Below are 72,089 nucleotides of genomic sequence, written 5' to 3'. Positions count from 1 at the left end.
ATGCGCTTTACACCAAAATGACCTAAACGGCAGTGCCACAAATAAGTTGCACTATCATTATTAAACTTATATCTTTTGGTTTCAATACTATGAATATGTGTATCACTACTATCGAGATTCAACAAAAATAGACCACTCATTAAGGGTGCATGACCATAAAAGATATTACTCATATAAATAGAACAACCATTATTCTCTGATTTAAATGAATAACTGTCTCACATCAAACAAGATCCAGATATAATGTTCATGCTTAACACTGGCACCAAATAACAATTATTCAGGTCTAAAACTAATCCCGAAGGTAGATCTAGAGGTAGCGTGCCGACAGCGATCACATCGACTTTGGAACCATTTCCCACGCGCATCGTCACCTCGTCCTTAGCCAATCTTCGCTTAATCCATAGCCCCTGTTTCGAGTTGCAAATATGAGCAACAGAACCTGTATCAAATACCTAGGTGCTACTACAAGCATTAGTAAGGTACACATCAATAAAATGTATATTAAATATACCTTTCACTTTGCCATCCTTCTTATCCGCCAAATACTTGGGGCAGTTCCGCTTCCAGTGACCAGTCCCTTTGCAGTAGAAGCACTGAGTCTCAGGCTTAGTTCCAGACTTGGGCTTCTTCACATGAGTAGCAACTTGCTTGTTGTTCTTCTTGAAGTTCCCCTTCTTCCCTTTGCCTTTTTTCTTGAAACTTGTGGTCTTGTTGACCATCAACACTTGATGCTCCTTCTTGATTTCTACCTCCGCAGCCTTAAGCATTGCGAAGAGCTCGGGAATTGTCTTATCCATCCCTTGCATGTTATAGTTCATCACGAAGCTTTTGTAGCTTGGTGGCAGTGATTGAAGAACTATGTCAATGACACTACACTACAAAAAAATACACTTCCGTGATATTACGTGTTTGTCACAGTAGGTCGCGTTTTTTGTCATGCATGTAAATCCATGAAGATTTTATGACAGAATCAAGATAGTCATACCTGTGCTGTCGTAGAAGTGTTCCATGACATTACCAAAATTATCATCACGGAAGTGTCCACTTCCATGACGATAAATCGCGCGTCACAGAAGTGCTTTCGTCAAGGGTGACCGACACGTGGCATCCACCGTAACGGAACGCCGTTAAGCTATCGGGTCGGGTTTTGGATCCGATAACCCGTTAACAGCCCCGACCAATGGGAAATTTCCACGTGTAAAATTCTTATTGGCCGGACGAAACACGTGTCAGCTCGTCAGTGGGTCAGATAGGCGCCTATGATATGTCGACACGTGCCACGGCCCACCACTGGCCCATTTAGCTTACAAAGCCGGCCCGTTTGACTTGGTCAAAAGTTAACGGGCTGGCCCATGAAAAGCCTGTTAACGGTCTCTTCGCAAATAGCCCATTTTACGGCCCGTTAACTCACGGCCCGTTAGGCCCTAAAGGAAATCGGCCCAACAACGTCATGTGGGCCGTCGAATATAACACCAGCCCATTTCACTTTCGGCCCATGTATGGCCCACGACGTCTTTCGGCCCATATGAGGCCTTCGTATCTTTCGGCCCTTTACAGGCCCACGGTGACTCTAGCCCATAATGAACAGTAATTTTCTTTATACCCGTTAACGGCCCGTGATTTACATGGGCCGTTTCCAGCCCGTGTTAGCTTTCGGCCTATTGACGGCCCATACGTTCTTGGGCTCCTTTTCGGCCCTCGATTACTTCCGGCCCGTTACTGGCCTGTTCCCCTAATGGGCCAAATTCGGCCCATGGCAAGAGTCGGCCCGTTACTGGCCTGTTCCCCTAATGGGCCAAATTCGGCCCATGGCAAGAGTCGGCCCGTTACTGGCCTGTTACCCTAATGGGCCAAATTCGGCCCATGGCAAGAGTCGGCCCGTTTCTGGCCTGTTAACCCGTTGCGCCGTTTCCAGCCCGTCCTATATTCTGGCCCATTAACGACCCGTTATGCCTGTGACAGAATTAAGCCTTTGCTGTCCTACGGCCTGTTACCGTGCTGGGCCGATACCAATTACGCCCGATTACGGCCCATGTAGACCCATTTATCCGACGGCCCGAGGCCCACCGATTACAGGCCCATTTATCGACGGCCCGTAGGAGACCCATGGATCCTACGGCCCGTATATGGCCCATGGTAGTTGCGGCCACTAGCAAACCAGGGAAAAAGAAGACTAGGAAATAAATAAGGCCGAAACTAACGCTAGGCTATTAAGGCGATTGCACAGATTACATCCACTCGGCATCAAAGATCGCCACCAGTGCAAATATAGGGAACACCCTACACTATACAAAAATGGCTTGCTGTTTTCTTCAGCCGGTGGCTGCACGTTAAGAATAAATTTTGTATCGCACCAAAACAAATTACAACTATATAACAAAAGGAAGGTTGGCATAAAACTTAACAGTCTAGCAGATAAATGCACCACCAGAAGTTCAGAAGCTCAGTTCATTTGACCTGACTGTTACGTTTTCATGCTGTATTGTCCGATGGAGCACCATAACCCTCGCCTTCATTTCCCCTAGGCTCCTGAACAACATAGCAAATGTCTGATAGTCTGGTTTCAAAACCATGCATATCTTGACGACATTGAGCAATGTTTCTCCTTGTTTCACAAAGGGTCTCTGTTAGGGAATGGACTTGTGTCTGGAGCGCAGATACAACATTGCTTTGAGCTTGCATATCTTGATCATGAGGCAGTTTGGACGATATTGCCTTAACAACCAACCCAGTATTACGCAGGAACGTGCTTTTGGCACTGTTAGTGGACAGGTACTGACCCACTGCAGCAAGAGCTGACATTGCGGTTATAGTTGCCTCGCCACCTTCAGAAGGTGGCGGTTCCACCATTTTTTCCATAGCTCGCTGAAAAGTTGAGGTTTTACATTAGTAGTACCAGAACAGAAGATATTAAGGAGGCAGCAAAACCAAACAAAATAGCTTTGGTCTATATACAGAACTTATTCTGGTGAACCCATGTAAAATATTAGTTGTATTTTATTGCAAAGTACATAATAAAACCAGGTTCCAAACATATGACCATGTACCATCGCTAATGTATTGTCTATTTCTTCACATTGTATTGAGGGCTAAGGATAAAGAGACGAAGTTTATAATACGGTAAGCATAGTATGACATCATTCATATCACAAAACAACTGAGAACAGACAAACAGGCAATTGTAACGTTGTGTGGGCAAGTCCAGCACGGAACTAGATTACGGGTCAAGATCAAAGGAACATCACTCCTCTCTTTTAAACCTTGTAAGGTGCAATGATACGCTAAGACAATTGTGTATAAAATTGAAAAGAGTAATAGACATTGGCTGCAAACCATGCAGTTCAAGGCACAAGTCAGAGTAAGTAGTAGTTAAAAGGCATGAGGATTAAGGACTTACAACAGCGGCTTTGACTGGTGTAGTCATGCCCTTCTTCTTGCTGGTGTGACAGTCCTTGAAGATTTCCACAGCATTTGGTTCAGGTACTTTTTGGTCCTTGCGGGCTTTCCTCTGCATTTCGAACAAGTCAATATAGATCTGATAATATGGTACAGCGAAAAGAGTGAAACAACAGCTAATTACAAGAGCCTCGCAGTGTGCAATATAGCTACGAGATCCTGTCGTCTGTTGGAATTTCACTTTCGTACGGTTGGCCTTGTTCTTTGAACAGTTCACCTACAAGAAGATAGATTTGTGTGGCACATGCGTAAATAGGACTTCAACATGTGATCTGATCACATATATATAATGTACCTGATACTTCGGATCAGACCAGTGTTTAACAAGGCCCCTCCAGTCTTCATCCGATATATTTTCCACTGGAGATGTTTGGGAAAGTTCACTGTTAGCCTTGCCTTCAAAGTGAGTTTTCCTCAAGTTATACCGATACTGTCGCAGAGCAGACTTGAAAACATGGGTGCAAGCTTGTCTGGTTGCATCATCTTGGCTATCCAACTTGAACCTCATCTGTTGAAAATTATGGGAGTCTCATTATCAGCAACCTAGAAAGTATGGGACAGAGCAAGACGATATTACTAGTTTCCATACATAACCATACTTACAGATAAATGGTCGAGGAAGGTGTTGAACTGGGTTTCGTCTTTGTCATTCCTGTACTGAATCCATGTTGGGAGGATACGTACATGACACCTAACGGCAACCGCTGCCTCTGATACTAACTTGGCTGACTCTGTAGCATCACGTGGCCTTTTTAAACCTGCCTCAAAACGGATCTCCATTCTTCCTCCTCTAGATTTAGTTAACCTATCGAGCATTATCCCTGATGTTTGTTTCCTCTTGCGCCTAGGTGCTAGTCCAACAACGAACATAGGAAGTGTTAGTGTACATCAAACTGTGAGACTACATATAAAGAAGCATGCAACTGTAACTTGACTCCAGCAACTACCTTCTTGCTGTTGAAGCTCACAAGGTTCATCTGATATTGCCAACTCGTCTTGTGTCAAGAGTGCTTGGGAAGTAGTGTCAGGTGGCAAGGGAGCTTGGGAACGTGCTGCTAGCTCAGTTGACGCACGAGTAAGTCGTGCAGCTGGTAGTACTGTGGTAGGTGTTGCAAGAACTAGGGCTGTCTCTGCTTGTTTGGTGGCAGCTATTTGTTTCTGTTTGGCTTTTTTTGCAACTCGTGTAGCATGGGATGCCGTGTTTGTAGAATTTTCCGCTGGACTTTGACCTTCTATTGCACCATCAGTACCAGCAGAATCTGCAGGATTCATCCGCTTCTCATTCCCTGCCATTCTGTGTTTCTTCCTCTTTCTCTGTGCCATGTTAAGTCAAGCCGACAAGAAAAACGAATAACAATTTAGTTCTTCAGAACAAATTGATGCGTGATGCAGACGAACTGAACTTTGATGTTAGACAACCACATGATAGGAGGATGTAATATGTATGAAAAACAGGACGGAAGAGATAACCAGAACTATGATGTGTAAACTAAGAAGAAGACATTTCACCAAATTAGAAGCAATGCAATGGAAGGTAGACACCATATGAAAGATGCTACAAATATCGCTCTGCCAAGTTAACAGTGTCTCATCATAAATGGCGTTTAAACAAATGTGAAGCAGTACAAGAAATAAATCATATGCAAGATGCAAACAACATCACACTACCATGTTAGAGGTCTCTCGTCATTAGTGCCATTGCATATTCACAGCATTGCATATTCACAGCTTATGATGTGTAAACTAAGGAGAAGGCATTTCAACAAATTAGAAGCAATGAAAGCTAGACACCATATGAAAGATGCAACGAATATCACTCTACCAAGTTAAAACTGTCTCGTCATAAGTGCCATTTCAACAAATTAGTAGTACAAGCTAGAAAAGAATGTGAGATGTAACCTATATCACACTCCGAAGTCAAACGTGTCTTATGATAAGTGATTGTTGCAGGTTACACAACAGTAGTAATTTGATGTAAGAACATGGTGTGATAGACAGATATTGTATGTTCTAGAAACAGGAACACGTGTCTTATTCAAGTATAATGTGTAAAGTAAGCAGATGGAATTCAACAAAATTAGAAGCAATACAAGCTAGACATCACACATAACATGCAACCACATATAACAGTGCCAAGTTAGAGGGAGCACCGGTGATGCTGCACTAGGGGAGACGTGCTCATCATAAACACAGCTTTGTTGAGTGTCTATGCATGTGTTGTCTTGGAAATCATCTTGGGGGTGTGGAGGAGTAGAAACTGTAGAGGCCCTCCGTTCGGAAGGAGCACCTTTATCCGCTGCCTTGCTAACTTCCTTCCGCTTTATTGATTTTGAATTGTCAAGTAAAACCGACAAGAAAAAGCAATAAAATTCTCTCTTCAGAACTCATTCATGCATGATACTGACAATCACTACTTTGATGTAAGGCAAACACATGATACCAGGATGGAATATGTACGAAAAACAGGACGGCATGGCATGTTCACAACTGTTTGTGTAAACTAAGCAGAAACCATTCCAGCAAATAAGAAGCAATGCAAGCTAGACACCACATGAAAGATGCAACCAATATGACTCTGCCAAGTTAAAAGCGTCCCATCATAAATGGAATTTCAACAAATTAGAAGCAGCGCATGCTATAAATCATATGAAAGATGCAACTAATATCGCACTGCATATACTAAAGGTGTCTCGTCATGTTGATTGATGCGGGATACAAAAAAACAATAGTTTTATGTAAGGACATGCTTAATAGACAGATGTACTATGTACTAAATACAGGAAGGCATGTCACATTAACAGGTATAATGTATAAGCTAAGCAGACTAGCACATGCAGTTTAACCAGATTGGAAGAATTACAATCTAGACACCATATGCAACATGCAACCACATATCACGCTGCCAAGTTAGAGCAAGCACCTGCGATGCTAGTGTAGGGGAAATGCTGTAATCAACTACAGAGCTACGTTCACTATCTTCATCTAGCATTTCTGTTTCTTGAGAATCATGTCGGGAGGCTGACGCTGCATTCTTTAAATGAGGAGTAGTCCCCTTGCCTGCCTGCCTCGTCATAAGTGATTGATGAGGGATACACAAGAACATTAGTTTGATGTAAGAACATGGTTAATACACAGATGTACTAGTATGTACCAAAAACAGAAAGGCATGTCATATTCAAAGGTATAATGTGTAAGCTAAGCAGATGCAATTTAACCAAATTGGAAGCAATACAAGCTAGACATCCGGCTGGAGTGGTGAGCATGATCATCTAGGACCTGAGAGCCTGGTGGGAGGCGGGCTGCTTCGCCACCATCGCAGCTTTTTAGTTGGCTTCCAGGTGATGCCTATCTTTGCTGGGCTTGTCACTGGCTCGGCCAGTGCCCTGACTAGCTATTTGTCTTCTGGTGCTCACGGGATGGTGGTTCATGTAAAAAAATATCTTTCCTTATCTTACCGACTTCGGCCTTTCGAATACAAGCTAGACACCATATGGAACATGCAACCACATATGACACCGCGAAGTTAAAGCAAGCACCTGGGATGGTGGTTCATTGCGAGCGAGGTCATCAACTCCAGAGCTACGTTTACCGTCTCCATCTGCTGACACTGCACCCTTTATAGCGCTGTAACGTGTCTTGCCTACCCGCACACGAAGCTGGAGCGACTTCTCTCTTTTCTTTTTGGCTTCTCTCATGGCAGCAGAGTCTGAAATACCCTTGCATAAAAACACAATAGTGAGAGTAAGGGTGAAGTGTGTGCAGAACTAGTGCACTGTAAAAGTAGCAGATAGCAGGTGGCTGAAAAATAAATGACAGGAGACATATGATAGCTCTACAACATTGCATGGCAAACAAAATTAGATTCTACTCCGTATGATTTTGTAATATATGAGCACAGGAAATGCAGGTACTCCTCCAGCACACCACCACATGTGGTCATATCTAAGATAACAGTCGACTGAAAATAAATAGGTCAGTCGATTTTTTAATGAACCGTCCGATCTATAAGGAACGGGCAGATGGCCTTCGTCTACCTCCCGCCAGTCACTGTTGACGATCTTTCTCGAACCGCCAGCGACCACCGGCCCAGACCCCTGCCTCCGCCGCCCCGCCCTCCCATCGACCTCACACCACCGCCGTGCTTGGCAGCGCCCCCAGGCCATCCCTTTAATCCCGGCCGACCTCCAGATCGGGCGCCAGTAGCTCTAGGCCGCACACGCCCCTAAGATAAACACCAAGGCGCTGCTTCCCCGGCGTAATAGGCGTACTAGCGCCTGTTACGCCGGGGAATGCTTCCGTTAATTGGGAATCAACTGGCCAGAAATTGAAATTCAGGGGGGCGACGGACCTCTAGCTAAGGTGAAATAGTATATGAGGAGAAACCTTGTGCATCGCGAGTTACTAGGAACATCTAGTATCAAGAAGAAGCGGTCAACTAGTGTCTTCTGTGGGATGAATACCGTGCAAGCAGAGACGTAAGATTTGCACGAATAAGGGAAGAGGAGTACCTTTTTCGGTTGCCGGTGTGGTCACCTCCACATGTCGCGCCGATCTTCTTCTTTTTACCGGGGAAACCGATGTTCTGGAGGGTGCAGGCTTGGACGAACCCATGGCCAAATTGTTGACTGTGTTGCCGTGGCCGTATGTCGGCGGAGGGGAAGCAGATCCGAGGCGGCGAAGGACGGCGTAGCAGGAACAGCTCCGGTGCGGTGGAGGGTGGCGAAGTTGGAGCGGCAGCGGTGAGGCGCAGGACGGCGTGGTTGAACTGGCTCGGGTACGGACGGCTCGGCCTCGGCTTCAACTACTAGCCGTGGAGGGCGTTGCGGTTGAGGTTGCGGTGGACGACGACGTCGGGGTATCGGCTCCGGCGTGATGGAGGAGGGCGGCGGTTGATGGGTGGGATGGGGTGGCGGACGGAGGACGCCGGGGTTTCGCGGCTGGTGGAGAGGTAGTTTTGGCGCCCACGGAGTACGAATGGGGAATCGGACGGGTGGGGGGAACCATGTTTCGGTCTGGGACGCGCTTGTTTTTGGCTTTTTTGAACAGAAGATGGGACGCGCTTGTTTGAAATTTGGGGAAAGTACAAACTTTGCCCCCCTCTTAAATTTCGGACCTACTGCGGGTCGGGGGTAGGATGGTAATCCCAGGTGTCCCAAATAGTGGGCGGGAGCGATTTCGGCCGCGCGCATGTGTGCTTAGGCGGCCATTGTGTATGAATGTTTTTCGGATGCGGTTGCGTGGCGTCTAGATGAAGCTACAAACCTACCCCGGTTTAGACCTTTGGACGTCGGGCCGGTAGGTTTCACGGGTCGGAGTTATTAGAAAAGTAATTTCCTTGTACTACCAAACATTGGTCTCACGCGGTTTCGGGCGAGTAGAGGCTCTTTTGGCGCTTCGTTCGAAATTTTGAAACACAAGCATTCACGTTTAGAGTACTCTTGAACTATGAGGATTGACCTAAATAGACAACGTTATATTTGACCTTGTATGTTTGAAAACCTCATTAAATTATCCGCTTCTTTTTGAAATTTTGACACTTGAAAATCCTATAACTACGATTATTTTGGAATGGAGGAGCTAAATTTGAATCTATTTTGTACACGACTACATATGCTATTATGTACAAAATCAGAGCAAAGATTGGTGCCCCCATAATTTAGGTATGGTTTACAAATGCCATGATATCAAATTCAAATAATTGAATGGACTTCATGTTGAATTCGATTTTTTTAAACCACCTTAAGTTGAATTCAAATGTATGCTAGTTCATAGGTAGCTATTTATAATGTCCATTGTGTAACTTTCGTATGTATAATGTGCTTTACACACACAACATGAACTATACTCACGTTTATATTCGATTGCTAAAGCGATGCATTGTCTGGAGTTCAAAATACTAACTATGTGGATCAATTGTGTCGAATAATAACATAGACATGCTCAAATTCGATAGAATCTAGATGTCTGATGGATCAATGACCGCTCCTTACGCGAATTGCAAATATCATGATCCCATCCTAATATTTGGATACAATTTATATCTTTAATCAATGTGTAGAGCAGTCTTTTACGTGTAGTTTCACTCTCCATCGGTGGTCTCTCACACATGCTCACACACTCTCTCCCGAGGTGTCTTTCTCGCACACATGCTCTAGATATAACCCTCCCTCCCTCTCGTAACCATTTACAACTGTTTTCACTAACCTTTATCACAAGCACTCTTCCTCTCGCAAACATACACACGCACAATCCTCATCGACCCTTTCTATATACATGGACCTGCCTACGTGTCTCATGTACGCACATTATCTTTACGCCTGTCTCTCACGCATTGTCTCACACCTCTCTTCCTAATCGACGAGTATGATTCTAGCAGAGCATTCTGTAGGATGCCCCTTAAAGTTAGGTTGGATGAATAGTAATATCAGAGATAAAGGGGTTACCTTAGTCCGAGAACCTAGGGTTACAAATCCTAGCCGGCTTTGTCAGTGGACACAGAGTCCTTCACAATTCTGCTATCTTTGTCTTGTACGACTAGTCATCCATGGGTCTTCCTAAATGCGTCACGGGCCGACCAATGTGGCGCAGGTCGGAACCGAACGAAGGGCCTCACCTCGACCCACCGGACCTCACGCGGTGACACACCCTCTGCCCCCACGTCTCATTATCTTCTCACACCCACACATACCAACACAAACACCACACACACAGAAAATTTCTCCTGGTGCCTCTATTCCCTCCCCCCTTGCATATACACACTCAAGGGAATGGAATCTCTTGTCGTGACGTCATATTCGTCTCTCTCTCTAGACCACTCTCATTTCTCGTGCTATCTCTCCCACGCCCCCCCCCCCGTCGGCCCCTCTATCCATGCCTCTCTCGAATACGTAATACACACACATACCTCTCTAGGCCCCGCCAAATGCATCAACTACACATTCACACATGTTACATCACGTACCCCATTGATCTAAAAAGCCCTCTCTTCACGTTTATTTCGCATACAACATTCCTTTTGAATAAAGTGTGGCCAAAAAATTATTTTAGAGTTTCTACATATATACAACATTACAAAGTTATATGGAGGAGTACGAACGCTAATTTGCATTGCATGGTGCCCACAATGATATTTATTCCGCACTGTGAATTTGTATATTTTTATACTATATACAAAGTTAGTCATAATAAAGAGAAACGAAGAGCATCTCTCTCTCCATCGCATACCCCCCTGTACGCCCCTTTCACGTATGCACACAAAACTATCTCCAGGTCCTCTAAAAGTAAGCCCCAGAAAATTCACGCATGTTTCATCTTTCTCTCGCGATATATGCAACGACGATCATTGTATTTGAAGCGAAAGCACGATACATACATTGGACTTCAGAATCCACTCATTACGGTCACCATTTACGTTTAGTGGTTATTATACAGTCACGGGCTCACCGTACAACTCTGTATTTGCTCATGACATGACTAGTTGACCAGTTAAACGCTCCACGTGGCACCTCTAGTGTTGCATCACATTATCTCACTACCATCGTGCCCACCTGTCGACTTGTATCTACTCTACATCTACACTCTTATAAAATACATAAAACACTCTTATAAAAATAGAGTTGGTGATGATGGTGTGCCTGCCATCCTGCAATATAGGCCGTCCGATTTATATCTGATGGATAGGAAAGAAACTATGGCAATTTTGCAAAAAGGTACCCACACACCTCTCCACATTTGCAAATAAGGCCTTCCCTCGTTCATTCTTTTCTCTCACGAGATAAACAAGTCATACAAATGCATCTTGATGTTACGTGCAACGCACGGGCATCTTGCTAGTAAGAATGAAAACAAACGACAAAAAAATATTTGGACGGTGGTTCGAAGTCATGACCGCGGGCACAGCGGACAAGGTGGCCTTGTATTGGTATGTTGAGCCGTCTGTTTTAACACACAGGAGCTGGTGTGGTGATTATACACACACGCACACATGCACACGAACTGCATCCACGCAACACTCACACAAACACATGCACCCACGCACGCACGCAACACTCACACGCACGCACGCAACACTCACACGCACACACACACGCATGCATGCACACACCAGTACACCACACGACCAACACACACTCTCACGCTCAAGTGCTCAACCTACACGTGCATGCGCACACATCAGGCCCTGACAGATACATACACAACCAGGTGATTCCCGTGCACGGGTTGGAGCCTTGTCGCGCCTGCGTAAATTTATGTTTATCTGACCTTTTGCCTATGCGAACTGACAGGTGGGACCCACAAGGGACGTGGTCAATTTAACTAGTCAACATGGCGCCATGCAGACTATTTGGCCGGTCAACAGAGTGCAATCCGATGCTGAACTGTGAGCAAGTGACCGTATAATCACCGCAAAACGTATATAATGACCGTCATCAGCTTATTCTGAAGTTCGGTGACCGTATTACGCTTTTCTCTCTATAGGCCCTCCAAAACTACATCTCTACACGTTCTCGCATGTTACATCTAACAACTATGCAATACAGCACTACTACTACACTCTAACACAATAAATCATATGTGTTTTTAGTTTTACTAGATATCATACTGTTACTTATAATTATTCAGTTTGCATACATTAAAATTGCCTTTGAAATGTATGGCCAGTATCGGGTTTGTATCGATGGATCGTGCGAAACAGCAAAACTATAGTACTATATAGTACTACAAGTGACAGTTCACTGGGCCGTCGTGTCGTCTACTCCTCTGTCGTAAGAGTGGAGCGCTCGCTTCATAAATCTTCTAGTCCCTTTCGCCGACATGTGGGACATCAAGCTACCGGGTCCACGTGCCATACCGGAATACAGTGCAGAGCAGCCGGGGTGAAGCACCCCAGTCATGGTGCCGGCATAGTAATGAGCAATAAGGCGTCAAATCACAAGCTGCACCTTTCCCGCAGTTAAGTTGGAGGGACGAAACAACCATCATTTCACTCGTTGCTGAATCCGCTTCTCCCTCATCTTCTTCAACTTAACCACGTGTTGCTTCTGCCGTTGTTCTGCCTCATGTGGGACGCAGATCGGCTTGGTAAAGCACTGACACGTGGGACCGCATGTTAGCAAACCGCCAGGACAACGTCCTCTGAAAATAAGAAGCCTAATCCTAGATTTACAAAGGGCTACGTAGCTGCTACGTATACTTTCCATCTAATCTATATAGGCCCCCCCTGATTTTCAGGTGGGGTGGGCCTAATCCTCTCCTTTAATCCAATCAAATAGTCCCACATCACATCAGTTCGTAACTTTACGTAAACCATTACGTGGATGTAGCATTGCTCAAATAAGAAACCTCCCCCGCCATCCGCGCGGCAAAATCACCTCCTTTTTCTAATCTTGATTCTATAATTTTTTAGATCAATATAATTGAGATTTGTATAGATAGCACACAGGAGCAAAACCAAGTGGTACGGTTAAGGGCATCCACAATGTGTAGCCAAATGTGAAAATAGCTTTTGGCATCGTGGGAACCATTGTGGACGGTGTTGCCAAAGCCAAAAAGATGGAACCGAAGCTCCCTGATTGATTGATTGAAGGAATAGAAAAATGCAACGTCTCTCCTCTTTCTCCCATGCTTGGACGCATGTAGTACAGTATAGAGCACAGAGTCTACTCCCCTGTCCCTTCTATCACAAATCACAAAGCAGTGAGGCGTCAAATCACAAAAGCACGGACGAAGCAACCATCATTTCACTCTTCGCTGACTCCGCTTCTCCATCGTCTTCTTCGAGAAACCATCTCACCGCACTAGTACTCCTAGTAGTACTAGTAAAGGACTTCCTGGATGCAAATAAGGCGGTTGTCTCGGCTTGCAGGCGGCACTTGCGAACGACTTACCGTGGTCTCCCTCAATGGTGTTCTCCGTCGAACGCACTTCGCCAAACCACCAAAAAAAGATATCGTCGACGTCACCGCAATGGGGAAGGAAGTCAAATATAGTTACTACCTCCAGTTTTTTGTACACAAGGCCAGTATATCAAAATTATAATTTGCAAAGGGCCACTAACACTAATCGAGGCAAAATTGATGGGGTTAGCAACCAAGGACATTAATATCCCCTGCATGCATGCGGAAGTGAGAAGGTTGGTTTGCATGGCGCTGCATGAATCAAGCGATGAGGAGTGAGATGGTTAGCTCTTTGGTCTTTGGAGAAAAAATGCACATTAATTGACACGTGAAACGAGGATTTGTATTGATTAAATCCCGCGAAGGAAACCCCGCCTTTCTTTTTTAACACTAGTACTCCTAGTACGTACGTACTTATCCTGTTTGGGTCTAGGCCTTGCATTGCCAAACTTCGCCACACATTGTTGCCAAGCTTGCATAAAGTTTTCAAAATGAGAAGGAGGTACACTTGCGCACGGCTGTCGCGGTTGCACCGCACCCTCACACGGTCGCTCCTGCATGCCGCGGTCGCACCGCACCCTCACACAGTCGCTCCTGCACGCCGCAAACCCAACCAAGGGAACGCACCCTCACTGACACGTGTTGTCGCATCTGAACAAACCAAACTCAGCCATCCTATCGCTGACACATAATTTTCGTTCATAGACTATGTTTATCCAACCGCATGTTGGGGAGTATCCGTACGGCCCGTGCGGTGGTCTGTTGGGGAAGAAGAAGAGGTCAGGAAGAAGGAAAGAAGGGTTAGGAGACGTAGGATATTCATCCAACCGCCTGAAATGGTAGACTGACCCAAGTCAGGCGACTTGCATAACAAATATATGTTTTTACACAGCAAAAGATCCATAAAAACAACAACATAAAGAAAACCTATCACTGCTCACGGAAAGAGACGGCCTCGTCGTCTTTGGCTGCCGGCGCGAACCAGCCGTCGCTGCCGACGTGTGTCTCCGCACTGTGGTTGTCCTCGTCCTCCAGCTACTCGTTCAAGCGGAGCGTGCGGGCGCTCTGCACGGACGAGAGCACAGCCCGGTTCAAGTCGAGGACGTCCGGTTCCGCCTGCAGGAGGGCCTCGATGGCAGCGACATCCGCGCGCTCCGCGTCGAGTCGAGCCTCCGCCGCCCGGTTCAAGTCCAGGACGTCTGGTTCCGCCTGTAGGAGGGCGTCGATGAGAGTGGCATCCGCGTGCTCTGCGTCGAGTCGAGCCTCTGCCGCCCGGTTCAAGTCCAGGACGTCCGGTTCTGCCTGCAGGAGGGCCTCGATGGCAGCGGCATCCGCGCGCTCCGCATCAAGTTGAGCCTCCGCCGCCCGGTTCACATCCACGACATCCGGTTCCGCCTGTAGGAGAGCCTCGATGGCAGCGGCATGCGCGCGCTCCGCGTCGAGTTGAGCCTCTGCCTCCCGGTCCTCCTTTAGTATCGCCATGTTGAACCGCTGGTCCGCCTGCACCATGGGGGACTCGGACGCCGGCACGAAGTCAACGTCCATCGTCTCATACCCATCGGGGGCCTTCTGCGCCGCGACCTCCGCCATGAACATTGGATCGGCTTCCTCCTCGTAGCTTGGCTCCAGAGAACTCGGGGATTGGCCCGCCGCAAAGCGAGCTTGGGAACGGAGGTCTGTGGCGCCGACCGCCGCCGTGATTTCTGCGCGGCGCTCCGGCGTCAGCATCTTGTAGTAAGTGATCTTGCGGCGCACCATGGCTTTCCGGCGAACTAGGGGACGCTTGATGCGGGCTAGGGGATCGAAAGGTGGGGGAATGGGCTGGAGATTTGGTGTGGTTTTAGGGCATTGGCTGGCGTAGACCGAGCAGCGAAGGTTCTGGTGTGAATAGTGGTTCCGGTGACGACCGATCAATTGGTTTTGACTGTACATCGCTCTTGTCGCGTTCGCGTTGCAGCCCGGCACGCTGGACCCTCCACGTCGCTCACCGAATGGAACGCGCTTCGTCTTGCGTTTTCGCTCGCTTATGGGACCGCAGTTGAGAGCAAACCGACGTCCCTCCCCCTCCCCCGCCCCGCGTCATTTATTATACCACCACTCCCTCCGTTTTATGCGGAGTAAATAAAAACAGAGGGAGTATACTACGGATGAGGATCCCCTGACGTGGCCGAACCCATTGAGTAACTGACATGCGGGGCCTAGCAAGAATGGGGTCCGCCAGTAAGTGACCGAAAGGGAGGGTAAGGCAGGGATACCTACGTCAGAGGATCCACTTCCACTATACTACTTTGACCAAATGTTAGAGTAATAATATATGACATGCAACTTACACAAATGTTAGAGTAATAATATATGACATGCAACTTACACAAAGCATACGGTCAAATTCGTATGTGAAAGGAGTTTCCAATGATATAATTTTCACATTATACATCTCATGTACTATCAATCTTGTCAATAGTCAAATTGGAAACCATCTCGAGTACAAATCTAGGAGTACGTACGAATCTAACAATATTGATTGGGCGTTGTTGAATGTTGATACCTTTTTGATCAAAGTAGAGATACTTTGACTACACAAAAAACTTATATGTAAACTAGAAAGGATAGCGGGAGTATATTGTACGTTCAAAAACGAAAGGAACATTGAATACCCTTTATATAGGATTTGCGGATGCTATGATCACCGGTTCAAAATTTTGAATCCGCCTTAAGTATCACGTGCCCCCACTCGTTCCCTCTCGATTTCATCTCGGGGTCCGCAGATCTATTGAAAGAGGACTAGGGTGGGTACATGCGAATGATACTCGGCGGAATGTTCAAATGAGGCATGCGGGAGGATGGACTCGACTGGAGGGCGACATGATCGATGGAGAAGAGGGTTGGAGAGGAATGAGAAATAAGCAAACGCCGCATGATTATACTTGAACGGCTCAAATAAACAATAAGTTGTCTCGCTTGGCCTACATAGTAAAAGGCCTAATGCGCAACGCGGAGCACTGACGCTCGAATATGGCCGGGAAAACAGGGAAACCGACATTGGGTAGCCAAAATTTTGGTTGAGGTATTGGTTGCCCATGATTTGGCCGACATTGGCAAGAAAAATGAACTAGAGTTGGCTAGAGATCATTGGCATGCCAAAGAAATGGCAACCATCCAAACAAAGACCAATCTTTGGGTCATGACCAAAATTTTGGTTGAGGTGTTGGTTGCCCATGATCTGGCCGACATTGGCAAGAAAAATGAACTAGAGTTGGCTAGAGTTCATTGGCATGCCAAAAAAAATGGCAACTATCCAAACAAAGACCAATCTTTGGGTCATGACCAAAATTTTGGTAAGGTGCACTTTGGCCACAATCCAATCACAGCCCAACACCCGGCTCGTCAAGAATGCACGGGGCGCCGCGACGCGTCCGCGGAGTGGTGTAGCGCAGCCAACTGCATCCTCTGGACCTGAGACCATGCCGGGTCGTCTTGCTTTTTCAATGACATGCGGGGATCGCATGTGAGCAAAGGGCATCTCCAACGTTGCCACGACCGCAGCTGACTACCCTGGCACACCAAAACCCTCGTCCCTCGCGCCATCGCGCGATGCGTTCCCAGCCGGCGCCAGCTGCCCGCATTCATGTCGTCCGTTCGTATGTCGTCGTTAAGAGGCTCGGTGCCCGAGGAACCAACTCCGGCGACTTAATGACGCACCCGGACGCTTGGCCTCATCGGAATGCGCTACTTAAAGCGGCAACGCCCAGCTAACCTCCACACCATAGCGCATCGTCCTCCTACCTGGCACCACATCCACCATGACCGCAAGTGCGAACGCTCTGCGGGAGAGCTTGTCTTCGGGGATGAAGCTCGAGGTCGCCGCCCTCGCTCAAGTCGCCTCTCGCGACGCAATAGCGACATAGCCGGACGCGGATGCGACCGCACAAGCGGTGGCCACGCTGGCGGCCGACGACGGGAGCACCGTCAGCCACGCGTTCTACTTGCCGCCGTCCAACGTCCGGCACCACCGAGGTCGGGGACTCCTCCGAGGATGAGTAGGGCATGGGAGGCGGCAGGGCATGGTGTGCCAACTGGCCGGTCCGTATCCCGTGTTCTACTCTTCCTCGCCGGAGACCGCACCTTCACTTCACGGGTCTTGAACCCCGCCCCCGTACATAGAGATCGCAGATGGAGGACGTCGGTCGCCACCGTAGAATAGGTTTAGGCTCGGGTTTCTTTTATTTTTCTGTCCTATAAAAGTTTGAAATGTAATGAAAATCTGCCGTGTTTGCATTAATCTCGGCCGGTGTATATGAACTTTCACAATAATATACATATTGTAGGAGTACTAGCAAGATGCCCGTGCGTTGCACGGAAGATCAAGATCTTCTGGGAGAAAAGGATGAACGAGGGAAAGCCTTATCTGCAAATGTGGAGAGGAGTGCGGGTAAATTGTCATAGTTTCCTTCCTATCCGTTAGATATAGATCGGACGGCTTATATTGCAGGATGACAGGCACACCATCATCACCAACTCTGCTTTTTATTGAACCTAGACAAATCTAACATGCGAAGTAAAATAAACACATAGGGTCTATACATACACAAATTATCTTAGGCACTCCAATAGTACGTCCACTACACATTCACGCATTTCACATCTTTCTACATCTACGGGAACCTACAAAAGGGTTCACGTAAATTGCCTCTCTCTCTCCTCCCCTGATTTTCATGGTGGTGGGCCCCTCCCTCCCCCCAATCAACAATCAACAGCTCACACGTTTCACATTACTTTAATTACGTAACTGGGATTACGTAGGTGTAGCATTACTCGTCCTAAAAAACCCAACTAAGCCAACCTCCCAGCCTATCGCGCAGGAAAAGACCCGGCCGCGCCGTTTTAGTCGGGATTACCGGATTACTAGTAGTAGTATCGATGGATCGCGCGAAGCAAAAAAAAAAATTTTGAGGGGCGAAGCACCTAGTTTAAAAGGGAAAAAGGAGGTACACTCACAGCACTCCTATCGCGGTCGCATTGCACCCCACACATGCTCGGATGCCACTGTTGGGGAACGTAGTATTTCAAAAAAAATCCTATGATCACGCAAGATCTATCTAGGAGAAGCATAGCAACGAGCGGGGAGAATGTGTCCACGTACCCTTATTGACCAAAAGCGGAAGCGTTTAGTAACGCGGTTGGTCTAGTCGAACGTCTTCGCAATCCAACCGATCAAGTACCGAACGCACGGTACCTCCGCCATCTGCACACGTTCAGCTCGGTGACGTCCCTCAAACTCTAGATCCAGCTGGGCCGAGGGAGAGTTTCGCCAGCACGACGGCGTGGTGATGGTGATGATGAAGTTACCGACGTAGGGCTTCGCCTAAGCACTATGACAATATGACCGAGGTGGAAAACTATGGAGGGGGCACCGCACACGGCTAAAGATCAACTTGTGTGTCTATGGGGTGCCTGAAAGTGCGTTATATCAACTAGAGGGGGTGAATAGGCGATTTTTATGAATTCTTCACTGAGGAATTTCAGGGTGAAGAAATTCCTAAGCGAAGAACTACTTGCAGCGGAATAAGTACTCGGATGTAAACATAACAGAACATAGGCATGGTCATCATGATGAAATGAAGACAAGCTCAGAGTACAGAAAGCGTAAACACAGGACAACACAGGATGAAGACAAACAGACTGAAGAAATTGAACTGAGGAAATTGAGAAAGTCTTCAGTCAAAGTCTTCAAACAGATATGAACAAGCACACAACACAATAAATGAGGAAATAAAAGAGTTGAAGAAATAGAACCAGTAGGCTTGGTGAAGACAATGATTTGGTAGACCAGTTCCAACTGTTGTGACAGTTGTACGTCTGGTTGGAGCGGCTAGGTATTTAAACCTGAGGACACACAGTCCCGGACACACAGTCCTCACCGTATTCTCCTTGAGCTAAGGTCACACAGACCTCGCCCAATCACTCGTGGTAAGTCTTCAGATGACTTCCAAACCTTCACAAACTCGGACACTCGGCGATCCACAATTTCCTCTTGGATGCTCTAGACCATGACGCCTAACCGTCTGGAAGATGCACAGTCTTCAAAGGTAACAAGCGTTGGATCCACGCAGGATCAATCTCTTTAGTGATGCTCAATCACTTTGGGTTTGTAGGTCTTTGGTTTTGGGTTTCCTCACTAGATGATTTTCGCTCAAAGTCCTCGGAGGATGGGATGCTCTCAAATGACAAGTGTAAGTTTCTCTCGGAGCAGCCAACCAGCTAGTGGTTGTAGGGGGCAGCTATTTATAGCCAAGGGAGCAGCCTGACATGATAAGACATAAATGCCCTTCAATGATATGACCGTTAGGTGGGTAGATATTTTGGGACAGCTGGCGCATAGCACAGCAACGGTCAGAATTTTGAGTATCAAATTCCTCAGGGCTATCATGTTCCTCACTGTGTAGGCAATCCGCACTGGCGAATTCCTAACTCCTTAGTCAGAACACATTCCTCAGAGATCAGAAGAGCTTCGTCTTTGTCACTGAAGAAATTGACTGAACTGTATGAGATTTCTAATGGCTTCACTCGAAGGGATTGGTAGGTGTAGGATTTTGAGTTGAGCATCACTTGGAACATTTTCCTTAGTATTTCCTTGACCCCCTTTAACAGTACGATGTTTCCTATGACTCAAGAAAGAGAAAATGAAACTACGAAAACAGAAGTCTTCACACTTCATGTTCCTCGAATGAATGCCAAGTCTTCAAGGTCATACCAATTTCTTCACTTTCAAAGTCTTCATAAATCCAAAGTCTTCAGTCGAAGACATTCATTTTTAGGGGTCGACTTTCTCTGTAAATATCAAACTCCTCATAGACTTATAGACCTCACTCAAGACACATTATTTCCTTATCCTATAAGTCTTCAATACACCAAAATCACTAAGGGGCACTAGATGCACTTACAATCTCCCCCCTTTTGGTGATTGATGACAATATAGGTTAAGTTTTCAACGGGGATAAACGTATGAAGTGTAAGTACTGATATTGAGGAATTTGATTGCAAGATATAGAAGAACTCCCCCTAAACATGTGCATAGTGAGGAATTTGCTTTTAAGGCAATGCACACTTGAAGAGTAGAATCATGGAGATCTCCCCCTATATCTTGTAATTCATACACACATTTGACATATAATATGAAGAATTTGAAATGCATGATGAAATATGGTGACTGTTGTAATTCAGCATGCGTGCATTAACATTAATGAAGAATAAGCATGCAGAAAATCTCAGCAAAAGTATCAGACCACCATAGAGTTTAAGTTTACAACTCGATTGAATAAAGTCTCAGAAGAACGGGAGTTGTAACTTTTCCAAAAAAACGCCCATATAGGTAGACCCGCTTGAAGACTAACTCAAATTTCTCCCCCTTTGTCATCGAATGACCAAAAGGATTGAAAAATGAGGACTAACACCCCTGATGAATATCAAGTTGATGGAGGAGCGCCAGCATTGTTGGGGTCATTTGTTGTTGTAGGGCCTGCCGTAGTGTCGTCCAAGTCTTCATGCTCATCGGTTTCGCGTGATGAAGAATATGAGCTGGCCACCAAGGAAGGAACCTTGACCTTCTTGAATTTCTTCGGTGGAGGAGCAGACCAGTCAAAATGCTCCTTGAGACCCATTTGCTTCAGATCTTCTCCACCGTACAGATGTGATAAAATAGCCCAGGTGCGACCGAAGACTTCATGGAGGTAGAAATGGTTTTTCTTCACGGCATTGTGTGTAGCAGTCATGTTGTGAAGAATAGAGCCAAACTGACGCTTAACCCATTTGTGGTTTCTGGTGAAGACCGAGGAGAAGCTCACGGTCAGTCATCACCCTTGGATCTGTGGCTTGAGGATTTGGCTTTGATGCATTAGCGGCAGAATCATGAGTAGCAGAATCATCATTGGTGGAGTAAGATGCAGCTTTGCGAAACTAACCATCCAATGGACGATTGCCTTCATCAATAACAGCAGTGGCCTTGCCCTTTTCATCAGCTGAGGAATATGTCCACTTGAGGACTTCAATTGGGGGCAAGTAGCTGAGATAATTCTGAAAATCATCCTTATAGTTGAGTGAAGAGCTTATTCTAAGGAATCTCATAATCCAAGGTGCGTAAGGCTTCAACTCAAACGGAGAGAGTGCAACATTTGCCAGAGTCCTCATGAAGAAATCATGATAGTTGACAGGAATGCCATGCATGATATTGAACAGCAGATTCTTCATGATGCCAACGACTTCTTCATCAGTCGAGTCGTGGCCTTTGATAGGACTCAAAGTCTTCGTCAGAGTGCAATAAACTATTCTTGGCACATATAGCAATTCCTTCACGAGGAATTTGGTCCTAGGGGCTTGACCGGGCTTCAGAGGCTTCATTAGCACTTGCATGTAATGGGCAGTGAGTTCAAGCTCATGGTATAGGCAACGAGCTCCTTCAAGGGAAGGACTAATTGGCAGGGCGTGAAGTAATTCAGAGGCCGGTGCTTTATAGTGAGTGTTATCAGTCATCCAGTCCAATACCCAAGATTTCACATCGTCAGCATCGCCTGTGATATGCAGAGTTGCATAGAATTGAACAATGAGCTCTTCATTCCAATCGCAAATATCCGTGCAACAGTTGAGCAATCCTGCATCATGAAGCACACTGAGGACTGGGGTGAAGCAAGGCAGTGATTCCATGTCCATGTGAGGAATATGCTCATGGTCGAAGACTTTGTCCTTGTTAAAGAGCAGTGAAGAATAAAAGTTTGCTTGGCTGGCAGTCCAGAAGCGCTTCCTTCTAAGACGAGCAGAGTCATAAGGATTATAGTCTATGAAGAACACATGCTCGCCAAAGAAGTCATCAGCCTTGAATTTCTGCTTCTTCGAGAAGGGATCCTTTGGCTTGGGCTGATGTGTATCAGTGAATTGCATCACCACCTCAGGAATCGCAATCTCAGGATCTACAGGATGAGGAATTTCAGCTTCTTCTTCTTCAGTGACAGCCTGGGTCTTCAATTCTTCATTAACATTTTCTTCAGCACTAGTGGCTGGAATCTCTTCATGGACAGACGGTGTGGCATGAGGTTCTTCAGATCCCATCTATAATTCAGTATTCACAGGGGACTGAGGAATTTGTTGAAGGGGTGTGAACAGAGGAGAATTGAGGTGCTAACTTTCCCAAAAGTCATTGTTCAACACTGGAGTTGTGCACCCAATGTCCACATCTTCTTCTTCACTCTTTTCCTCAACGCCGGCCTCTTCAGCAGTGAAATGAGGCATGGGCGATGAGACTACTGGGGTTGAAGGGATTACATCCGCTTCAATTTCTTCATCCAACTGCTCTGACGAAGCAGCAGAAGGAATCTCTTCATGTGATCCACTTGGGATCACATATTCTCCATCAAAAGGAACAAGGTCCTTTGATGGCACGGATGAGACCGGAATAGCATCAATTGGATTCTCAAAAGAGCTAGTCAATGGCTTCATCTTCTTCGGAGCTGAAGAATCTGATGAAGTTGATGCTTTCCTTTTCTTCACTGTTGCATGCTCTGCAGCCTTGGTCTTCTTCACGTCTGATGCAGACGGAAGGATCGGAGTTGGGGTAGGTGCAGGAGGAGCAGAGGAATTTGGTTCAATTACTTCAGGCACAACTGATGCAGTTGCCCTGACTTCTTCAGTTTCTTCAGGCGCAACACTAGTGGTTGCCCTGGCATTTTCTTCAGCGGCTGGAATGCAGTCATCAGCCCTGGTACTGTGAGTTTCTTCAGCAGCCTGATTTTCATCAGCAGTGCTGGCATGTTCTTCAATCGGCTGAGCAGATGCCTCAGCCTGAGGAATTTCTTGTTGCGATGGAGCTGCAACATTGGTAGTGAACTTCTCGGTTAACTTCACAAACCTAACTTTGGCTCCAAGCCAGTCAGCGCGGTATACGTCAAATTCATCACTGAGTTTCTTGATCTCAGATTGAATAGTGACAAGTTCTTCAATTGTCATAGAGACAACATTTTTCTTCAGGAAGCGCTCCTTCTTGTACTGCGCTTTCTTCAACTGCCTGGCCTTTTCAAATTTCCATTTCTCTTCTTGAATGATGGCAGTCAACATATGACTTTGGCCAGGAGTCAACTTGAATTCAGGCATAGGAGTGTTGGGGTCCTTGTGCCAGAGATCAATGTAATCAAGGATCAATTTTGGATCCAAAAGCAGAGGCACATTTGTGCCTTTGGCTCTAGCGGCCCTGAGCTGCCTGTCCCTGATGATTTCGGCGAGTTCCTCATCATCAGCTTCGTCTTCATCAGACGGCACTTGAAAGGTGACCTGCTTCTTGTGAGGACTTGGTCAAGAGCCTCGTCCAGCAGTGGCCTTTTTCTTCAGCAGAGAGGGGCCAGTTGATGAATTTGGTGGAGCTGAAGAACTAGCAGAAGCTTCTGAGGCAATAGAGATGCATGTTGTCCTTTGGCACGTGGCGAGATGCATAGGTGCTGAGGATTTTGACGGAGGAGCTGAGGACTTTGGAGGAGCTGGAGCAGCTTGAGGAATTTGCCGTGAGGGCTTTGAAGAATCTGGCCGAGAGTGAGGTCGAGCGGAGTAAAAACAAAGTGAGGAAGGGGAGGGGTATTTATAGTCGAGGTGAAAAACCACTCGTCCAAAGAAATTGGACGAACGTGCCCCTGACCCTTCTCATTCGCTTGACATGTGTCACCCACATACTGAGAGGTGGCAATCGTGTGAGATCGTGAGTGAATAGATAAGTATTATCATGGAATGTGGAACGGTTTGAGCGGTAAAGTCTGAAAATTTAGATAAGATAAGTTTTAAAGTTTCATTCGCAATTTCTTCAGCTGACAAGGACACAGTGAAGACTTTGAACGAGTTTCAAATAGAACGCACATGAAGAATTTGTGAATAGATTGGGTTGAGTTTAGCATAGAGGGGGAAGGGTCCGATCACATTCACTTAGCAGAAAAGGCAACTTGAAGAAATAGCAATAAGTGAATGTTGTAGAGGACATAAACTCATATATATATATATATATATATAGTCAATGAAGAACAACAACGAAAATGGTGAAGATATTGCAAGTTGAAGAAATTGAACAACTGAGGAAAAACTCAAATTGAAGATTTTCAAATTTTGGTGGTGGCGTGACCCACCGTATAAGAATGATGATTTTAGACACCGCGTACAATTGTCGTAGGGCTCTGAGAATCAAATCCTTCGTTAATTTCTTCACACTTAGAGTGTTAGTCTTCATTGATTGAAGAAAAAACGTTTCTTCATGTGTTGCACATCTAAGTCATCAATTTTGCATAAATGTTAGGATGAGTGTCCTTTTCAAAGAACATTCGAAGATTCTTGGATATTTAGCTCACACCTCAACTTGCTAAATCTCTTCTCATCCAAGGGCTTTGTGAAGATATCGGCTAGCTGTTCTTCAGTCCTTACATGCTCAATGAGATGTCTCCCTTCCACACATGATCACGAAGAAAATGATGACGAATCTGAATGTGCTTTGGCTTCGAGTGCTGAACTGGGTTATGAGCAATCTTGATTGCACTCTCATTGTCACAGTAGAGAGGCACATTCTTCACATTGACGTCGTAGTCCTTGAGAGTTTGCTTCATCCACAGCCATTGAGCACAGCAAGAACCAGCAGCAATGTACTCAGCTTCAGCAGTAGGCAGTGATACGCAGTTCTGTTTCTTCGAGGACCAACAGACCAAGGATCGTCCGAGGAAATGGCATGTGCCAGATGTTGACTTGCGGTCCACACAATCACCAGCATAGTCAGAGTCTGAATATCCAATGAGATCAAAAGCCGAGCCCTTGGGGTACCATAATCCAAGTGTTGGTGTGTGAGCTAGATATCGAAGAATATGTTTCACAGCCTTATGGTGTGATTCCTTTGGTGTAGCTTGAAATCGGGCACACATGCAAACACTAAGCATAATGTCTGGCCTAGATGCACATAAGTACAATAAAGAACCAATCATGGAGCGGTATACCTTTTGATCGAAGTCAATACCATTTTCATCAGTGCATAGATGGCCATTTGTGGGCATAGGGATTTTGACGCCATTGCAATCTTGCATGCCGAATTTCCTCAGTACATCTTTGAGGTATTTCTCCTAAGATATGAATATGCCATTTCGCTGTTGAGGAATTTGAAGACCTAAGAAGAATTTCAATTCTCCCATCATAGACATTTGATATTCTTCACTCATCATATAGCCAAATTCATCACTGTAACGTTGGTCAGTACGACCAAATATGATATCATCAACATATATTTGGCACACAAACAATTCACCATCATAAGATTTAGTGAAAAGAGTAGGGTCAAGTGAACCGGGTTTGAAGCCTTTCTTCATGAGGAATTCCCTCAACGTATCATACCACGCCCGAGGGGCCTGCTTGAGGCCATAGAGGGCCTTATTGAGTCTGAAGACTTTGTCAGGATGCTTTGGATCTTCAAAACCTGGGGGTTGAGCAACATATACTTCTTCCTCAAGCTTACCATTGAGGAATGCACTTTTCACATCCATTTGATATAAAGTGATATCATGATGGTTAGCATAAGCAAGTAATATGTGAATAGCCTCAAGTCTAGCAACAGGTGCAAAAGTTTCATCGAAATCAATTCCTTCAACTTGTGTGTAGCCTTGAGCTACAAGCCGTGCCTTATTCCTCACCACAAGGCCATTTTCATTTTGCTTGTTGCGGTAAATCCACTTTGTGCCGATGATATTGTGCTTGCGAGGATCTGGACGTTTGACCAGTTCCCAGACGTTGTTGAGCTCGAACTAATGTAATTCTTCTTGCATAGCATGAATCCACTAAGGCTCCAGAAATGCTTCATCTACCTTAGTGGGCTCTGTGATAGAGATGAAAGCAAAGTGCCCACAAAAGTCAGATAAATGTGAAGCTTTTGAGCGTGTGAGAGGACCTGGAATGTTGATGTCGCTGATGATTTTCTCAATCTGCACTTCGTTTACAACGCGAGGATGAGCGGGTTGTCGTCGAGGAATTTGATCAGCATTTTCTTCAGCACCATTTTCTTCAGGTGCATCAGCATGACGATCTTCACGTTCTGGAATGATTTCTTCAACAGATTCTTGGTAGGAATGACATCCTCAGTAGCCTTGAACTTGATAGTTTCCTCAGGTGACTGTTCATCTAACACAGAAGGTAGGTGCTCTCTTTGCGAGCCATTAGTTTCATCGAACCGCACATCTACAGTTTCAACAACTTTGTGGTGAACGTTGTTGAAGACTCTATAGGTGTGTGAGTCCTTTCCGTAACCAAGCATAAAACCTTCATGTGCTTTCGGTGCAAATTTTGAACTGTGATGAGGATCTCTAATCCAACATTTAGCACAAAGACTTTGAAATAACTCACATTGGGTTTCTTGTCAGTGAGGAGTTCATATGCAGTCTTCTTGAAGAATTTGTGAATATATACCCTGTTGATGATGTGGCACGCAGTATCAATTGCCTCAATCCTGAACCGACGAGGCGTCTTGTACTCATCAAGCATAGTGCGAGCCATCTCAACAAGAGTCCTGTTCTTGCGCTCCACGACACCATTATGCTGAGGAGTATAAGGAGCAGATAACTCATGAGTAATACCAAGTTCATCAAGATAGTCATCAAGACCAGAATTCTTGAACTCAGTTCCATTGTCACTTCTGATGTGCTTGATCTTCACACCAAAGTTGGTTGAAGCCCTCGAGGAAAATCGTTTGAAGACTTCCTGCACCTCATGTTTGTAAGTGACAATATGCACCCATGTGTAACGAGAATAATCATCAACAATAACAAAGCCATATAGAGATGCATCATTTGTAACTGCTGAATAATGATTACGACCAAAGAGATCCATGTGAAGCAATTCAAATGGTCGAGTGGTAGTCATGATTGTCTTCGCTAGATGTTTGGCCTTGGTCATCTTTCCAGCTTCGCAGGCTCCACACAAGTGATCCTTGAGGAATTTTACATTCTCAATGCCAATGACATGCTTCTTCTTCGTGAGCGTGTGTAGATTCCTCATCCCTGCATGACCTAGTCGTCGATGCCATAGCCAGCCTTCTGAAGCTTTTGCAAGTAGACATATAGCTGGTTGTGGTCCTGTAGAGAAATCAACAATATACAGATCTCCTCTCCTAAAGCCTTCGAAGACTTTGGAATTGTCAGCTTCCATGATCAAAACACAACGATACTTGCCAAATATGACAACCATATCAAGATCACAAAGCATTGAGACAGACATGAGGTTGTATCCTAAGGACTCGACAAGCATGACTTTGTCCATGTGTCGATCCTTTGAGATTGCAACCTTACCTAGACCCAATACCTGACTTTTGCCTTTGTCAGCGAAGATGATATGCTTCAGATGCGATGGAGATAAGGGAACATCCATCAATAGATTCTTGTCACCAGTCATGTGATTTGTACATCCACTATCGAGGACCCACTCATTGGCTTTGGGCTGATCATCCTGCAGATGAATTAGTGCAGCTTACGAACTCATATACTTCATCAGTGAAGAATATGACATCAATTTCATCAAGCAATAGAACGGATAAAGCAGTATGAGGACGTGAGAAGTGAGGATTCATTTCTTCATGATTAGCCTGCGTCCTTTCAGGCAAATTCAGGTCTCCAGCAAATTCTTCAGACGTTTAAGCACGTCTGGAGACCTGACCCTGCATAAGAGATTAGTTATTTTTCTTCACCACCCACATCTGAAGGGGTGGCAAAGAGTTCATCACTCTGCGAGCTCCATACGAGAAAGGTGGCATAGAAGCCAGTCCACTTCGTTTCACATAAGAGGAGTTAGGATAAGCATATGAATAAGCAGAGAAATTCTTCGAGGACTTATGAACATAATGGTTAGAAGAATAATGCTCATATTCATAGCCCTTAAATCTTCCCTGCGAAACAGAAGGGTTAGCACGATGATGTTCATACGAGGACTTTGATCCTTTTGAGGAATTTGATCCACGTGAAGAATTTGATCTGGGGTTCACAGGTGGATTCATGAGGACATTCACCTGAAGACTTTCAAGGCACCTTTTGGGAACCTAGCTTTTCTTCATAGGGGAACTGTTCCTACAGTTAGTGCCGACATATCTAGCAAAAACTTCACCTTTCTGATTTTTGAACAGTTTATAGTTGGAGTCAAATGACTCATTAGCAGAATGAGGAGATTCACATATAAAGCCAGATAAAGTAAATGGATCTACTGGAGGTCCCTTTGCAGCAACCCATGAGGTTTTGGGATACTGCTCAGGCTTCCAGTAAGTCCCATCAGCGTTAAGCTTCCTCTCAAAGGCAATACACTCTTTCCTAGGGTTCCTGTTGAGGATCTGCTTTTCAAGCACATCACAAAGAGCCTGATGCCCTTTGAGGCTTTTGTACATGCCTGTCATGTATAATTCCTTCAGCCCTGCATCATCAGTGATACTAGCATTGTCCTCAGATGAGGAATTAGTGATAGCAGAGACAGGTGAAGAATTTGTAACATTAGAAGCATTTGAACATTCAGGTGAAGAATTAGCAGATTCACGTTCAATGCACTTCAAACATGGAGGAACAAATTCTTCTTGAGTGGCGCTGATTTGTTGAGCAAGTAATGATTTGCGCTCCTTCTGAAGATCTTCATAACTCACCCTTAGCTTTTCAAGATCTTGCTTTCTTTGAAGAAATTCATAGGAAAGCTTCTCATGATCAGATAAGAGAGTGTTATGATGATTTTGAAGGTTGTCAAACTTAGACTGAAGTCTCTGAAGATTTTCAGTCAAGGTTTTAGTGCGATCCGTTTCTTCACCCAACATATCATCACTTTTGTCTAGCATGTTTTGAACCTTTTCAAAAGCCTTTTGTTGTTTCACAGCAATCTTAGCAAGTTTAGAGTAGCTAGGCTTGAGATTTTCATCAGATCATCCTCACTTGATTCAGAGGAGGGGTATTTGAGTACCTTGGAACCTTTTGCCATGAAGCAATAGGTGGGAGCGTAGTCATCATCGCCTTCATCAGCCTTGTTGGTGAAGCCATTTTCTTCAGTGTTGAAGATGGACTTGCTGATGAACGCAGTAGCGAGAGCTAGACTCGCCACACCAGATTCTGACTCCTCAGATGCCACCTCTACCTCATGTTCCTCAGATTCAGCTTCGGACTCCATTTCCTTGCCAATGAATGCCCTAGCCTTCTTGGAGCTGCTCTTCTTGTGAGATGAAGACTTCGAGGATTTTGATGATGAAGACTTTGAAGATTTCTTCTTCTTCTTTGAGTCATCAGAACTGTAATCCTTGTATTTCTTCTTCTTTGATTCCTTTCCCACTGAGGACAGTCTTGAATGTAGTGACCGGGTTTCTTGCATTTGTGGCATAGCCTCTTCTTGTAGTCACTGGATGAGGAATCATTACTCCTTGAGGAATTTCCAAAGCGACCACGTCTTGAGAATTTCTGAAATTTCTTCACGAGCAGTTCTAGCTCCTGGCTCAGTTCTTCAGGATCACCAAGGCTACTACCAGAATCTTCACCTTCAGATTCAGAGTCTGCCTTGGCCTTCAGGGCACGTGATCTGCCATAGCTCGAACCATAGAGATCTCTCTTTTCGGGAAGCTGGAACTCAAGAGTGTTAAGCCTCTCGAGGATATCGGCGGGATCAAGTGACTTGTAATCTCCACGTTCTTGTATCATCAGTGCCAGAGTATCAAATGAGGAATCAAGCGATCTCAGCAATTTCTTCACCACCTCATGGTCGGTGATGTCAGTGGCACCAAGTGCTTGAAGATCTTTGAGATGTCACTGAGGCGATCGAAGGTTTGCTGAACATTTTCATTGTCGAGTCTTTTGAAGCGGTTGAAGAGATTGCGAAGAACGTCAACTCGAGAGTCACGCTATGTTGAGACTCCTTCATTGACTTTGGACAGCCTATCCCAAATAAGCTTAGCAGTTTCCAAAGCACTCACTCTTCCATACTGCCCTTTGCTCAGATGGCCACATATTATGTTCTTCGCTTGAGAACCGAGTTGCTTGAATCTCTTCACATCAGCAGCATTCACAGAAGGTGTGACAGAGGGAACACCATTTTCCACAACATACCAGAGATCGTTGTCAATTGCCTCAAGATGCATACGCATCTTATTTTTCCGGCAGGGGTAGTCCGTCCCATCAAAGCTAGGACACCAAGCAGAGACCTTGATCATACCTGCGGTCGACATAACTAAAACTCCAGGTGGTTAAACCAAAATCACACAGAACAAGGGAGTACCTTGCTCTGATACCAACTGAAAGTGCGTTATATCGACTAGAGGGGGGTGAATAGGCGATTTTTATGAATTCTTCACTAAGGAATTTCAGGGTGAGGAAATTCCTAAGCGAAGAACTACTTGCAGCGGAATAAGTACTCAGATGTAAACATAACAGAACATAGGCATGGTCATCATGATGAAATGAAGACAAGCTCAGAGTACAGAAAGCGTAAACACAGGATAACACAGAATGAAGACAAACAGACTGAAGAAATTGAACTAATGAAATTGAGAAAGTCTTCAGTCAAACTCTTCAAACAAATATGAACAAGCACACAACACCGTAAATGAGGAAACGAAAGAGTTGAGGAAATAGAACCAGTAGGCTTGGTGAAGACAATGATTTGGTAGACCAGTTCCAACTGTTGTGACAGTTGTACGTCTGGTTGGAGCGGCTAGGTATTTAAACATGAGGACACACAGTCCTCACTGTATTCTCCTTGAGCTAAGGTCACACAGACCTCGCCCAATCACTCGTGGTAAGTCTTCAGATGACTTCCAAACCTTCACAAACTCGGTCACTCGGCGATCCACAGTTTCCTCTTCGATGCTCTAGACCATGACGCCTAACCGTCTGGAAGATGCATAGTCTTCAAAGGTAACAAGCGTCGGATCCACGCAGGATTAATCTCTTTAGTGATGCTCAATCACTTTGGGTTTGTAGGTGTTTGGGTTTGGGTTTCCTCACTAGATGATTTTCGCTCAAAGTCCTCAGAGGATGGGATGCTCTCAAATGACAAGTGTCAGTTTCTCTCGGAGCAGCCAACCAGCTAGTGGTTGTAGGGGGCGGCTATTTATAGCCTAGGCAGCAGCCCGGCATGATAAGACATAAATGCCCTTCAATGATATGACCGTTAGGTGGGTAGATATTTTGGGACAGCTGGCGCATAGCACAGCAACGGTCCGAATTTTGAGTATCAAATTCCTCAGGGCTATCATGTTCCTCACTGTGTAGGCAATCCGCACTGGCGAATTCCTAACTCCTCAGTCAGAACACATTCCTCAGAGATCAGAAGAGCTTCGTCTCTGTCACTGAAGAAATTGACTGAACTGTATGAGATTTCCAATGGCTTCACTTGAAGGGATTTGTAGGTGTAGGATTTTGAGTTGAGCATGACTTGGAAATATTTCCTTAGTATTTCCTCGACCCCCTTTAACAGTACGGTGTTTCCTATGACTCAAGAAAGAGAAAATGAAACTACGAAAACAAAAGTCTTCACGCTTCATGTTCCTCGAATGAATGCCAAGTCTTTAAGGTCACACCAATTTCTTCACTTTCAAAGTCTTCAGAAATCCAAAGTCTTCAGTCGAAGACATTCATTTTTAGGGGTCGACTTTCTCTGTAAATATCAAACTCCTCATAGACTTATAGACCTGTGTACACTCAAAAACACATTAGTCCCTTAACCTATAAGTCTTCAATACACCAAAATCACTAAGGGGCACTAGATGCACTTATAGTGCCCCCCTCCCCCGTATATAAAGGAGGGGAGGAGGAGGCCGGCCGGCCATAAGGGGTGTGCCCAAGGGGGCGAATCCTACTCCTAGTAGGAGTAGGTTCCCCCCTTTCCTAGTCCAACTAGGAGAAGAAGGAAGGAGAGGGAGAGGGAGAGGGAAAGAGGAGCCGCACCCCCCTCCCCTAATCCTATTCGGACTCCCCTTGGGGGGGCGCCACCTCTTGGCTGCGGCCCTCTCTCTCCCCTAAGGCCCACTAAGGCCCATAACTTCCCGGGGGGTTCCGGTAACCCTCCGGCACTCCGGTTTTATCCGAAACTCTCCGGAACACTTCCGGTGTCTGAATAACATGGTCCAATATATATAAATCTTTATGTCTCCACCATTTCGAGACTTCTCGTCATGTCCGTGATCTCATCCGGAACTCCGAACAACCATCGGTACATCAAATCACATAAACTCATAATACCAATCATCATCGAACGTTAAGCGTGCGGACCCTACGGGTTCGAGAACTATGTAGACATGACCGAGACACCTCTCTGGTCAATAACTAATAGCGGAACCTGGATGCTCATATTGGCCCCTACATATTCTACGAAGATCTTTATCGGTCAAACCGCACAACAACATACGTTGTTCCCTTTGTCATCGGTATGTTACTTGCCCGAGATTCGATCGTCGGTATCATCATACCTAGTTCAATCTCGTTATCAGCAAGTCTCTTTACTTGTTCCGTAATGCATCATCCTACAACTAACTCATTAGTCACATTGCTTGCAAGGCTTATAGTGATGTGCATTACCGAGAGGGCCCAGAGATACCTCTCCGACAATCAGAGTGACAAATCCTAATCTCGATCTATGCCAACTCAACAAACACCATCGGAGACACCTGTAGAGCATCTTTATAATGACCCAGTTACGTTGTGACGTTTGATAGCACACTAAGTGTTCCTCAGGTGTTCGGGAGTTGCATAATCTCATAGTCATAGGAACATGTATAAGTCATGAAGAAAGCAATAGCAATAAACTAAACGATCACAGTGCTAAGCTAACGGATGGGTCTTTTCCATCACATCATTCTCTAATGATGTGATCCCGTTAATCAAATGACAACACATGTCTATGGCTAGGAAACTTAACCATCTTTGATTAACGAGCTAGTCTAGTAGAGGCATACTAGGGACACTCTGTTTGTCTATGTATTCACACATGTACTAAGTTTCCGGTTAATACAATTCTAGCACGAATAATAAACATTTATCATGATATAAGGAAATATAAATAACAACTTTATTATTGCCTCTAGGGCATATTTCCTTCAGTCCTATGAAGCGTCACAACGTAACTGGGTGATTATAAAGATGCTCTACAGGTGTCTCCGATGGTGTTTGTTGAGTTGGCATAGATCGAGATTAGGATTTGTCACTCCGTGTATCGGAGAGGTATCTCTGGGCCCTCTCGGTAATGCTCATCACTATAAGCCTTGCAAGCAATGTGACTAATGAGATAGTTGCGGGATGATGCATTACGGAACGAGTAAAGAGACTTGCTGGTAACGAGATTGAACTAAGTATGATGATACCGACGATCGAATCTCGGGCAAGTAACATACCGATGACAAAGGGAATGATGTATGTTTTTATGCGGTTTGACCGATAAAGATCTTTGTAGAATATGTAGGAGCCAATATGAGCATCCTGGTTCCGCTATTGGTTATTGACCGGAGATGTGTCTCGATCATATCTACATAGTTCTCGAACCCGTAGGGTCCGCACGCTTAACGTTCGATAACGATTTGTATTATGAGTTATGTGATTTGATGACAGAAGTTTGTTCGGAGTCTCGGATGAGATCACGGACATGACGAGGAGTCTCGAAAAGGTCGAGAGGTAAAGACTCATATATAGGACGATGGTATTTGGACTCTGGAAGTGTTTCGGGTGATACCGGGTCACCGGAAGGGGTTCCGGGCAACCCCCGGCAAAGATATGGGCTTAATGGGCCAAGTAAGGGACCACACCAGCCCACAAGGGGTTGGTGCGCCCCCTATAGGGCCAGACACGTGGGGAGAAAGGGAAAGGAGAGGAGGAAAAGGAAAGTATGAAGTAAGACTCCTACTTCCTTCCCCTCCCCCTCCTTCCTTTCCCCTTGTCCAAATATGGTAGGGGGGCGAATTGGACTAGGAGCCCAAGTAGGATTCCTCCTACTTGGGCGCGCCCTAGGATGCCTCCCTCCTTTATATACGTGGGGAGGGCACCCCTAGAACACACATCAATTGTTCCTAGCCGTGTGCGGCGCCCCCCCTCCACAGTTAACACCACGGTCATATCGTCGTAGTGCTTAGGCGAAGCCCTGCGCCGGTAACTTCATCATCACCGTCGCCACGCCGTCGTGCTGACGGAACTCTCCCTTGTCCTCAACTGGATCAAGAGCTCGAGGGACGTCATCGTGCTGAACGTGTGCTGAACACGGAGGTGCCGTACGTTCGGTACTTGGATCGGTTGGATCGTGAAGACGTTCGGCTACATCAACCGCATTACTAAACGCTTCCGTATTCGGTCTACAAGGGTACATGGACACACTCTCCCGTATCGTTGCTATGCATCTCCTAGATAGATCTTGCGTGATCCTAGGAATTTTTTTGAAATGCTGAGTTCCCCAACAACTTAATGGTAGAAGCCATTCCAACCAGTAGTGCTGATCACAACACCTCTATTAAAATGCTAAAGGAAGTTATTTTCCCAAGGTTTGGAGTCCCTAGATATTTAATGAGTGATGGTGGTTCACACTCTCTTCATGGTGCTTTCCATAAGATGCTTGCTAAGTATGATGTTAACCATAGAATTGCATCACCCTATCATCCTCCGTCCAGTGGTCAAGTTGAACTTAGCAATAGAGAAATAAAATTAATTTTGCAAAAGACTGTTAATAGGTCCAGGAAGAATTGGTCTAAGAAATTAGATGATGCACTTTGGGCTTATAGAACAGCTTATAAAAATCCTATGGGTATGTCTCCTTATAAAATGGTTTATGGAAAAGCTTGTCATTTGCCTCTTGAGTTAGAACATAAAGCATATTGGGCAGTTAAAGAACTCAATTATGATTTCAAACTTGATGGTGAAAAGAGGTTATTTGATATAAGTTCCTTAGATGAATGGAGAACCCAAGATTATGAAAATGCAAAGTTATTCAAAGAAAAGTTAAAAGATGGCATGACAAAAGAATTCAAAAGCGTGAGTTTAAAGTCGGATAATATGTTCTTTTGTACAACTCTCGATTTAGATTTTTTGCAGGAAAGCTCCTCTCAAAATGGGAAGTCCCATACATCATCGAGGAGGTTTACCGGTCTAGAGCCATCAAAATAAATAACTCCGAAGGTACTAACTCGAAGGTTGTCAATGGGCAACGAATAAAGCATTATATCTCAGGTATGCCTATTAATGTTGAAAGTAATATTATCCAAACTTTGACACCGGAAGAACACATAAAGGAGTCCTTCCGAAACACTCCAGAATCGTGAAAATAAAGAGGTACGTGATACGGTAAGTAAACGAACTCCGAAAAATATGCAAAAATATTTTTTATAAGTTTTGGAATATTTTAGAATTTTGGAAATAAAGAAACTTCCAGGAAGTGTTCCCTGGTGGGCACAAGACACCAGGGCGTGCCAGGCTTGCCTGGCGGGCCCAGGTGGGTTGTGCCCACCTTGGACACCTTCCGTACTCCGTTTTTCTACCTTATACTTGTCCCCCAAGATAAAAAATCTATATATACTTCCCGAACCTGTTAACCACCGTATCGCGGAGAAATCCTTTGTTCTCTTTTTCCTTGTTGTTTTCTATCAGATCCCATCTACCATGGCCTCTTCAAGCTCCTCCAAGGACAAGTTCTTCAAGAACGTCATCAACCCTTATCTGCGGGAAGTGGTGCAGCACCCTCAAACCATCCAGATGGATGAGGGGGTGCTGTACATCCGCGATGAGCAAGGTCCCAAGGTCATGGGAACTGTGGAGGACAGGATTGAAGCCATGGAGAAGGAAGTCTTCCGGTGCAAGGGGATGGTGGAGCGTGGGCTCAATGCCAATCACCTCATGATTGCGGACCTGTCCCGCGATCTCAAGGTGGATGGCAAGCCCATGAAGGACATTGTCTTCACCCTCAACGAGCAAATCAACTTCCTCCAAAGCCAGATCTATGACCTCCAAAACCAAGTCTTTGAATATGAGGCAAGTTTCAAAGGTATGAGTTTGGCTACTAGTTGCAGGACCTGTGAGACTCACTCCTCCTCTTATGACGGTGGACCACTGCCATGGAAATTCGAGGACAAGATCTCTCCTTCATCACCATCATCTTCTTCACCACCAAAGGAGAATTGAGTATCGGGTATGGGCACTCCCCTTGGCTTCCGCCAAGCTTGGGGGAGGCGCCCCGGTATCGTATCATCCCACTATCTTTTTGCTTTTACTTATCCTAGTTCGATCATTTTCTTTTAGATGAAATAGAGTTTAGTTCGATCCTTTCTTCTTTGAGAGTTTGCTTAGTGATCTATCCTTGTAATCATGTGCAAGTTATATAATAACGTTAGTTTGAGTTTGTGCTTTCTTTACTTTCATGTTGCAAATAAAAGAAAAGAAATAAGAAAGAAAAAAAGAGAAAGGAAATAAATAGAAGAAAGGAAATAAATCAATAAGATTATATACTAATCCTATGGTAGGTGATGGCACCACATAAGGAAAAGTATAAGTAGAAAATTTTATTAGGGATTGACAAACATAGCATTAGTCAATGATGCAACTCATGAAATAATTAATGACGGAAGAGAAGATTCACATATAGATATACTATCCTAGAAATCTTTTGTGATTGTGAGCCCTCACCAAAATATTATATGCCAAAATTGTTGACGTTGGACAAGGAAGACAACTTAATGATTTATGTTTGTTTATATTCACATAGAAGTCATATTTTCATAGATCCTTTAACATGTGATGCTTGCCCCCTATCTTGCTAGCCAAAAATTCCGCACTAAGTAGAGATATTACTTGTGCATACAAAAACCCTTAAACCCAAATCTTATTTTCAAGTGTCCACCATACCTACCTAGGGATTGAGCAAGATCCCTCAAGTAAGTTGTCATCGGTGCAAAAAGGCAATAAAAATTGCTTCTAAAAGTGTGAGATCATTTAGTGTAAGAGAAAATTGAGCGTTGTATGAACTCGGATGGCAAAGAATAAAAGCGATAGACTTCATAATAAAGGTTGTCATCTTAAGGGGCAATACAACGTGACATTCTCTTGCACTAAGGGATTGAGCATACAGACAAATAAGCGCATGACAACCTCTGCTTCCCTCTGCGAAGGGCCTATCCTTTACTTTTATGCATTTATGTTATGCAAAGAGTCAAAGTTTTCCTTCTATTCCTTTTATTTTTCTCCTTGGCAAGCATCATGTGGTGAGGAAAGATCTAGGCACATATGTCCAGTTGAATATAGACAGCATGGTTATTATTGTTGACATCACCCTTGAGGTGAGTATGTTGGGAGGAGAAACTATAAGCCCCAATATTTCTATGTGTCCGGTTGAAATGTTCTGATCATGGGTACGAGGTGAGTGTTAGCAATCATAGAAAACTATGCGATGGTTGAGTATGTGGACTTGCCTAAAGGCTCTGACACGTGACCCTTCCTGAAAACATGATGAATTGTAGTTGCAAAGTTGGCTGAGAACATAGTTTGTTGGTTTCTAATAGAGTTTTTGCTTTATACTTCGATTGTGTGATGAACTATTACTTATTCATGAGAAGTATATGACAAAAGTCCTATGTTTAATTTTGTTGTTGTTATAATAATCAACATGATGCTTCTATGTCTGTATTTTGTTTTTATCGACACCTCTCTCTCAAAGCATGTGGACATGTTTTTCGATTTCGGTTTTCGCTTGAGGACAAGCAAGGTCTAAGCTTGGGGGAATTGATACGTCCATTTTGCATCATGTTTTCTTACTGTTATTTATAATGTTTTTATCCATAATAATGCTTTTTGGAGTAATTCTAATGCTTTTTCTCTCATAATTTGCAAGGAACAAACCAAGAGGGTGTAGCGACCCGACCTCAAACGGTCAAGTCTCTGTGCTTTAGTGTCATCCCTGGATCGGTAATGCTGACACACACAGTACCCGAAGGATTTATAACAGAGTAGCAATCACACACTTATTACATCGAATGTCTCAGAAGAGAACTTATTACAATAAATATGGCTTAAGGCCATCTAATACGATAACAGCGGAAGGCTTGGAAGATAAAGTGAGTCCATCAACTCCAACGGCATAGCTGAGCTGCACGGCAACGACCTAACGAACCTTACTCCTCGTCTGAAAAGTCTGCAACATAATACGTTGCAGCCCGGAAACGGGTCAGCACATGGAATATGATGGCAATATAACACAGTAGAGCAAGAATAGAATAATTCTATCACTACATGCATATTTGCTGGTGGAAAGCTCTATGGTTATAGTTTTTGCGAAAAGCCAATTTTTTCCTACAACAAAGGAATAAGTTTTATTTTAACTATCATGGTAGTTGATACATCATTGAGAAGGTTCCTCCAACTCAATCCCAATTAAAAGTTATTATCAACCCAACAATATTAATTTAGAGTGATGAGATACTTAGGATAATCCAAGTACTAGATACTCAAGATGAACATAACCGGGGACACGACTAACCATGATTAGATTGTACACTCTGCAGAGGTTTGCACACTTTTCCCCACAAGACTCGATCTCCTCCATTGAATTTCTCGCACTACATGGTGTTTGAGAAACAGATGACCGAGACACAGTCTTTCAGAAACATTAACTCTTTACTCCGGGCAGACCATACCAACCTACATCCCTCTACCTGCTGATCCACCTCTTCAAGAGATCATGCAACTTACTCAACTCTGCTAGAGCCCATAATAGCTTGTGCTGCACATGGAAGTTTCTAGCATGAAAATATCTCAGTTCCCTTTGAGCCTGGGTGGCGGACCTTAGGATTATCACACGGGTACTCCGGGATATCCTAGGACAACACTGGATTCTCCAGGTGCCCGACAAGCAATCCACCCAGATGTGTATTAAAGTTGCCACCTTAAGTTGAGCCATTAATTAAATCATCTCACATCTTTCATGGATTCACTCACCCAAACCACGTCTACGAGCATAGCATAGCAATATTAGCAATACGTAGAAGTAACTCCCAAGGGTTTGATTATAACAGGGCAATAGGTTCTACCTCATCAACTACTTCCCAATACCCACAAGTTAATCACATCCTAATCATGCAATGTTTGAGGATTGGAACTAATGCATAAAACTGGGTATGAAAAGAGTATGATCAATGTGTTACTTGCCTTGCTGACGATCCGCAAAACCTAGAGACTCGTAGTAGCACGCTTCGCACTCCGGGAATTCTACCGCAAACAAACACTAGCATACATAAGCATTCAAGCAAAGATACACGGGCAAAACTCAAATAAGAAGAACTATCCAGAAAGTTCAACTTAAGAACTCCGGTCTGAAAGAAGAATCAAATCAAACGGAGCAACGAAACTCAAACTGCGAAAGAAACAAGATCCGTTTACTAATCTGAACTAAAGTCAAATTTTACAGTACCAAAATCTTGTTCAAGTTGATTAAACAGAAAGAGGGTTTCGAGACGAAGATCTAGGCGCTTGAATCGCCTGATTCCGATAAACGAGCGAAAAGATAAACTGAAACGAAAATCGGATCAGAAATCGCGATCGAAAATAATCGCGAAAAATCCTAGAAAAAGAAAAACCGACGAACAGGCTAACGAAATAACGTTCGCTGTCTGCGGCTAACGAGTGAACACCGTTCGTTAAAACGAACGTCCGCTAAATAAACTAAACCGGAAAAAAAACCGATCTATCCTAAAAAACGAACCTAGGGTTTTCTAAAAAAACTGGATCGGTTTTAAAATAAAACCGAACGGCGGCAACGGCGGCTTATACCTCCGGCGAGGCGGGGCGGCTCCGGCGAGGTGGGCTGCGGCGGTGGGGTGCGCGGGCGGCGGCGGCGGCAACGGCAGGCGGCGGTGCGGCGCTAGGCGGGGGGCGGCGACGGCAGCGACGGCGCGGGCTGGGTGGCGGCGCTGGCGGCGGGGTTCGGGTGGTGGTGAGGGGGTCCGGGAGCAGCGTATATAAAGGAAGGGGGGCTAGCTTGGGGGAGGGGCAAGGCGACGCGGGAGAGCAGTCCCGGCCGGGGACGAGGCGGGCGGCGCGGCAGGGCTGGGCCGGCTGGTTGGGCTTCGGCCCAGTCGGCGAAGAGAAGATTTTTTTAAATAATAATTTCGCCGAAACTTAAATAAATCCTAGAAAAATAAATAAAAATCTAAAAATACCAAAACAAATTTTCACCATCTAAATAAAATATTTAGAACGAGATGAAGATTTTCTTGGCCCTAAAATGCAATTTTGAAAAACGTGCAATTTTTTTCTAATGCAAATAAAATAGCAATAAACTCCGAATAAAATCAACTATTTGATTTTAATATTTTCCTCCAATATTTCAATTATTTTGGAGAAGTCATATTATCTCCTCTCATATATTTTAATATGAAATATTTTCGGAGAGAAAAATAATTAAAACCAATAATCCTCGTTTCAATATTTGATAAAACTCAAATATGAAAACAGGGAAATCCCCAACTCTCTCCGAGGGTCCTGGAGTTGCTTAGGATTTCGAGGATCGCAAAACGAAATGCAATAAAATATGATATGCAGGTATGATCTATGTATAACATTCCAAATTGAAAATTTGGGATGTTACACAGGAAGAATTCCGGCAGCTGGAAATGTGGACCTGGAAAAGCTACGTCAGGCCACCTATTCTACACAACTCCAAATAAGCTAAAACTTCACGGAGATTTTTTATGGAATATTTAAGAAATACTATAGCCAATAAACACCAGAGGGGGACCACCAGGTGGGCACAACCCACCTGGGCGCGCCAGGCCCCCCAGGCGCGCCCTGGTGGGTTGTGGCCTCCTCGGCCCACCTCCGGTGCCCATCTTCTGGTATAAGTGATTTTGACCTAGAAAAAAAAGGAGGAGACTTTCGGGACGAAGCGCCGCCGCCTCGAGGCGGAACTTGGGAAGGAGCACTTTTGCCCTCCGGCGGAGCGTTTCCGCCGGGGGAACTTCCCTCCCGGAGAGGGAAATCATCGTCGTCATCATCACCAACAACTCTCCCATCTTGGGGAGGGCAATCTCCATCAACATCTTCAACAACACCATCTCCTCTCAAACCCTAGTTCATCTCTTGTGTTCAATCTTGTTACAGGAACTATAGATTGGTGCTTGTGGGTGACTAGTAGTGTTGATTACATCTTGTAGTTGACTACTATATGGTTTATTTGGTGGAAGATTATATGTTCAGATCCATTATGCTATTTAATACTCCTCTGATCATGAACATGTTTATCATTTGTTAGTAGTTACTTTTGTTCTTGAGGTCACGGGAGAAATCATGTTGCAAGTAATCATGTGAACTTGATATGTGTTTGATATTTCGATAGTATGTATGTTATTATTCCCTTAGTGGTGTCCTGTGAACGTTGACTACATGACACTTCACCATATTTGGGCCTAAGGGAATGCATTGTGGAGTAGCAATTAGATGGTGGGTTGCGAGAGTGACAGAAGCTTAAACCCCAGTTTATGCGCTATTTCGTAAGGGACCGATTGGACCCAAAAGTTTAATGTTATGGTTACAATTTATTCTTAATACTTTTCTCGTAGTTGCGGATGCTTGCAGGATGGTTAATCATAAGTAGGAGGTTTGTTCAAGCAAGAACAACACCTAAGCATCGGTCCACCCACGTATCAAATTATCAAAATAGCGAACACAAATCAAACCAACATGATGAAAGTGACTTGATGAAATTCCTGTGTACCCTCAAGAACGCTTTGCCTATCATAAGAGACCGTTTTGGCCTGTCCTTTGCCTCAAAAGGATTGGGCTACCTTGCTGCACTTTTTTTACTACTACCGTTACTTGCTCGTTACAAATTATCTTTCTACCAAACTGCTCCGCTACTTACAATTTTAGCACTTGCAGACATCACCTTACTGAAAACTACTTGTCATTTCCTTCTGCTCCTCGTTGGGTTCGACACTCTTACTTATCAAAAAGAGCTACAATTGATCCCCTATACTTGTGGGTCATCACCTAGGCGGGGGCCGGGCACCCGGGGTCGGCGTGGCCGGGCACCTGGGGTGTCCAGGGGACTTGGCCCTTCCGTGACTCCGTGTCCGGGCACCCGGGGTCCTTCCGTTCGGGCACCCGGGGTGTCCGGGAACTCCGTCTCCTCGCACGTCTTGATGCTTCCCTCCTTCTCCTTCCTCGATGTGTGCACGAGTCTCCCTCCTAGCTTCTTCGTGGTAAAGTCCTTGGTACCTAAGAAGGCATAACGAATCCATTTGAGGTAGAACCCGATTCATATGCGATTCCGAACGAGACTCGAAGAGGAAAGAATTGACCTCGATCTCGATGGCGCGTGCACGTGCTCTTGTCATCGGTCCTCTCGGTGCTTGCGATGGTGATGGTGTGTCCATGTGGATGGACGAGGGATGCTCCGCATCAATGAGGATGGTACGGTGGCAGCTGGGATGATTCTACGGAGACATGATGGTACAATGATCTTCTCAGCATACCGCTACTTGTTTAACTGCCATGATGCTCTCGAGGCGGAGATCCATGATTTGATGATCGGTATGGCGCTTGCACGACAATATACGCAGCAACTGATCCGGGTGCAGTCTGATTCGTATACTGCACTTTCTTATTTATCTAGTACTAGCTTAGATCGCTCGGTTTATGGTCATTTAGTTGCTGAGATTAAGTCCTTAATGATCGATACGGTGTTTATTCCTCGGAAACTTCATAGGTCTCAGAGTAGTGTTGCAGATTGCCTGGCAAGGTATAGTCACTCTGAATGGGCTACGGCTGTGTGGCTCGACAGAGGACCCCCATGTATTGAGGAACTCTTGCTGTTGGATTGTAGCCCTACCTTTTTGGAATAAACTAATATTGATCTCGCAAAAAAGAAGACTTGGGTTTATATGGTATACCAAGGTGGTGATATTTCTGTTGTAGCTTGAAGTTTTTTCCCTTGTGGATGACGCACACTTAGTAGCTTATAGTGAAGCTTTAAACCAGTTGGTTCCATGGGTGATGACAACATAATCCCACATTCAGATTGTTTATCTATTGTCCAAACTTTGAACGAAATAAGTAGAAGGATCAATATTACTTACATATGTACCATTATAGTCATGCATCATTCCAAAGATTGTTGACAAACCAAAATCATTTCCAAATCGTTCTGCAAATCTTTTTAGGACACTCAGTTTGCATAGTAAAACATCAATTATAGGTAGTATTTTCCCGCAATAACGTGCGGGGAATCGTCTAGTTATAAAAACTAGTAGACTGCCTGTGCGTTGCCACGGGCCAACAAATAAATTTGTAAACAAAGCTCATGTCCCCCCCCCCCCAACACACACACACACACACACACACACACACACAAATGAGCATATTACACACAATGTTCAACCACAACACAAATGTATGCATCTTCTCTCTATTTTTACAAACACCACACACTCCTATAGCTGCTCTTTTCCTCTGAACTTGTCATACATCACCTTCTCTGTCTATACATCATTCATCCTCTCAATCCATCACCTTGTCAATTGTTTTGTTGTCTCGAACGGTACAAGAAACCCCGACCATGTCAACTTCTTGATCTATTCCTAATCCAAGGAATCTAAATCTGGTTGAATGTCCTTCCATTGCTATGAAACAACAAACTTATCTATGGGAACATATATCAAAATATCATTATATGCAGTGCGTACATCACATGCTTAGCACTATGTTGTGACAAATAGTTCTTGTCAATATCTCGCTTTCCTCTAAATATGTTTCTCCACCAGCCATGCATGCAAAACATCTACTTTCACGTGCTCATTGCCCTTGCATTGCTACGGTGCATAATACACTAATCGTGTCAAACAAATAAAATGATTACTCTTCTACTCCCCAATCCAAGCATGGTGCCATTAATGGCATATCCGACTCACAATCCCTCAACCCTGTCACACCCACACTTCAAAATTATAATCATTGTGTTAACTTAAGACAAATTATAATCATTGTACTAATTTAAGATAGATTCACTTATATTCACATTTTAGTAAACAAAACAAATCATCTATATACGAGTGGAACAGGAGGTTGGCCACCAAATAAACGGCATTAGTAGTGCAATACATGAAGCGTTGTGTAGCTTATCAAGAATGACTTTAACAAACGGCAACAACTTTAAATGAGATCACCTAGGTTAAGAACCAAAAGTACGTATTGGCCCCATGCTTCTCTTCCCAAACGCTCAACAGACCTTCCAATGATTAACACAGTGTCGATGCCATCTGATTAAGTCTGATTCACTCTTAACTCTCCAATGCCAGAACCGACTGGACTGCAGCCACCTCAGATTCGGTGCTGCACATAACCCGTATTACATCTATGCTTCGGTAAATACACTTGCTAATCACGTCAATACGAAAACACAGCGAGGTTCCTAAGCACTTAAGAACTTCGAATACCTTGCCAAGTGAGACCTTGCATATCCAACAATGACCTCACCGGGATTGAATCATTTGGCAATGACAAATTGCTAAACTGCAGCACGCCCGTCCTCATTCCATCATTCCCATCCGCACTCAACATAAGTTCTGACTACCAATGTTGACATGTATGCACCATACTCGACCCTCCTATCAGCTCACTCCTCCATGGCCCCTAACTCGCCCATAGCCTAAATAACTTCTGATGTGGCATCGCGCCCAACCTCAATCTTCCATGACCTTCCTCGGTTGGTTCGCCATCAGCTCCTCTTTCTTATCCTCATCAACAAATCATGTAATCTATACAAATATAACTTCAGGTCAAAGGCTCCATCAGCTCATTACAGCTATCTAAAGTCACCTCACTGTTCTCTGCAAACCATTATGTTCTGAATATTAGAAAACAAATCCGAATGATTTGAATTATAAAAAGCAAGGCATCAAACCTCTTTAGAGAAAGGCTATTATTTATTTCTCAACTCAGGTACTAAAACTACACAGGAGAATATAACTACTACTTATTCTGAATACAAATATTGAAACAGCGAATTAAATTATTGTGACCCTTCTCTACATTTATCTTCTAGAGCACGAATTGGTATGCATGGACCACAACGCCAGGTCGCCAGCAAAACCGGGCCACCATGACCTGTAAAACCCGTGATCCTCTTTCCGTTTTATCATGGGCCTTGAAATATATTGCACAGTCATGGTAGAACATCGACATTTGAAGGTGAAGCTGGATATTATGACTTCAAAGAGCCTTGATGTTGTTTCAGTTTTATGATGGATCTTGTAATATATTCCACGTATACAAATATATATATATATATATATATATATATATATGTATGTATGTCAAATAAATTACTCGTGTTACAGATTGTAAATAAATTCTTGACACACAAAAAGAAAAGCCAATTGAACACGTAATTAATTTCAAAAAACTAATATCCAACACAGTATGTAGTTACATAAACTAACATTATTGTTTCAGTTACAACTCATTTCTTAGCACGTAAATATGATGTGAGATCAAGCAGTAAAAACATCTAACGAGTTTTCTAAGTAGTACAAAATCTAATTATTGAACTTACTAACAAAAAAAACAAAGCATGTAGGCCAAGCTGGGTAAACATAAATGTAAATTTGTGCTAAAATGATATTAATAATACATATTAAATACTGCAGTTGTAACATACTGGACATCTCTGGACATTTCTTCATGTACTTAAGCACCAATGGGCTATGAGCAATGTAAAAAATCAATAGAAGGTCGAATCAGGCACATAACACAAGTTATGTTCTTAATTCAATGCGAGTTTTATTGTAAAGTTTTATCTGAACTTACTCGAATCAGGCACAAACAGTGGTATGGTACTCCCTCCATCCTAGAATATAAGATTATTCTAACACTAAATGATCCAGTCATGTCAACGGTCCTGATACACATCGGCGAGTGACTGCAATATTATGACTGTTGTTTCATGGAACACCAGTTTTGATATTGCCAAGTTAATGCGCGTCTCTCATAATGAACCTGCACAAATGATATTAGATAGTGGCCTTAGATTCAACTGAATTAAATATCAGTTCGATTCTCTAAAGTTGATCTTCATATTATTTTGTAATTATAAGTAACTAAATGAGAGAAGTTCAGTGGAGTGTAATTGTAAAAATAGCGATACTACTATGTGTTCTAGCCGATGAATTGTTCGTTTCATACGGGCAAATTAATTATGCATACTTTCAAGTATATGGTACTCCATAAGGTTTTCATTTCTATTAACAATGCACAGCGGATGAATGGATAACTGAACATATATTAAAGCCTAGGAGGTCCATGATGGCTCAGAATTAGACCAATCTACACATACTGGAATAAGAATCACAATGAATAACAAAACACCTCCGGCCAAGACCAGAGGATCTCAATCTATTTTCTCTACTGGCTAAAATCTCAAAGAATGAGATTATTGGTTAAAAGACACAGAGGACACATACCATGAAGTAATGCATGAGTCGTATCAGCAGTCCATGGCAGCTTACAATGTGCATCACATTCGTTTTCCTGTTGAACTAACAAAAATTGACAACGACAAAATTGACAGAAGAATTCAAGATTACGCATGCAACACACTTTCTAAATTATCAGCAAATTTGGCAGAAATTGCCTCATATGAGTAAAATATATCTGATTCCAAATAGTATATTTAACGGACCAGAGAAAAGAACATGGGATTTTAGGGCCAGAGGTACTGATCTGCTATTCTCATGAGTACCGGTCGACCTGTAGGTGAGTTTGGGAGGCGGCGACCTGGTGATGGCCGACGGCGACAGTGAGACGCCAGGTTGTGGAGGAAGGCCAGGCGCAGAAGAGAGAAGGAGCGTCCAGCGGGACAGCATTGAGCGGAGTAGACGGTCGGCGAAGGAATCGACGTGATGGGCTGGTCAGGATGGAGTTCGATCTGGAGCGAGGGGAGCGGGCAGCTCCGCGGCGGTGGGGAAGCGGAGTCCGGCGGAGACCTTTCTCCTCTCGTCCCTCGGTTGATTTGATCGAGCAGCGCGTTCTTTGCGTTGCAGCTATGGATCGACGGGCACACACTTCTTTAAGAAATCTCCATGTTTAATAGGCGGATCGATTTGGAATTTCCTTTGGAATACGAGCAATACTTTCCAAAAGAAAATATCATAGCTTCCATGTATATTTCGTGGGTTGATTTTGTGAATTAACACAAGTTGTTTCCTTTTGGCTTGTTGGAGAATAATCTTGAGATATTTTATTTGATAGCTAATTGATTACATAAATATTTGTAGCGATATTAACAATAAATACATGCGCTAACAAGGAAATGTCTTGGATGGAAGGTTTTAAACCGACCATTTAATATGATTTGATTGGTGCTTATATGGAAGGGTGGGATCGCTGGAAGGATAGAAGGGTCGGTTTGGTTTTTCTGGGCATGGGACGTGTGTTAAAACCGGTGTTTGTTTTCGGAGAGAGGAGGAAAATCGATGGGAGGGAGATTGCAGGGTAGGGCCATATATCGATCGATGGAAGCGTAGGAAACAAATGAAACCAACGAACTACCTACGTACTGAAACATTAGGAGTAGAGATATAATACTTCCACAATAAGATTTGTTTATCATGTTTTACTTGTTAATTTCCTTAAAATCCATTATTTGTTTCATAAGAATCTATTATTTATTTTACAAAATAAATTGCATTAATGAGAGAGATCAGTTGATTTTGATAAGTTAAGAAAGTTAGATTCATGATCTTTTACGCGTTAGGAAAGATCTGATTTTTTGAAAGAAAAGAATGGAGAGAAAAATAAACCAATGAAATAAAAAACCAGTGAAAGCGGATGGTGTGAGGTGGGACGAAGAAAAATTGGTCGAAAATAAACCGTACCAGACTACCAAGTGCTCTATCTCTACTCCTAACTAGTAGAGTGCCCGTGCGTTGCCACGGGCTCTTGAAATAGTTGCAAGAGTTACATGTTAAATTTCACATGTACAAACAATATTGTGACACTTGTGGAATCCATGCAGTAAACATGTTAAATAATCTTATCCATTTGGCCATCTCGTAGATTATAGATGACTCACACATGTCGATTATGCCAATATTGTGACAAATATGGAATCCACGCAGTAAACATGTGATGGTGACTGGACTTGTTAGTGGTTGCAACATGCCTACGACAAAGAAATATTTACTGAAAACAAATATTTCCAGGGATAATTTATTTGAAGGAACAAGATATTTGGGTTCATATCAAATTACCGCATATATCTTAGGTAACAAATTTCATCAACTCGGCATCTAAAACAGGACTTCTTATTAGAGTTATTCCTTTTAAAGGTAAGTCACATAACACCTAGAAACATATATTTTTCCTTCCTCTTGGACACATAATAAGACGTGTCATTGTATATAGAGGAAATAAACTAATATAACTACAAACAATAGCGTTCTATTTTGCACAACAGGGAGTATAAATATATTATTATGAAATTGTGCTAACAGGGTCTTGGGGGTGGCTGCCGCCCATGCGTCGCCCCAATGGAATCTTGCGGGAGGCACCGCTCGCACCTCCCTAGTGCAGCCTTGGACATCCAGCACAACCGCCCCATTTATGCCACCACCTCGTGCCACCGCATATCTTATTAGGTTAGCAACGATCGCGTCAAACATGTACCATTAGGATCCTCATGCACACCAGACGATATTGTTGATTTTATACCTTCTTCCTCCCCAACTATCTTCTCATCTTCACCGTCCAAATCCAAACTCACCTCCTCGTCGATGACGCATTCGGCTCGATCGATCTCGTCTCACGATCCAAGTGGCCAAGCCCATGTACAATGCACATCAACAGCAATTCAAACGCTCGCTTGCTGACGGACAGTATAGAACAATATAGAGATATTTATATATAGTTAAAAGCAGGTGTGTTGCTATTACTCTTAAATCAATATAAAGTTACTATGTATTTACTATCTTTTTCTCTCAAGCTTCTACAACAAAATTAATCAAGCAGTGAATTTTGGAAAAAAATATGAGCACAAATTACAATCTTAATCCTGTCATACGTTTTCTGTTCTTTGAAGATGATCAACACTAATAGTGAATTTGGAACATAAGAAAAGTTGAGGAACATTAGGCACTCTCCAGATTATTTGCTCATGGCCTACAGACAAAATAATAACAACGATTCAAATAGAGAGATCAAAGTTCAGAACTTCAGAACCCCAATGGATGGCATTTCCTCCAATTCTGATTGAATGTTTCTTAAAGGATGGTATAGTTTGGAACTATGGCCTCGATGAGAAAGCTTTCAAGGTAATCACTCATGGCCTACAGTACATGGCTTTTGTGAGTGCACTCTTTGCGGACCTTTCTTTCTATTTGTCCGTCACACCAAGAATGATACTCCCTCCATTCCAGAAAATAAGGTGTATTGATATCCTCCAAGTCAACCATTCGAATGTTTGACCAAGATTATAGAATAAAATATCAACATCTGAAAAACCTAGTAGATAAAATATAAAACTACTTTTCATGACGGATCGAATGATATAAATTTGGTACAGTGGATATCAATATATTTTCTAAAAACTTGGTCAAACATGCACTCGTTTGACTTTTGAAAAAACAATTAGACTTTATATACAGGAACGGGGGAGTATGATTTTTTCAGTTGTTCCAACTAACAAAAATGAGCTTCTTGAATAGATGAAGAATTTATGACAGAAAAGGAGATAAGGACAAGACAAACTGGGCTAAGCCTTGATTAGGTAGAAGGAAACCCCAAACAGAGTTGGCACGATCTGAAAAGGCTCTAGGTTGGCACAATCCTATTAACATACCGGGACTAACTTGCGATAATTCACCTATCTGAATATATACGGCATAAAACAATAACTACATGGTTATCTTTCCAGGAAGTTCTGTACACAGCTTATAATAAAATAGCTCGGTTCATCTACACTGATTTTTGCTCAGATCAATGGTGGCACATGACAGAATGGTACACATAGCCTAAGCAAGAAGATTTAGAATAATCCAAAGTGGAAGGCAATACACCAACCATTAATCAACCAAGAATAGTCAAAAAATTCAGAGCGTGTGTCATACTCATACCAAATGGAGAAAGATTGAAATGAGAAAATGTTTTTCTGTGAAGGAACAAAATTAAGAAATGGATAAAGTAAGAGGCTTGGTCCTTCGTGAAAAAGAACTGGGCAGGAAGTACAAATCTAACCTTGGAATGAGGATTCAGGATTGATTATTCATGTCTATCATCCTAACAAAGCATTCTCTCAACGCTTTCTCTCCAATGTAGCGTGCTAGCACTCTACAATGCAAAAAAAATCATGAATATATTAGTATGTGAATACGATAAATAATATAACTCATGTATATGCATTAGATACTTGCCACATGAAGATACTGTTTTCTATGTGACATGCATGGAAACATGAAACTGGTACGGATACAATCATTTAGACCCCTCTCCCTCTCCCTCTCCATCGCTCTCTCCCTCCCTCTCTCTCGCGCGCGCGCCATTGGTGATACAGCATAAAGAGAAAAGAGCGACTAAAACGCATGAGAGCTAGAGGATGTACATTTTTCATATATACAGAGAAGTAACCATGGATGCCAATGTTAATGCAGTAAGGAATCTCTTAGTATCTTAGTATGATCTAGGATATATGAAAACAAAAAACAATATTGAAATGGAAATTACCAAAATCTGGTACATGTTGCTAACAACAAATTGCATGATTGATAAACTACATCAATTATGTCACAAGCTATCAGGCACTTCCAAACCATAATGAGTTTCACATTTAGTGTACATGAAGAGTCCAAGCAGTTAAGATACGATCTAGAAAAATAAACATGTGCATTAACTCAATTACTCTCAATCAAATTAAGCAATTGACTTCGCAATTATGGGATTATAGAGAACCCTCCAATGATAAAGAATGTTTCGGGTTTAAAAATAAGCACGATCAGGACTAACCTGCCAAAACACATTTTAGAACCTCTCTTAGTATCTGAATATATTCATCATTCGACATCTCCTTGACAGTTTCCATATTTTCGTTTGACTCGAGGAAATTAATTAACTCAACAGTATCTTGCAGCATGTATTGACAATCTTTAAAAACAGAAAAAAAAATCATGAAAAGCCCACCATTAACGATATGCAGAAACAAATGATGTTGAAGCATGCTCAGGAAACTGTACCGTCAAAGCATCAGAACCTTTCTACTTTAGTGAGCTCTGAATAATATATCTAACAATGGTAATGTAATTGCTTAAAAGAATTACTCCCTCTGTTCACTTTTATAAGGCCTTGAAGGCATTTCAGACAATGTGCAAAGTAGTTTATTTTGAGTTGTCTGAAATGACTTATAAAAGTGAACGGAGGGAGTAGCTTTGTTAAAGCACCTAATATCCAACTTCAGCTTTCTTACGGAAGAACTGACCAAGTATTTTCTAGACAGCAATTCAAAAATATTATAGCACATAATAACAGGAAGCTTTGCCTACTTTTACAGATATTGAATTAGGAAAGGGTGAAGATGATGCACAAGTAACGTCTAATATTCACACAATAAGCAGTTATGTATGCATGAGATATTGAGGGTTTGAGCAGAGATCTGAATTGTACTGGAGCTTCCTCTTCCAGTTCCAACTATTACGAAACAAATATGTTAGACATCAGCTTGCTTGTTTCTTTGATTCTTCAGTGGAGAGAAATCAGAGAATCGGTCAGCGCAAATGCTAGCCAAGGAGCAGACCTTAATCCCAGAGTGTGGCGCACGTGAGGGGGGGGGGGCGAGGTTACTGGGGATGAGCAGTCAGCCATGGAGGCAATAACAGGAAGGGTGGCCGTCGCCCGTGCATCACCTAGACAGAGCTTGGGGGAGGCTCTCTTCCTCTCGTCTGCATCTCTTTCCTGATGAAATCACTTGCATAGCTTCCTTTTGGAACCTTCCAAAGCACAGAGTCATACCTTTAGCATAAATATGACCATATGTAAGAATATTTTACTCGCAAGAACATAATTAACTTTCCGATATTAACACCACCATGATACATTAGTATCTGGAATGTTTGAGGGAAAAAGAAGTGTGAAATGAATACCCCCAATTAAAAGGGTCCTCTTCCTGAATAGCTACTACTGCTGCTTGTTGCATATCTGATCCTGGAGGGAATGTTGCTAGTTCACACTCATCTGCCAGAGTAAATGAAGTTCCGTATAACCAAATAAGTCAATCTGAAGTAAATGAGACGAAAATGAAGAGGTGCAGTTTAAACCAAGTACTTATAAGTAGTTGTCACTCATTGCTATCCAACAAAAAAATGATAGACATCTAGCAAAAGCTCAAAAGTGCCTTACCACCTTTTATAAAGAGAAATATTTCCTTATCGAAAAATTTCCAGTTGCTCTTAATGTCGTCAACGCCAGCAAAATGAAAGCTTGGCAACAAATGCACATGAGTCAAACATTCCTGCTGAGGCCTGTACCACAGGTTCCAAAATGCAATCAGCATGAGATACTGTTGAAAAAAGGCAATGCAATACATCTAGTAAATCAACTCTGAAGACCTAGTATGCAAATGCACGAAATCCTCCACGAGAGTCAATGTCCACTGTGCCATCATGGGCACTGTAATTGAAAAGCACAGGAAACAGATAGGTAAGTTCCAAAGATGAATATGCATAAACCCCGCCAGATTTTTAGTTGTGTAAATCAAGCAGCACAGTTTACCTAAAATCACGAATGTGCAATTCTTAGATGGTTATGTCAGAGCAGGAATCAAGTTTTGGCTTCTCATCGGCCAATTCATCCCAGGAAGCGGGCTTCAATGTTTCATTGTTAATGTCAACCAACCAGGTCCGCGCTCCATTTGCAGAAAGGCTGATCAAATAAACAACAAGCTAGTTTCTTCCTCTCCCTGAACTTTTTTCTTCTGCTGAAAGTTCCTCTCCCTGAACTTTTTTCTTCTGCTGAAAGTTCCTCTCCCTGAACTACATAACTGAAATACGCACAGCCACATACCCTCTAGCATAAAGGTCACCAGCTAAACATTTCAGAATTTGTGCCTTAGTTGGATGATACACGTCAACTCCATATAAATAGTATCGGTTTTCCCACTCTCTTGGTCAAGTAACACTCCAAACACCATTTGACTCCTTGAGCTGCACCATCTCTAGAGCAGGGCCGGCGGACCATCCAAGAACCACACACTCACATCCTGCAAGATATATTGGGGACATTTTACATATAAGCGGGAATAGTACAGAACCGGAGGCGACACTTGAGATGGTAAAATGTGTCGTCTTTAGAAGCCAAACCTGTGTTGTAGGAGCCCAAAGGTGCAGGCTCACAGAGTCCTTGCTGAAAACCGCACCGAGCGGTCCTGTGTATGCAAACATGTCATCCAGCACGCCGGGTAATTGCAGTCCAGTAACATCTACGTGTTTCCCGTCAGCTGCACACAAGCAGTATGTAAGGATCTTGCTCTGTCTCAGAACTTGTCTGAAGAATTTGACACTCATCTCTGAATCTGCATGCAAGGGTGCAAAGAATCGAGAATTACCACCGAAAGAAGCGACGACCAGTTAGCATTTCACAAGGCTGGCGACGTCGACAGAGCTCGGAACTCTGAATGCTCTGTAACTGCTGATGAAAGGGAACTTCTGGGTCACCTGAAACATGTTGCGAATGGCACTCTAGGTTCAACAAACTGAAAAAAATACATCACTAAAGTGGGGAGCCAGCCACGGCCAACAAGAACTCAAACTCCTATCCGATTTCGACTTCGTGCTCTTGACTTTCCACACCGCAACCTCGAGCAACCATCAACATCCATCCCCGCATCCACCCCTACCTCCTGCTGCCGCCTACATTGTTCTTGCTCGTCGGGGAAGGGCCACAATCTCCTCTACGATGGCCACAGACAGATCCACGGGGAGGACACAATCTTCCAGGGGCACTCAACCAAGCACGTCACCTCCCACATTCATCCTATCCGAACCCTAACAGCGTCAAGACCCTCCATTGGTCCATGAATCAGGCTCGTAGCGTCGAGGTTCGTTGCGACGAGTCCGTAGTCTACGTCTTGACTTTGGCTATCCTCACGGCAGCACCATCGGATCTTGCTTGCTTTTACCTTCACTTTGTCTCTCCTCAAGGCAACACCACCACCCAGCCAATCACAACCACCGCTTGTCCAGATAGAATCATGAACAATCCCCATGTCAGTGTTGTAGGATCACCTTGGCGACCTCGACAGCAACCGCCTAGTCTAAAATCTAAGCGAGCCAATCTCTATAGAAACCAGTAGAAGCAAGGCGCGTGGCTCAGATATGTTCATTTTTCGACGCACGCGCCTCTCTGGAGACAGAGAGGAGAAGCGGCGTGCTTGCCCTGCCGCCCACCAGCTCCTGGTCTATAGCTCACCTAGCTAAATACTCTGCTTTGCCACCGGGCCAGATTTTTTTTTGCACATTTATAATACAGTTGAGTGGGTTAAAACTATTGCAAAACAACACACACTTTTATAATCTCTAAATACATATTTAGTTCGGTCCATATGTATATCTGAAGTAACTTATCAACGTCTCCTCGTGCATGGGACCCAAATACTGTACGTCCGAAATCACGAACAAATTGACATGTTCGCTAGAATTCCACGACGGCATGCAAAATCACAAATAAGTATTGTCTTGTTGTATAAAGAGAAATTTCTTTGCGAAAAAACTGATATAGCTTGACATGTGGAACCTGGACTTACCCTCGTTGACACCACTAATATGTTAAATAGCTTCAAAATAATCAAACACATACTTGTCTTCGTATTTCCAGCCTCTCCAGACAAGCGACATTTCCCAACAAGTTCCTAAAGGAGCTCATGGTCTGTCCATTTTAGTGAAACTGAACCTCAACAAATGGGGCAAATATAAAGACACCAAGTTTCAAGTAATTCATTGCAGTTTCAGTTCTCAGTTTAGGTGCAGCTCACACAACAACCTGCAATTATATACCTATTACAGAATTATTTTGAAGGCATGTTAATACTTAGAATAAAAAATAAGCCCACATGAGGGTAACTAATTTATACCAATGAGCATGCTAGCTCTCTCATGACCATAATGCTGCCATAACCCCACTGCAGCACGCCTTGCCCGCCATGGGCTGCCGCACACCCCTGAGCGCGTCCTATACTTCAGTCTTCTTATTCGTAGTGTAGATTTCATTACATGTTTGTAAACTAAATAAAGATTATTTGTATCAGCAATGTACATTTTCTTCAGGGCGATAGATATAAATTGATGTATTATCTATACATAAAAAGCATTGCATTGATACCTCCAACTATGAAACTGGAATAAGTAGAGTTGACATAAAATTGGAGATGGTTAACAATTAAGGAAAAAAACTAAAGAGGACCCCATGTGCACCTCTGATATCTATACTGACTCCACTCTGGTACATCATGAGTCGAAGCACATCGAACGAAGGGGTGTGGAGAAGAGGCGTCGAACGGGAGGCGAGAAGGGTGGTGGACCACCGAGCAAGGGCGCTCAACGGCTTTGTCCCTGCCCAATGGTGGCCGCTCCTCGCAAGGGCATAAGGGAGTCATGAAACAACAGAGGGTTCAGCTCCTTTGCAGTTCGATTCTTACTGTATAGGTACTGTAGCTGTTCAAAAACTTGAGACATGGTTATCTCAAGAAACTGGAAGAACTAAGTGTAACAAGCATGTTCATATATTGAACTTGTATGAGCAATCAGAAAGGACGGCTGAATATAGAGCTTGGAAAGTTGGTAATCTGCTTCCTACATAATAACAGGAAGGATAATCAGAAGAGGCTAAGACAAGAGAGATGTACCTGGTTCTTGGAGACTCGGAACAGTAATGTGCCATTCAAATAGACCAGATGTTGTTGATCTAGCAACACTCCACACGATGGAGATGGACCACCCGCCGTGGAGGAGAAATACTCAAGATGCACCTGGTTTTGAGACTTGGACTCATTTGCTAGATCTCTTAATCTTAGCCAAATTTAAAAGTATTTCAGAATGCAGTTAATTGTTTAAAGCAAAAGGCAACCTCATTCAAAGCAAATAGAGTATTTTAAAAAATATGCTACGTTTCAGAGAGCATTCAGCAGCTACGTCATGTTTTCTTTCAGAATATACGTACTGCGAATAGCTTGCATCTGAGTCAAGTACGCACATAAAAATATGCACAATACATGGAATTTTCAAACCTATAAACTACTTCATTTTAGTAGTTGTCTCACAAAGAATTAAATATTAAATTCATTTGCGGGAAAAAATTAACATCATATCATGAAGAACAGTACTGTACGCGTCTTCATTGGTCCTGTTTGGCCCTGCTTCTTGAATCATTGTGTGGGTTACAAAAAATTGTAGTATACTTTGTACTCTCTTCATTGCATGAAAGAAAAGAAAAGACTAATCTCGCACATATTTTTTCCAAATTAAAATTGCTATGACAATATCATCAATTGCTAGTACTGTTAACTGTATCCATGCCACTGTTGTTGTTTGGATGCTGCAAATAATTCATCTCCAGCTATATTCAGAACCATTACATTTTTCACTTAGGAAACATGCATGCAACAATGTATTTCACGCACAAATCCAAAGCCCATTACCAGTAGGACTACATTTTGCTCATTACCAACAAACTGAAGAGAGTATATTTTGGCCGCAATACCACGATTCCGTTAATCATCCTTTGATAAGAAAATTAATACATCAATTTTGATCCTAAAAAAAGCTAGTGAACGTTACCCTACCAACTTATCTATCTCTAGATGTCAATTTGGATATTCCATGCTCACCAAAGAAGAAAAAAATGGAGATGTTCTATACTGCATATCACTATGCTCATGTAGAGTTGGAGATAACAGCTTCAACAAGTACAGAGATGTTAAACTAAGAATTCGAAAACAGAAGGCTAAAACTACTTGTTCCTCCGATCCTGGAAGTATATATATCTGATGAATTTGACTACAGTTTGTTACAATAAAAAATAAAATATTCCACCATGTTACCACGATATTATCGAGTCAAGCCAGAATGACATTTAGCACAGCAAGCTGAATCTTCTCAGCGTTCTTCTCATGAACCGGTGTACTATAAAGCAAAATATACAATCATCTTATTTTACGATTTAGTACAGATACACTGAAGCAGCACCAAAGTGGGTAAAAGCAACAAAGTTTAATCACAATCCATTAGGAAAATATACTGTTTATAAATAGGATTTCATCGCAACAAAGTGTACGTTTAGCAAGTATTGTAATTTGGGGAGCCATTATCATAGCTCATCAACACAAAGAATGATTATTTGCACAACAGAACTAACAAAGCATCCCATATGTATACATACATAAGTAGAAAGACGAACAAGATAGCCCCATTGGTTTATATTCTGAAGTTATGTGCACTGCTAAAAATAATCAAACCCTGATCATGCTACAAATGTTTACTGTTCCACGCAGAGTGATCAAATAGATAATTTATGAAAACATGACAAGATTTGTTAAATTTAGCATGAACAGATCCTTCAACACAGAGTAGCATATAATCCAATCACCAAAGAGAGAGAAAAAGACAAAGCTGAGTAGCCCTTAATGAATGAGCTATACCTGCATCACCAGAAAAGGGGAAACCGTTAAATGAGTTCACTTGTTTACCTAGGTTGGAATTCCAAGACCTCGGCTAGCTTGTTCATGAAGGTGTACTTCCATTATCATTTGCCTTAAATATAGGGAGGCATGATGCAGGCCATCATAATTTAAATCACAGAACCATTATCCGAATCCCTCTAAAACAATGGTCAAAATCCATGAGAAGAGGAAAACGTAACCCTTCCACAAGATCAGCCACTCCAGCACCGAACATGTGGAAGATGTGATCGTGCAGAAGCCCAGCATAGACGACCATGGCACCCACCCTCATCTAATCACAGAACCAAAGACCAAACCAAACAAGATTCTGTGACTAATCCAGAAATTATTGAACAAGGGAAAGTGATAATCTTGCATGGGGTTTCACCCGGCCAAGTGAATTGATAACAAGTAGTAAGAGTATAAACCACGGCATGGTATATCTCACCAATTATCAAACCTGAATTGCGTTGGTGTAGGAGAGCCACATGATGCCGATGATTGTGATGTACTTGATCGTTCCCATCATCCTCTCCCGTCTCCACTTCCACTATTTCCAACGTGCTCTCCTTGTCATCAATTCATCCCAAAAACTGAACCAACCATCCATGAGTTAGGTTCTCCACAATGTTCTCTCGAGAAATTGCAGAGCAGAGCCAGATGGCTTAATGCAAGAGATTACCCTGACTTGGATTAAATTAGGGTGATCAAGGACATGACAAACAACCAGCAGTCTGCCGCAAGAGGAGCCATGTGGAGGCCTTGACGACACAGTCAGCAGGGCGTCTACCTCGTAGGCTCCTAGCTCGCTGTCGTCAATGCCACAGTAGTTGACGGAGACGCACGGCAGGGAATGAGGTGGTCGTGGCCGCCGACGGCGAGTTGCTTGACGAGCTCCGGCACCCACCGTCGCAAGGACTGCTGCTGCTGCGCCGACGTTTAGTCTCTACGGCTTCCCCGACCGGATTTGGCCAAAGTGACCACCGGAGTGGCAAGGCTTGGCCCTCTCTCCGTCAGATCGGGTCAGGGAGGGGAAGTCCTGGCCTTGGACGAAGGAAGGAGGGAGAGGAGGGCGGCGTGAGGCCACGAAGGAGTGGTCGGCGTCACAAGGCCGCGGAGGAAGGGTCGGGTGTTCCTTGCGAAGGAGAGGACGACAGCGTGAGGCCGCGGAGGAGTGGCCGGCGTCTGATGTGACGGCGACGGCGAGGCGCCGAGGAGTCGCCGGCGACGGCGGGGTGCGAAGGAGATCAGATCGAAGGAGAGGGGCGGCGGGAGGACGCTGAGGAGGGGCAGTCGTCGGCGGGATCTGATCTAGGGCGTGCGTCAATAGGCGCTCGAGGGCAAGAGGCCTCGCTCGTACGCACGCACGATCTTGTCGCGGTTTTTTTTTCGCCGGTTTTTTTTCGCTGGTTAATTTTCGTAGATTTTTTTCTTTCGTTTGTCTTGGGTGCGACGGGAGGTTAGGCGCGTGGGGCGGGTGGGGGACTCGGCAGGAGGTTTTTTTTGGTTCTACGCGGCTCAGCGTTAGGTGGGAGCAGGTATAAAAAAACCATGGTAGGTGGGACGAAAATAAACCCGGAACGGAGACTACCAACTGAGACATTAGGAGTAGAGATGGACGAGTTGGTTGAATAGTCCCCCACTTTCGTCTGGTTTTTTTCGTCCAGTTTTTTCCATCAAATTACCCCCACCCCATGCCCACCCACCGAACCCCACCCACGCACACAAATACAGCGCCCTGCCGCCGATCAGGATTGCCAGGATTGCCCTGACGCCGATCCCCATACCCCGCTGCCGATCAGATCTGCACAGCCGTCGTGCGATCTGCGCACTCCACAGCGCCGCTGCCGCGGAACGACTCGACAGGGCCGCCGCCACGTTTCTGGATCGCTGGCAGTTTCTGGATCGCGCGCCGCCACGGAACGTGCGATCAGCGACGCTGTACGGTTTCAACCCCAGGTATGAACACACAGGTTTTCTTTCTTTGTTATGTCTACGTGTATAGATCAGGGCGATCCTGATGGACTCGTGTTCAAACTAATACAATACCTTTTAGGTCAATACTTCCGTGACCTAAAATGCCTCATATTAGTGTACAAAGGATCGCCCTCAATTTAGATAACATGAAAAATACTTTTAGTACTAAATTGGTTATCCTTCCTAATGGAAATATTAACAGTCACTGAAAAAGTACAACATAGTTGCATCAATCAATACCTTGCTGCCTGAATCACTTGTTTCTGTAAAATTACACCACAACTTCATGTGCCCACGATATTGAGGTTTAGAGCAGTCCTTGAGAGTAGTTTGCGAATCAATTACGGAGAAGGATTCCAGAGTGATTTTCACTGGATTTTGACTGGATTCCAAAGTGATTTGGAATTTGGGATTAATACATGCCCGCGACAGCGCATTAGTAATGAAACAATTCTCGGAAAGAATCAGCAAAGTAGAACTTGTGAGGTTTCATTATGTCCCTCCAAACAACCTTGACGGACATCCTTGTCAGAATAGCACAACCGCATATGAATCAATTAACACAACAATGGGAAGATAAAGAATTATTCTGAATAGCAAAGAATAGGTAAGTTCACATGAAAATAGGTCACCTTTCTAAATTTTAAACCTGTATAATAGCAAGATGCGCTTGTGATCTTTGACGGCCTTCATCTGCCTGCAGTCAGATGAACAGGACATCTTAGCATCTTGAATTCTTAACATGTATCCAATAGAGTCAGTTCACAAAAAAATGCAAAGTAGCAAAGTCTGTTCGACATGTCTTTCTATTTTCATATATATAGCAAGACTCATAAATCTGTAACAACCTGCCCTTATGGACTGAATTTCTGTACAATGGGAACGGGCCTTTAGTAATGTTGATATTTCACGTGATCTGCTTGCAGAGTCAGTTTACAAGTTTTTGCGTGATACCTGAGTCTGTTGGACATGTCTTTTTTTAGTAGTTACATATGGGGACTCCACACAACAAGCCAGCGGAACAGACGACTTCATCACATGTACCTCCAGGTATATGTTCACCTATAAATTGTGCTACACAAGTCAAACATATATATGTTCAACTATATATGTGTTGTAGGCCCGATGGAGGGGACAAGTGTTGACGACTCTAACGAAGGGATTATACCCGTAGCCGATGATGTTGACAAAATTTACCCATGTAGTCCAGGTATAAGGTTTATTTTTATCCTTTTTAGTTAAAAAATCATACCTAACAGACTTGGGCACACCCGATTCTAATGTATCAACATCTTTACTTCTAGGAGTCCATATTACTCCCTCCGAACGGATGATACTTGAGACCGATGGTGATAGCACATATGATACTCCAGGTATATATCTACCTCCTTGTATATGTTCAGCTACATATTTTGTTATACATGACAAACACCATCACAGGAGATGTTGCAGGCCCGATGGAGGGGCCAAATGGTGACGACTCTAATGAAGGGGTTATACCTGGAGCCGACGATGTTCACAAGAATTACCCAAGTAGTCCAGGTACTAAGGCTGTGCATATATACTGAGATTGCTTTTATGCTTTTTATGTGATAAATCATACCTAACAGACTTGGGCAGAACCGATTCTAAAAGATCAAGCATGTGACTTGTAGGAGTCCATATTACTCACTCGGACAGGACGATACTTGAACAGGCCGATTGTGAAAGGACATATGTTCATCAACCTTCCCATCTGATTTCGGGTAAGTATTATGTTGCCGAAAGGTTAAGACCATGTGCCTACAACTTTGCCTTGTTTCGGTCCAATATATTGTTATGTTAACATGATGCAGACAACCCTCCAATCTCATTCCTATATAATGTAGATTCGTTGCCAGCTCTCAGTTATCTGACAAAATAACTAGCTAGAATGCAACGTGACAGTTGGCAAGAGAGGCCGCATAATGTTCCACGCCATCTTCACAGTGATATCACTAATGCAGATCAACCATCCTCTGTGGACCTTGACAAAAAAGAGAGTTGATAAAAGCTCGGAGGCGAGCTGCTTATAGAAAGAAAAAAGAGGAGGCTACTGTCAAGCAACAAGAGGAAAATCTGTCTGCCCTTACGATATCAGGTAAGAATGCTTTATGGGAAGGCACTGCGATGATATTATATATACTCCCTCCATTCCACAATATAATGTTAATATCATTTCACATGCAGATATGCTGAATGTGGGTGGGTTACCTCTCGGTGATATCACTAATGTGTGTCAACCAACCACGGTGGACCTTGACGATAAAAAAGAGCAACTAAAGTCTCGGAGAAGAGCTGCTTATCGAAAGAAAAAAGAGGAGGCAGCCAACAAGCAAAAAGATGAGAATCTGACTGCCCTTACGATATCAGGTAAGGATGTTTATGTTTCAGCAATATGATGACCGTATGTATACTTTCTTAGTGAATAATGTAGGCGACATATGTTTCCTCACCCCAACCCCACGAATAATTGACCAAGAATAGAGAATAAAAATAATTGACCAATAGTTGACCACTGTGTTAACATACAATTCCTGATCATTTAGGTTCAATTCGATATATGGCAGACATACGACTTTTGAGTACATACAGACTTTATGTATGGACACGGAGGGATTCTATAAAAAATAAACCCTAGATAAAGAAGTAGCTTCAACCAGCCCTGTTACCTCTCGGTGAACAATGAAGACCCTAAACCCTCCGGGCAGATATGCAAAATGTTCCCCTGTTACCTCTCGATGATACCAACCCAACTACATCCAGCTATACATCATTGTTTAACCTGACCGTGCAGATATATAAAGTAAGCGTTTGTGTAGTACATGAAATCTTCTTGAACAATGGAGACCCTAAACCCTCCGTGCAGATATGCAAAATGTTCCCCTGCTACCTCTCGGTGATATCACTAATGGGTGTCAACCATTCTCGGTGGACCTTGACGAGAAAAAAGAGCAAATCAAGGCTCGGAGGAGAGCTGCTTATCGAAAGAAAAAAGAGGAGGCAGCCAGCAAGCAACTAGATGAAAAACAGCCTGATAAAGAACACAAGGGTGACTTAACAGACGAGCAAATTGAGCAGAGAAACATGCGGAGGCGAGCAAGTTATCGGAAAAAAAAAGTGGGTGATGGAATGATCGATCTTCAAGAAAAAAAATCAGAAGTTGCAAGAATGGCGCGTGCAACACACTAAAACCATGACTGAGGATGAAGGGGGGAGTCAAGTGCAAAGAGAAAGGCAAAGTATGCTGCAAAGAAAAACACGCCATGTGCTGAATCGATCGCAATGCCACGTCTAGATCTAACTAGCACATTGCCCAACCCTCACACACATTGTCCGACTCTCCCACTTTCAGCCCTCACGCAACAATTCGACAGTGAACAAATAGGTCATGCTCCTACGGTCAATGCGGCCCCCACATACATTCGCAACACCGAAACCGATGGTACATATCCTATCAACCATCATCTTTCATCATGTAATCATTCATGAGATATAAATAATGATGTATAGTGTTGTAGGTGCATACCTAAGCAGAACCTTCGGTGATGGTGCTGTAGATGGCGACCTCATCGAAATCAATGTGCACCTACAAAATGCCGACCAGCAAACCAGTGATCCGGTAACAATAGCGGATAATGGAGTGGATGAGCAGAGTCATGAGTCCAGAGCAGCGCCTAGGAGGAGAGAGCGAGCTTGCAAGGGTGGTATGGTGGCAAAGAAGCGTCAACAGAAAATTGGCAAGCAAAAAAAATGTACGCAGGTACCGCATGGTGAGAGGAATGTTCTACGCGATCGGCGTAATGAAAGGTTTGCAGGTAGGGTGATGACCCCAACCGTCGGGTCCATCTCCATACCGAAAATGAGCTCAACTGGACAACCTACCATAGTGGAAGCACACGGTGCCTTGACCTCATCTAGCACGCCGGAGTACACGATCAGAAGTAAAGGTAACACTCCCATCCTTACTCTCCTTGCGTCCCTTGAGACTGAACCCTCATTTATTGGTTTCGCACCTGAGCAGACGACATGGACACTTACCTTAGTCGTCTCATGAATGATAATGTCAACCCTGATAGCCTCTTTGACGATGAGTATTACCTGTTTGCTGGTGAAGGTATGTACACCCACTTGAGCAACATCCACCCGTTTGAAATATCACACTAATTATAAACATTGTTTGCAGGCTCAGATCCTGATGACATGGAGCACGACGAATTGGAAGACTCAAGTCACAATACCTATGTCGACCATGATCCATTGGACTATGTCTACTCAAACCTCCCAGACCACACACACATCCTGAAGCACGCCGCAAATTGCGATCACTGCGAGGCCAAGAAGTTTGTGTCTGAGGCCCCGGGATTCTGCTGTCGCAGTGGGCAGATCCAGCTGAAGCAACCGGAGCCCGTCCCGGAGCTAATGAGGCTTTGGTCTAGCATGGATGCGGACTCAAGGCATTTTCGGGAGAACATACGGTTCTTCAACGGCCACTTCTCCTTCACAACCCTCGGCGTCAGCCTTGATGAAAGCTACACAAACATGAAGTCTGAGGTGTACACGTTCCGGGCGCACGACACCATCTACCACAACGTTCATTCCTTCGGTCCAACATCACGTCCAGATCATCTACAGTTGTACTTCTACGACGACGACCCAGGCCTAACCCATCGCAAGGCTGCCACCGAGCAATTAGACCAAGATGTCATCAGAAAGTTAGTGGACATACTCAGGGAAAACCCGTACTCCCAGCAGTTTAGGAGTTTGGGTGCGCACAGGGACAACCTCGATGATTACAGGATAGACCTCAACACTGACCAGAGACTAGACCAACGGAAGTATAATAGACCTCTGTCATCTGAGATCGCTGCAATTTGGGTGGAGGGCACTGACCTAGCAAAGAGGTTTGATCGTAGGATTACACTTTGCGGGAATGACAACCAGAGGCACAGTATACATGTGACGGCTGGCTCGTATGACCCTCTCTCTTACCCACTCTTCTACCCAAGGGGGGAGCTCGGTTGGCACCCGAAACTTCCTAAACGTGATGTCCCTTGGCCGGTTGTGCAACAACCAAGAGGTAGAGGTGATGATGATGATGAGGATGCAGGTAAGCCTTATGCATATTCTGTCGTTTAGATGAATTGTATACTTCTCATATGAATCCTAATGTCTGCGTTACTCATCCATGTGCAGAGGGGAATAGCAGGTTATGCGTCTCGGTGAGAGACTACTACTGTTACATGCTCCAGACACGACCTGGGATATTCAATCCCATACTCTGTGGAGCACGATTGCTCCAGCAATGGGGGGTGGACATGTACATCAAGATTGAGAGTTGTAGGTTGAAATGGTACAGGAAGAACCAGACAAAGATCCGTGCCAACCTGTATAAAGGAGTTGTTGATGCAATTACATCCGGGGAGACCCGGGCAAGCGCTGTTGGAGTAAGGATAGTGCTACCTGGAACGTACCCAGGTGGCGACCGCGACATGAAGCGGAGGCATATGGATGCCATGGCAATTGTCCATACCTACGGGAAGCCTGACATCTTCTTGACCATGACCTGCAACCCTAATTGGGAAGAGATAACGAATGAGTTGTTTCCTGGTCAGACAACACAAGACCGACCTGATCTTGTGGCTCGTGTGTTCCATGGCAAGCTAGAGGCTATGAAAGAGATGTTGTTCAAGAAGAATATCCTGGGTGTTGTTGTTGCACATGTATACGTAGTCGAGTTCCAAAAGAGGGGCCTCCCCCACGCACACTTTTTGTTGATCATGGATTCTGCCTATAAGCTTGTCGTTCCGGAGCAGTACGACCGGCTCATTTCTGCCGAGCTCCCAGACAAGCAAAAGTATCCTGAACTCCACGCCTTGGTGGTGAAACATATGATGCATGGACCATGCGGTGCTCTCAACCCCAAAAATGTTTGCATGCAACAGAACGAGTGCAAGTGGAGATACCCGTGGTCGTTCAATGAAAACACGGCACAGGGCAAGGACTCATACCCTGTTTATCATCGTCGAGATAATGGTTGGCAGGCTAAGGTCCGGGGTAAAATGTTGGACAACAGATGGGTTGTGCCGTATAACCCTTACCTTCTGCGGATGTTCAATTGCCACATCAACGTAGGTTTGCTCCAGCATAAAGGCCGTCAAATACCTTTGCAAGTACATATACAAGGGCCATGATAGGGCTTCTTTCAGCATCGACCAGCCCGACGCTGATGGTAACATTGATGAGATCAAAAGATACGTAGACGCGAGGTGGGTTACTCCTCCAGAGGCGATGTGGAGGATATTTGGCTTCCCCTTGTGTGCCAATGACCCGCCTGTCCTACAGTTGCCTCTTCATCCCCCGAATATGCACAGGGTGGCATTCAATGAGCAAGCTCACTTGACCGACGTAGTCACCTCTGAGAAAGCTTCCAAATCCATGTTGACAGAGTATTTCAAAGCTAACCAAAACCACCCGTGGGCTAGGAATATATTGTACAAGGATTTTCCTGGAAGGTTCACATGGCAGAAGGGTAAGAAGTATTGGAAAGAGCGGGTGGAGCGTTATCAGATAGGTCGAATTGTGTCTGCCAATCCTGCCGAGGGGGAGCGATACTATCTGCGTGTGCTGCTAAACCATGTTGCTGGCAAGACATCCTATGAGGACCTGCTCACCGTGGACGGTAGGCTATGCGGGAGCTTTAGAGAGGCTGCCGAAAGGTTGGGACTCATCGAGGCAGATAACACGCTCGACGACTGTCTTACCGAGGCAGAGCAGTGGGTGATGCCATGTTCGCTCAGGAGGCTCTTGCAACAATTTGGGTGCACTGTGAGCCAGGCGACGTGCGTGGTTTATGGGATAGGCACTTCGAGCCTATGTCTGATGACTATCGGCGATCACACACGTGCCCGATTGAGGTGGAACAGATGGTGTTGCTTGACATTAGGGGTATGTTGCAGTCCATGGGCAAAGACATAGCTGATTTCGCTCTTCCATGCATTGACGATGCGTTCGACCCAACCGAGGGAGAGGCCAGAGAAGTGATCGAGGAATCCAACGTCGATTTTGACATCAACGACACTAAATTGGCTTCGTCGCTAAACTTGGAGCAGAGGGCTGCATACGACGAGGTACTAGCTTCTGTTGAATGCGGTGATGGGGGTGTGTTCTTTGTTGATGGACCGGGAGGTACAGGGAAGACCTTCCTGTACAGGGCGCTGCTCGCCAAGGTTCGAAGCGAGGGAAACACCACTATCACTACCGCGACGTCAGGCGTCGCCGCTTCTATCATGCCTGGAGGCAGGACTGCCCACTCGAGGTTCAAGATCCCATTGAGCTGCGACGATGGCGCCTCATGCACCTTCACAAAACAGAGTGGTACCGCCAAGCTACTGAGGATGGCCTCATTGATACTATGGGACGAGGCCACCATGACTAAGCGACAGGCGGTCGAGGCACTGGACAACAGCATGTGCGACATCACGGGAAGACGGGACCGACCCTTTGGAGGAAAAACTGTTGTGTTTGGCGGGGACTTCAGGCAGGTGCTTCTGGTCGTCAGGAGGGGGTCCCGGGGTCAGATAATCGATGCAACCCTTCGAAGTTCACACCTCTGGAAGGGTATGCGCCAGCTAAGGCTCGTCACCAACACGAGGGCTCATAATGACACCTGGTTTGCGGATTACTTGCTAAGGGTAGGCAATGGCACTGAGGAAGTTGACGATCAAGGAAACATACGACTCCCTGAAGATATTTGTGTGCCGTCTACAGGCGAGGGTGACGACCTGGAGAAGCTGATTGACCATGTGTTTTCGAGACTAGATGACAACATGTCCGATCCGAATTACATGACTTCATGCGCAATCCTCTCCACCACGAACGACAACGTCGACAAGATAAACATACGCATGGTAGAGCGTTTTCGGGGAGAAGAAGTAATCTACCATAGCTTTGACAGTGCAGAAGACGACCCGTATGGCTACTACGCTCCCGAGTTCCTAAATGGATTGACTCCCAACGGTCTACCTCCGCATGCACTCAAACTGAAGCTCAACTGCCCCGTCATACTTCTGAGGAACATTGATCTGGCTAATGGTCTGTGTAACGGGACGAGGCTTGTGGTGCGAGGTTTCGAGAGGAACGCCATCGACGCAGAAATCGTGATCGGACAACACACAGGTAGGAGGGTATTCCTTCCTCGAATACCCCTATGCCCATCTGACAACGACATGTTTCCATTCAAGTTCAAGAGGAAGAAATTTCCTGTAAGGCTTAGCTTTGCTATGACGATTAACAAGGCTCAAGGCCAGACGATTCCGATTGTTGGCGTGTACCTACCTAATCCTGTGTTCTCTCATGGTCAACTCTATGTCGCACTGTCTCGAGCCACCGCAAAGAGAAACATAAAGATCCTCATTGAGAAGGAGAAGGAGAAGGAGAATGCCAAGAAGCAAAGCGGTAAACCTAAGAAGCCGAAGGAGAAGGCCAACAAGCAAAAGGACAATCCAAAGAAGCGAAAAAGACCGACCGTGTCCTTACTGACGTCGATGAAGAACATCGTCTACAAGGAAGTCCTTACAGGCTGAATTCCGATCTTAATAGACCGGCAGGTTTTGTAATGACAGAGCATTTACTCTTGCGATGGTCAAGATTTGCTGTAATTCGTTTTTTTACATATATCTTTTTATTTGGTATTTTGATAGTTGGAGGTATACTCCATTTAGTTGAGCTACTAACTGCATTTCAATAATCAGCCGTCACATTGGCACCATCATCGCTGTTATAGGTTTTCTACTATCGCAATGTTTTTGGCAATGTACATGTCACACAGCGTAGTATTTCATGTGTAATATGTGATTCAGATATAATGATTGGCCTGATAAATATCTGGAACATGCAATGAAACTCTTGTATTACGGCCAGTGATCATATCCGTTGTTATTATTTTGGTATTTTGATAGTATGCTTGAATGTAAAATTATTGGCATCCTTATTATCCCTGTATTATTCTGATAGGTCAGAACTATCAGATTATTATTGGTCTGAATTATAAGACCAACACACGCAGAAGGGGAGCTATGATTATTAAGCTACTATAGTGCTCCATAGTACATGTGAGTGCCCGTGCGTCAAATAATCTCGCTGCCAACTAAATATCATCTGGTGCCCACACATGATCATGCATACAACTGGAAGATACAAATACAGACTTTCGTAGCTATCTTCAAGTACTTTCAGATTCATGGTGGTTTGTTATGCAGGTGATGCCCTGCCTGAGCACCTTAGGCTTTACCAGCAAGACCAGGCTACGGGCAGGTCATATAATTTCAGACATTCAACATTCTCCATGTATGCTATGCAAATGGTGATGTTGTGTGATGCACGGATGCTGGGGCGTGTTAGCAGGTCGGCGGGGCAAAGGCATTCTAACTGATGGTTGATAGGAAACCCACCCGTAGTATAGTTTAGGACTCAGTTTTTCCACCTTCTATTTCTGGTAATTCAATTCATAGGTTACTAACTTTGCTTTAACTAACAGTCGGCATAGTGCCATCTATGAATATATGAACAAAACAAACTGGTAGTCTTTTAGTTGCCCTAATTCTCCTTGTGAAATGCTTTCTGAATGTCGGCGGTTGTGTAGCTTTTCAAGACATATTTTGCATATGTACTCCTAATAAATAGTAAAATGCTAGCCTGCGTACTTGCGAATAAGTTTAAATGCCCGTGCGACTCTGGAGAATGTGACAATGCACATGTCTGATCGCTGAAGTGTGCAATCTTTGGAAAAAAGTTAGACTACTTGTACTTTCATGCATCTAAACTAATTATTTAACAGTTCAGAGCAAGTTACATATTTTTTTCTTGCATTGGTTCATTTACCTTCACAAATTTTCTGCGGATCTGAGAGAGCTCAGACCTAAAAATTTGTTCAAGGCTGCATTAATCTAGGACCTGGCGAGGATGGGTTCAGCGAGCAAGCATCCTTTCATGGATTTCTGGTCCATGAGAACTTGTTTTCGGCTGATATCGAGCATACTGTGTTGTGGTGCCGTAGCGGGACAACAAGGATTCGACTTAGAAGGAAAGCAGCGTCAGGAGGCTGTCAGTGGCGAGATGGTGCATTTTCTGTCATTTTCTAAGACCATTGTTTCCATCATGCTAATTCTTAATCGCTTCAATAAAGTCTCTTCAATATTATTATACTTTCTGTTTCAAGGAGGAAGGCTATCATTCTGGTTTCATTTTCTGCATATTTTCTATGTTCATGTTATCTATTCTCTTCCCCACAATCCGGGATATTATTGTACTTCTTATTTGCTGTTACCACCGCTTGTGATCTATAAATGGGTTAAGCATATTTGATCTTATTAGGAGTTTAAGAAATAAAATGGAAAAGGAAATTACTATATATATTGACATTTTTAGAGCGAGTGAAAAAATAGTGCAGATAAATATTGATAGTTATGGAATTTCCTAAGGTGGTTCATATGACCATACCTGGAATATTAAGAGTTTAACAAAAGAGGACACTAAACCACCAAGCGTAGATGAATGAGGTGACAACGAGTAGCCCTAAGAAACAAAGAAAAACATGCCCAGAGAGAATCAGTACTCAGGTATATTGCAGTGCCAACTAAATTGGCATCACTAATACATCTGCTTTTCGAGGTTTTGACATTGTATAAATACTCGGTGTGTGTGCCGGAAAGCTATAGTGATATTGTGTAAAAGGCAAGAGAAATAACATCCATATTGCACAAAATGATCCATTAGTCATAACTTTAACCAGTACTTTTGAATGCGAAGTAGCAACACACGGGCCTTCCAAAGTCGATCCATTAGCAAGAAACTGTTAAAAGGATGAATATTAAGTTTTTGTCCTACTATTTATCTTCTGCATGTTTAAAACATAACAAAACCGGAAAAGGAAATAACTTAATTTTAATATCGACAGACTTATTAGTATATATATCCATAATAAAAGAAGCCAAAATCCCCATATAATATCCCGAAACAAATAATATATTATCGGCAGACTTAGTATTTATTACGGCAGGTGATCATATCCGGTGTTTATATAATGGCATGTTCGGTGTTTTTCCTTGTAAACTACTACTGGGTTGATCACGCCGAATCACAACTTTCCTTCCAATACGTTATAGTATCCAATCTCCCGGTGTGGCCTACCATACGTTCATTGGGTTTCCCAGTTTGGCCATTAATTTTCCCTTAATCGGATTTGCTTATAAGGAAAGTTAAATCCTTCTTGTTCCGGTCGGGAAAGGGAGACGTATATAATAGATATATAATCCGGCGTTTATTTATTTGCCCAGTGCAGTAAGGAATAAAAATAATTGCTTGTCCGTTTATTAGCAAGGTTTTGTAATGGAAACATGCAAAGATGGAAGGATAAGGGGCACCTTCCAATCCATACAACATGCTAATGCCTCACCGACCTGGTGTCGGACAATTCCCCTCCGACACTCATATATATGGTCCGGTTGTGAGTCCACCATTGTCCAATGCCCCCTCGCTCGCTCATCCTGGTGCTAAGACGACTTTCTACCCGCGGTAATGGCTGCAATGCCAATTTTTGATGGAGTGGACGACGCAGTCGAGTACATCTACAACTACGTCATGGTTTCCTCAGACGAGGAGGAATTAGAGTTTGTTCTGGCAGCCCTAAACTCCATCTATAGTTTATTTGCACTTGTTAGGTGCAGATCACTACCATTATAGTTTGCATTATCGGCTTCTTATTTTAAACCCGAGTAAAAATCTGTTCTTTCACCTAACCATGGCGATTAGTTCGTCACGTTCATAAGTTGTTGCATGCATGTACTGGTTAGGATCATGCTATCCTTTCTAAGTCCATAAGGTTCTTAAGATCTAACGCAGTGGTTGCAAAAAACTGGCCATGCGCTAATATCATCCTTTTACATTACGCCATGATAGTACCATCCACAGCACGTTATTTTAAACTACAAATTTTCTTTGAACGGTAGTATATTGCAACGGGTCCTGGTGCATGAT

General features: G+C 43.9%; 2 long non-coding RNA genes across 37 annotated transcripts; both read right to left on the bottom strand.

Annotated features, from left to right (window-relative positions):
• Nucleotides 1–44,104: 44,104 nt before the first annotated feature.
• Nucleotides 44,105–47,812, bottom strand: LOC123141700 (uncharacterized). The gene is made up of 3 exons (XR_006470401.1): nt 46,828–47,812; nt 46,175–46,363; nt 44,105–45,195 (listed from the first exon to the last, which is right to left on the bottom strand). It is a non-coding gene; the product is annotated as an uncharacterized lncRNA (long non-coding RNA).
• An 835-nt stretch (nt 47,813–48,647) lies between these two features.
• Nucleotides 48,648–59,398, bottom strand: LOC123145272 (uncharacterized). 36 transcript variants are annotated; one of them, XR_006472231.1, is made up of 12 exons: nt 58,741–59,397; nt 58,507–58,651; nt 53,952–58,350; nt 53,707–53,843; nt 53,120–53,606; nt 52,957–53,017; nt 52,751–52,869; nt 52,492–52,582; nt 52,146–52,338; nt 51,362–51,499; nt 50,597–50,689; nt 48,648–49,864 (listed from the first exon to the last, which is right to left on the bottom strand). It is a non-coding gene; the product is annotated as an uncharacterized lncRNA (long non-coding RNA). The 36 variants fall into 36 exon arrangements; XR_006472239.1 differs by having other exon boundaries at nt 48,648–48,994; nt 49,076–49,229; nt 51,362–52,582; XR_006472229.1 differs by having other exon boundaries at nt 51,362–52,582.
• Nucleotides 59,399–72,089: the final 12,691 nt, after the last annotated feature.

Source organism: Triticum aestivum, chromosome 6D (genome assembly GCF_018294505.1).
Source record: "Triticum aestivum cultivar Chinese Spring chromosome 6D, IWGSC CS RefSeq v2.1, whole genome shotgun sequence".
Lineage (NCBI taxonomy): Eukaryota > Viridiplantae > Streptophyta > Magnoliopsida > Poales > Poaceae > Triticum > Triticum aestivum.
This window is presented reverse-complemented; position numbering and strand designations above follow the sequence as displayed.